General features: G+C 44.4%; 2 protein-coding genes across 3 annotated transcripts in view; one reads left to right on the plus strand and one right to left on the minus strand.

The window, feature by feature from the left end:
• Positions 1–569: 569 nt before the first annotated feature.
• Positions 570–31554, minus strand: P3H4 (prolyl 3-hydroxylase family member 4 (inactive)). Of its 2 annotated transcripts, XM_089674455.1 has the most exons (8): positions 30518–31554; positions 18644–18793; positions 16615–16786; positions 14783–14911; positions 10548–10693; positions 9075–9161; positions 5954–5993; positions 1309–1449 (listed from the first exon to the last, which is right to left on the minus strand). In XM_089674455.1, the coding sequence occupies exons 1-8, from the start codon at positions 30995–30997 to the stop codon at positions 1445–1447; spliced, it is 1209 nt and encodes a 402-aa protein (XP_089530581.1). In that variant the 5' UTR covers positions 30998–31554; the 3' UTR covers positions 1309–1444. The 2 variants fall into 2 exon arrangements, with proteins under 2 accessions (XP_089530580.1, XP_089530581.1); XM_089674454.1 differs by lacking the exon at positions 5954–5993 and having other exon boundaries at positions 570–1449; positions 30518–31533.
• A 10184-nt stretch (positions 31555–41738) lies between these two features.
• Positions 41739–66195, plus strand: part of FKBP10 (FKBP prolyl isomerase 10) — a 35293-nt gene continuing 10836 nt past the window's right edge. Inside the window, exons 1-6 of the mRNA XM_089674456.1 lie at positions 41739–42169; positions 53622–53767; positions 56187–56376; positions 59492–59637; positions 63644–63833; positions 66035–66180. Of these exons, the coding sequence (XP_089530582.1) occupies positions 41976–42169; positions 53622–53767; positions 56187–56376; positions 59492–59637; positions 63644–63833; positions 66035–66180 (1012 nt within the window). The 5' untranslated portion in view covers positions 41739–41975. The remainder of the gene's footprint in view (positions 42170–53621; positions 53768–56186; positions 56377–59491; positions 59638–63643; positions 63834–66034; positions 66181–66195) is intronic.

Here is a 66195-nt window from a genome sequence, read left to right on the forward strand (position 1 = left end):
CATGCAAAACTCCACGTAATCCCAAGGGGTTCACATACTTTTTCTTGCAACTGTAGATAGCCATTACCATTTACCACCAAATGAAAGCCCAATTTGTCCTGAAAAAAACGCGGTATAATCCACCTGGATGTACAAAGCAGTTGTGATGATATGTATGGTTTTACTAACACATGTCAACATTGTAAATTTTTATTAGGCTTTAAAATTTGTTTTACCCTTAGGCATGAAGGGGTTAAACAGTTGCGGTGGACCATGCCACACTCCTGCAGTTTGCATCTACATGATAAACTTTTGTTCCTCTTCTGCTTAGGTTTCTTGTTCCTTTCTTTAGCTTCAAAGTAGACAGGAGAACTTCCATTTATTTTTAATATTTAATTTTTAGTATTCCATTTTGTGATTTTTTTTTTTTTAATTTGCCTTACCAACCCAACTATAAGACATGCAACATATCATGAACACTTCAGAAAAGACATAATAAAAATTAACAAAGATTAAAGGAATACTGAAGCCATATGTCAGCAAAAGAGCAAGAAATTCTGGAGGATAGAAAAAAAAAAACAAGGTGTGGATGGCATTTTACAATTCCTTTTATTACTCCTTGAACAAATGGGAATGGAGGAGCCACCTTACCCTCTAGTTAAAGGGGTACAGGAGGAAGCCCAATAAGGGGATACCACTGGAGATGATGCAGGAATATCCGGCACAGATAAGGCCTAAGGGAACAACACAATGAGTGGGATTATATCTTCTGGCTAGTCCTGAAACCCTTGGTGGTAGGCTTGTTAAAGGGAAGCATCTTTCAGACAATTACAACCAACACAACAAAACCAACAAAGTGCCAACAGATTCCTCTTCTCCATAAAAAAATAACATCTTACAGTTTGTGGTTGGTGTATCCCTAAAAAAAAATTCCTTTCAATATTCTTCCCAATATCTCACTTTAGGGACGTGGCACTGCCTAAAAAGTCCATTCAATATTCTTCTTCCCAATATCCCTTTGTAAGCCAAGAAAGCTAGAAGGGTGGGCCTGCAAGAAGTGAGACTGGACCAATGGTGGTCTCTTCAGAAGAACACTGAAAAATTCTAAAAAAAACCCCTAAAAAACGATTCCTTGGAATTTTATATAGAACCAATATATTTACACTGTCTTCATGTTGGTATCATGATGAAAATTGTTTTCTACAGCTTGTGGAATGGTTTGGCTTTTTTAGCATCGGAATGTTCCTTGAATTATGTACACTGGGCACTTTGTGTTGTCTTTGGTGTGGCTCATATAAATCCACGTGTAGACCAGAAGCTTTATTTTAAGTTTGGTTTGTCAGCTAAGTCTCCTTTTGACTTCGGTTCTGTCCACCACTCAGCAAAAATCCCTTCCTCATAGTCTCCTTCCCCTTCAAATTCTGTATCAGATGGGGTTGGTCCTGTGTCCTGGACCGCTCCGACTTCAATCTGTAATATATAAATGTACACATTTTAGAACATTGGTACATGCATTGAAATTTCAGGGGAACTATCGCTGGGCAGGATGGGAGGTGAGGCATCTGCCTAAGGACTCATGTAGACAGCCTTTAACCACTTCCCGTCCGGCCCATGTATATAAATGGCTGGACGGGGGCAGTGCAGGAGCGGGTTGCCGTTCATAAACGGTGCCCGCCATTTTGGACTGTGTGCGCTCCCTGGGAACGTGCGGCACCGTGATCCGGTGTCCGCTGTGTCTGGACAACACAGCAGAACACAGAACGCTGTACGGGACCTCTGTGTGAGGTCCCGATCATGTGATCACTGATTGGCCAAATCAGTGATAACATGACTAGTAGTAAGCAAGATGTCACTTCTGAAATCATTGCTTACTACGTGTGAAATCTGTGAATGGTCACAGAGGTCACATGGTACAAGGCTAATCATAACAGCCTTGTACCATGTGACAAGCTGTGACCAATCACAGCTCTCACAGTATTTCTCAATGGCTGCAAGAATGCAGCCAGAGAGAAGGAGAAATGATTGCTTTTACAGCCTTTATGGGTGTAAAAGCAATCAGTGTAAAAAAAAAAAATCTTCATCACCCCCCACAAGTAGTACAGTGTCACCATGGTGACACTGTACTTGTAGGATGACAGTATGTAAAAAAAACCAAAACATAATAATATAAAAATAAATAAATAAAAGTAGTACAGTGTCACTGTGGTAGGGTGATAGTATGTTAAAAAAAAAGAAAAAACATTAATAATATAAAAAAATAAAATAAAAATGTAAAAATAATTTTCTGAAAAATTATAATTTTTGGTTATAAACTAATATGGGTTATTTATTTTTTTTTACTAAAAAGATAACTGAATACATTTTGGCCAAGATTTATATAGAAAGATTATTTATTTGCAAAATTGTATAAGAAAAACACTTTTTTCAACATTTTTGGACTTTTTCATTTATATAGCAAAAAAAGAAAAAAAACTCCAGTGGTGAATAAATACCACCAACATAAAGTTTTATCTCTCTCAAAAAAATGCTAAAAAATTCATATGGGTACAGTGTTGCATGACCGCGCAATTGTCATTCAAAGTGTGACAACACTGAAAATTGTCCTGGACGGGAAGGGGGTAAAAGCATCTTCACATGCTGGTAGGTTAATTTGCTCCCATCTAAATTGGTCCTAGTATGTATGAATGTGAGTTAGGAACCTTAGATTTATATGTAGATTGTACACCCCTTGAGGGTTAGGGACTGATGTGAATGTACAATATATATGTAAAGCGCTGAGAAAATTGACGGCGCTATATACAGTTGCAAGAAAAAGTATGTGAACCCCTTGGGATTACGTGGAGTTTTGCATGAATTGGGCATAAAATGTGCTCTGAACGTCATCTAAGTCACAACAATAGAAGAACACAGTCTGCTGAACATAATACTACACAAACATTAGATGTTGCCATGGTTTAATTGCACATAACATGTAAACATTCACAGTGCAGGGAGGAAAAAGTATGTGAACCTTTGGACTTAATAACTGGTTGACCCTCCTTTGGCCGCAATAACCTCAACCAAACATTTCCTGTAGTTGCAGATCAGACCTGCACAATGATCTGGAGTCATTTTGGACCACTCCTCTTCACAAAACTGTTTCAGTGTAGCAATATTCTTGGGATGTCTGGTGTGAATCGCTCTCTTAAGGTCATGCCACAGCATTTCAATCGGGTTGAGGTCAGGACTCTGACTGGGCCACTCCAGAAGGCGTATTCTGTGCTGTTGCAGCCATTGTTTTGTTGAATTACTTGTATGCTTTGGGGTATTGTCCTGTTGCATCACCCATCCTCTGCGGAGCTTCAGTTGGCGGACAGATGGTCGTACGTTTTCCTGCAAAATGTCTTGATAAACTCTGGAATTCATTTTCCCATCAATGACAACAATCCGTCCAGGCCCTGAGGCAGCAAAGCAGCCCCAAACCATGATGCTCCCTCCGCCATGTTTTACAGTGGGGATGAGGTTTTGATGTTGGTGTGCTGTGCCTTTTTTTCTCCACACATAGTGTTGTGTGTTCTTCCCAAACAACTCAATCTTGGTTTCATCTGTCCACAGTATATTTTGCCAGTAGTGCTGTGGAACACCCAGGTGCTCTTTTGCAAACTTCAAACGTGCTGCAATATTCTTTTTGGACAGCAATGGCTTCCTCCGTGGTGTCCTCCCATGTACTCCATTCTTGTTTAATGTTTTCCTTATTGTAGATGTGTCAACAAAAATGTTAGCATGTGCCAGAGATTTCTGTAGGTCTTTAGCTGACACTCTGGGATTCTTCTTTACCTCATGCAGCATTCTGCGCTGTGCTCTTGCAGTCATTTTTACAGGACGACAATGCCTAGGGAGAGTAGCAACAGTGCTAAACTTTCTCCATTTGTAGACGGTCTGTCTTACCGTGGACACATGAACATCAAGGCTTTTGGAGATACTTTTGTAACCCTTTCCAGCTTCATGCAAGTCAACAATTCTTGATCGTAGGTCTTCTGAGAGCTCTTTTCTGCGAGGCATGGTTCACATCAGACAGTGCTTCTTGAAACCAGTAAACCCAAAACAGGTGTGTGTTTTTTAAGGGCAGGACAGCTGTCAGCAACACATCCAATATCATCACACTGATTGGAGTCAAGGTTGGCTCACTCCTGGCTCCAATTAGCTCTGGGAGAAGTCATTAAGTTAGGGCCTCACATACTTTTTCCTCCCTGCACTGTGAATGTTTACATGTTATGTGCAATTAAACCATGGCAACATCTAATGTTTGTGTTTTATTATGTTCAGCAGACTGTGTTCTTCTATTGTTGTGACTTAGATGACGTTCAGAGCACATTTTATGCCCAATTCGTGCAAAACTCCACGTAATCCCAAGGGGTTCACATACTTTTTCTTGCAACTGTAAGTACCTGAAATTAATTAAATAAATAATTAATGTTCCCTGGCAAAACACCAGGTTTACAAAAGGACCACTCCTTGTACAGTTTAATAATACATATAGTCAGTGTATTGTACAATGCACAATGGGGGTGCTACTCTGGCTGGGATAGGCACAGCTTGCTGTATATGGAGATTGGCTAGAATTTCAAACAGTCATCAACACCAGCCCTTAAAAAATAAATACATTTTTCAAAAAAACCCTTAAAAACCCAACCTATACTTTCTATTCCCCCCCCCCCCTTGACTTAACACAGAACAGCAGTGGCTTCCTCTGGTCCCCAGGTCCCAAATCATCTCAAGCTATGCCCATACGATGACACTCCATACACTGGAATGGCGCCATATTGGATTACAGCCCTATTCAAGTCTATGTAAAGTCATCGTGGATATGCAGCAGGTCTCAGGCCGAGAATGTAAATACCAGAGCAGGCAGCTATGGCCACTGAGAGGTAAGTGAGGTCTTTGTTGAGAGGTATCTAGATTAGATTAGGTTAGGGGGCTAAGGAAGGTGGGAGGCACATGTATCTGACACATCTGGTGTCTAAATGGGCATAGTTAGCTATCGACTACCTGAAATCAATGGTGGGCAGGCAAGGAAATCAATGGTGGACAGGCAAGGAAATCAATGGTGGGCAGGCAAGGAAATCAATGGTGGGCAGGCAAGGAAATCAATGGTGGACAGGCAAGGAAATCAATGGTGGACAGGCAAGGAAGAGTGAGCAGTGGGACAAATGCCTGATTGCTAATCTTCTTCCTATGTTCTGCATTATTCCCCCTATACCAGGAGTCTCCAAACTATGGCCCTCCAGCTGTTGAAGTACTACAAGTCCCATCATGCCTCTGCCTCTGGGAGTCTTGCCTGTAGCTGTCAGAATCTTGAATGGCCTTATGGGACTTGCAGTTCCTCAAAACCTGGAGGGCCATAGTTTGGAGACCCCTGCCCTATACCCACCAGGGCTGTTTAACTAAAGCTGAACAGTATCCTCCCTATATTTACAATGGATGCTCAGTTATGTAGAATACTCATAATAAAGTGGTTGTAAACCTCCAACATGAAATATGAACAAAGCATATCCCTCTATAGTGTGTACTTCTCTCAGTTCAGAGCACTAAATATAATTTATGTCTTCTGCCTCATTCCTCTACTATCTGTATAAATCACTTCTGATAAGTGTTCCTGACACCAAGAGATAAAAAGAGAATGGAGCTCCAGCACACAGCCTGTGATTGGCAGCCTCAGCTCTGTTCCTATATGCTGTGTGAAGGGGTTGTGTCCCTTCCCTCCAATCAGCTCTCAGAGCTCTCTTCACTGATGTAACTTCAGCTCTCTACCCCCTGCTTTCTGAAAGCTCAAAAAATCTGTATAAATTCTGGACTTTAAATTGGCTATAGAAAAGAGATGGTTGCAGATAAACAGGTATGGCAGGGTTACGTAGGAGGATTTGTCTCATCTCTATGGCTAGTCACTTCACTTGGTATAAATAAGGATTTACAACCACTTTAAACTATTGCTTACTCAGTGAGTCCGCCAACTCCAGCATGGTCCTTGTGAAGCACTAAAATACAGTATACAGTGTAATTATGAATAACGAGGATTACTTTGCATAGTGCCAAACCTGTTTGTGGTCTTGTAAATGAAAAGGAGAATTACAGAACCACAACTGTAACAATAATGACATTGACTGAAGCCTTATTGTGGGTTGTCATTTACCCAAATGACACCGAGTTATTTAAACTTTTTACTAGTCTTACCAGCTGTCATGCAATTGCGTGTCATTTGAGTAGATGACAAGTCACCTTCAGGGTTCACACACACCGATGTAATATAAGCAACAATAAACACTAATAGAAACAATCACATTGTATAATATGCATGATAAGGACACATTCAAATGGGCGCTCAGCCTTGTACAGTGTGCAGGGCCATTTGTTTAATTGTTGTACTAGTACTGAGCTGCATGCAGGCAGCATATAAAGTGAATGGATATGTGTCAGATGTATGGACCCACCTGCACAGCCAAAACTGACAGGTTGACAGGGACGGGTGCATGGCTCCTGATGCAAAGCCTGTGCATCCAGGTCCACGCGTCCATCCCTATGTACCTGTCAAACCTGTCCCACCTAAATGATAACATTGCAGCCAGACAGTATAGTACACTTGCCGCAGCAAATTTAAATTGGCCTGAAAAGTTTGACAGGAGGCATCGCCTGAGACGCCCAACAGCAGTCCAGCTGAGGTTTGGGCAACACAGCAACAACCATGAATAGGTCCAACAAGATCTGCCAGAAGCTCCAAAGCTGTCTGAAAGACCAATGCCCACATCTGAAACTGTATTGTAAGGAACCATAAACCAAGCGGAGACAGAAAGTGCAATTAAAATCACACCTTTAATGAAATGGCAAAAATAACACAGTTTAGGAACGTAGTCAAAAATAGAAGCCAGGGTTTGGAAGCCAGAGCGGGAAAACAGGCAAGCCGGAGTCAGAAAACCAGGAGTCAGTGTAGTCAGGAGCAAAAATCAGGAACATAAATCGGAAGAGAAGTCAGCCAGCACAGGAACACAGGCAGGAACACACTGGAGATCATAGACCACGCAAGGGCAAGGAGAAAATGAGGTGAACTGGTAAAATAGCAAAAAGGGCTGGCTGTAGGTTAGACTAATGAGGCAGGTAATGGTATCCAGGAGAGTCACTGTGGAGACGAGTGGGTTGTAATTAACCAACAGCTGAGCAGCTTGTGAGTACTGAAAGAAAAGAGCTGCTCATTTAGTAGCAGGAACCCAGCCCTGACATGGATGAAGGAAAGCCCCCCTACCAGACAGGGGGACCTGCCAACACTACTGGAGGGAGGGCACAGAAAATCAACCTGATGCTCAAGACCTGGACAGAGATGGCCACCGCTAGAGGGGAATGACTACAAACAAAAAAGAACACTGAAGATGATCTACCAGAACGCCATAAAACAGTTGGAATGACCACAAATTCCCATGCAGAAAAGAAAAGACCTTTTCCGAGCAGAGCTGAAGAAGATATCCATCCTCATAGGACACCTAGCAAGAAAATTAGAGCATGCTGGCCAGCAATTTTTTTTTTTGTTTGCCAGTAGCCAATCCTCTCCTGAATGGCTGTAAAACTCAACAGTGGACAAGAAAAACAAATTGTTTTTACATACATTTTCACAAGACTACTAGGCTAACCTTTCACTTTGTCCAATCAAGGATGAAGATAAAATTATCGCCATACTCAGAAGTACCAAGAGCTTCCAAAAGCTTTAGGCCCCTTTCCATGGGGCAGACTCCTCTTGCTCAGCAATCTGGCGATCTGTCTAGTGATACTCTGCTGAGCTGGTGGATGACAGGTCCATCCCGGCTCCACCTATGCAGAACAGACACAGACACAGTCTGGCTGTTCGTTTACACCCCAGTGCCCTCCAATCCATTCCACCCAGACGGAGGGGAACTGATCCCCTTCCGTACGTTTTTGACGGATCGAATTGGAGGTAGGTGGGTATAAACAGACCATAAAGCCCATTTACACCTACTGCTCCATAGAGCAGAGTGAAGGGTCAAATCAGGTCCACGTGAAAAACAGACAGGAGGACCAGATTGGAATACTTGCGTGAAAGTCTGGCTGGCCGATCAATGAACCTATTACAGTGCCCTTCAATCTGTTCCGCCCAGACGGAGGGGAACTGATCCCCTTTTGTACGTTTTTGATGGATCAAATTGGAGGTAGGTGTGTGTAGATGGACCATAAAGCCCATTTACACCTACTGCTCCATAGAGCAGAGTGAAGGGTCCAATCAGGTCCACCTGAAAAATGGACAGGAGGACCAGATTGGAATACTCGCGTGAAAGTCTAGCTGGCCGATCAATGAACCTATTATAGTGCCCTTCAATCTGTTCCGCCCAGACGAAGGGGAACTGATCCCCTTCCATACGTTTCTGACGGATCAATTTGGAGGTAGGTGGGTGTAAACGGACCATAAAGCCCATTTACACCTACTGCTCCATAGAGCAGAGTGAAGGGTCCAATCAGGTCCACCTGAAAAACGGACAGGAGGACCAGATTGGAATACTCGCGTGAAAGTCTGGCTGGCCGATCAATGAACATATTACAGTGTCCTTCAATCCGTTCCGCCCAGATGAAGGGGAACTGATCCCCTTCCGTACGTTTTTGACGGATCGAATTGGAGGTAGGTGGGTGTAGATGGACCATAAAGCCCATTTACACTTACTGTTCCATAGAGCAGAGTGAAGGGTCCAATCAGGTCCACCTGAAAAATGGACAGGGGGACCAGATTGGAATACTCGCGTGAAAGTCTGGCTGGCCGATCAATGAACCTATTACAGTGCCCTTCAATCCGTTCTGCCCAGACGGAGGGGAACTGATCCCCTTCCGTACGTTTTTGGACGGATCAAATTGGAAGTAGGTGGGTGTAAACGGACCATAAAGCCCATTTACACCTACTGCTCCATAGAGCAGAGTGAAGGGTCCAATCAGGTCCACCTAAAAAACGGACAGGAGGACCAGATCGGAATGCTCACATGAAAGAGTCTGGCTGGCCGATCAATGAACCTATTACTTTGCATGGTTGTTATGAGAGATTCACTTTAATGCTACTTTCCAGCTTTTACCTCGTCATCATCCCGACGGAGAAAATCGTGAGCAAACTGCATCAGTTCCTTGTGGCGCACAGTCTGGTTGTGATAAATCAGGGCCTCCTGTAGGGGATAAATAGTGCCATCAAAAGTAAAAAACAAAATCTGGTCTGCAAGCTATGATCAGGTCAGTGACTGAGAAAATATCCTTTTCCCTTGTTGTTTATGTTCGCTATTTGCTAGCGTGTGCAAGTCTTTTTGCTTTGCTGTTACATAATTGACTTACTATTATATATTGTTTGGTTCCAGTTTCCTTGTGTAGCTACATATATCCGGTCATCACAGCTGCAGACCCCAGACACTCAGCATCGCCCTAATGTGTCTTATTTTTTTTTTTCCTATGATCATCAGTTCCATCTAGTGGCCATAATGTGAAATTTTCCTGAAATATCTCCCTCTGGAAAATTCTGCATTATGGCCACAAGATGGGGCTGCTGATCATCCATATATTATACATATTATGGGGGTTATTTGTGAGGCACAGCAATTGTTTGGTATAAAAAGGACCCATGTGGGTGGGCCGGCTTACTGAGAACATTGTATTTCCTTCATGAATGATATCTGGAAGGGGAATAATTGCATTGTAGCTCATTCTAATTTCTACACCTCAGATTGTACAGTCCTTGAGGGTTAGGAACTGATGTGAATATACAATATATATGTAAAGCGCTGCGTAAATTGATGGCGCTATACAAGTACCTGTAATAAATAAATAATAAATAAAATAAATATCTATAAATCTCTAGATTTAAAATCCACATAAAATACTGATTTTTAAATATTTATTAAAAATAAACTCTCCAGTAACAACTCACTCAGAACATTACTTTTTTTTTATAGAGAAGACCGATTAAAAAAAATCCCACACATTTCGACTGATATCATTGAGGGTTACCACAATGTGATGTGAATGTACAATATATATGTAAAGCGCTGCGTAAATTGATGGCGCTATATACGTACCTGAAATAAATAAATAATAAATAAAATAAATATCTATATATCTCTAGATTTAAAATGACAAACATATAAAAATGTTACATCCACATAAAATACTGATTTTTAAATATTTATTAAAAATAAATTCTCCAACAACTCTTTTTTTTTATAGAGAAGACCGATTAAAAAAATCCCGCACAGTTCGATTGATATCATTGAGGGTTACCTCAATGTGATGTGAATGTACAATATATATGTAAAGTGTGGTATAAATTGATGGCGCTATATAAGTACCTGAAATAAATAAATAATTAATAAAATAAATATCTAAAAATCTCTAGATTTAAAATGACAAACATAGAAAAATGTTGCATCCACATAAAATACTGATTTTTAAATCTTTATTAAAAATAAATTCTCCAACAACAACTCTTTTTTTTTTTTTTTTTTCAATAGAGAAGACCGATTAAAAAAATCCCACACATTTCGATTGATATCATTGAGGGTTACCTCTCTAGGATTGAAATCGGAGTCCTCCAGGTCCCACTTCTCCTTGTAGAACTTGTAATACGCCAGGTTTTGTTGCATCACCGTATCTGTAGGGTCAAACAGCATGTAGCTGGACACACACTGAACCGCATTCTTCACATCATTAACTATGAAAAAAAAAATTAGAATGAAAACAGCATTATTATTATTATTATACAGGATTTATATAGCACCAACAGTTTGCGCAGCACTTTACAAAATGAAGGTAGACTTTACAGTTACAATACAATTTGGTACAAGAGGAAACAGAGGGTCCTGCTTGTTACAGCTTACAATCTAGGAGGGTTGAGTGATGGTGGTGGATGAAATCTATATTGGAATCCTTTACATGCAATATGATAAGAACATGACAGCTCCAAGACAGGAAAGAGGAGCAGTAAATAGGGTGCGACTTGGCATGCGATTTGCAAGTCAGTGTGAGGAATAGTGCCCCATCATTGGTATCAGTGGGAGGAATAGTGCCCCATCGTTGGTGTCAGTGGGAGGAATAGTGTCCCATCATTGGTGTCAGTGGGAGGAATAGTGCCCCATCATTGGTGTCAGTGGGAGAAATAGTGCCCCATTGTTGGTATCAGTGGGAGGAATAGTGCCCCATCATTGGTGTCAGTGGGAGGAATAGTGCCCCATCATTGGTGTCAGTGGGAGGAATAGTGCCCCATCATTGGTATCAGTGGGAGGAATAGTGCCCCATCATTGGTGACAGTGGGAGGAATAGTGCCCCATCATTGGTGTCAGGGGGAGGAATAGTGCCCCATCATTGGTGTCAGTGGGAGGAATAGTGCCCCATCATTGGTATCAGTGGGTGTTATAGTGTCCAATGCTGGTGTTAGTGGGAGGAATCGTGCCCCATCATTAGTATCAGTGGGAGGAATAGTGCCCCATCATTGGTATCAGTGGGAGGTATAGTACCCCATCATTGCTGTCAGTGGGAGGAATAGTGCCCCATCACTGGTGTCAGTGGGAGGAATAGTGCCCAATGTTGGTGTTAGTGGGAGGAATAGTGCCCCATCATTGGCGTCAGTGGGAGGAATAGTGCCCCATCATTGGTATCAGTGGGAGGAATAGTGCCCCATCATTGGCGTCAGTGGGAGGAATAGTGCCCCATCATTGGCGTCAGTGGGAGGAATAGTGCCCCATCATTGGCGTCAGTGGGAGGAATAGTGCCCCATCATTGGTGTCAGTGGGAGGAATAGTGCCCCATCATTGCTGTCAGTGGGAGGAATAGTGCCCCATCATTGGTGTCAGTGGGAGGAATAGTGCCCCATCATTAGTGACAGTGGGAGGAATAGTGCCCCATCATTGGTGACAGTGGGAGGAATAGTGCCCAATGCTGGTGTTAGTGGGAGGAATAGTGCCCCATCATTGGTGTCAGTGGGAGGAATAATTATCCACTGTTGGTGTCAGTGGGGAGAATAGTGCCTTTTATCAAAAAAAGTGCCCCAGGGCCAGGTAAAGGTAAGCAAAGGACTACATCTGGCCCCCGGGCTGCAGTTTGGAGACCACTGCTCTATAATATACATTCTAGTACTTGGTAATATTCAGTAAATGACTTCATCTTCCCCATAATGGAGCCGCAGTACTGCCCAGATCCACTGTAAGAAAACGACTGATCTGCCTGCCAAAGGTTACCATGGAGGTCTTTGGTCCGGTGACGTCACAGGTCCTCTTTATCCACTTCTTCTTGGGCAGATCCTAAATTCTGCATTCATACCTAAGCTAATGGAAATATGGGCAGAAATGCACATTTGTACCCGTGCTTCTCAAGACGCACAGCGTGCTTGCATGATTTCTTAATGGCGCCCCAAACATAAGTTTATACATAAATGAATTGTGGATATAGCGAGCGCTCAGAAAAATAGCTGCTGGAACACTTCAAGGGATCACTAAACCTCATAACAGAGACATTGTACATATATATAGTGCAGCGCTGAAATGTGATAAAATTAGTGTAAATTCATAGAGTCTTTCTTGTGACAATAAAACCAAATATGTGCAGGTCTTCTCCTCATTAGGTGACTGGAAAATAGCAAGATTGCGCACTCACCGACCGCACATTTTAAATGCGCCTGTGTATGATATAATCCAAAAGACCAGCCAGGTATGCAGCTCCAGAAACCACATGGATCCTCCCTCTCCAACACTGACATCCGCCTTGGGTGTAGCAATATCTCTAGATCCAGAAGCCCTCTTGCCTCAGATAGATAGACAGGGATCCCCCTTCTGGTTCCAGACACCCCAAGAATGGAAGATGTATATCTGCACCCTCCAACAGGAGAGTCAAGAAAAAAGGGGGAACGCCAATAGTGTGGTAGTTTCAAAACTTTATTGGAGCAATAATGCCTGGGTCATATGCACATACACATCCATACACCATTAGCCAATAACGTCCATCCTCTGAAGAAGTGCTTTTTGCACGAAAGGCCTCAGGAGGAGCCAAGTAACAAGTGTGACTTCCTGACCACTGAGACCACGAGGAGGTCCAGTGGTCTTTGTTTTATACCATTGCCGGGTTAGTACAATTTCTTTTTCATACCTACCTGTCCGTTATTGGCTAATGGTGTATGGATGTGTATGTGCATATGACCCAGGCATTATTGCTCCAATAAAGTTTTGAAACTACCACACTATTGGCGTTCCCCCTTTTTTCTTGACTCTCCTGTTGGAGGGTGCAGATATACATCTTCCATTCTTGGGGTGTCTGGAACCAGAAGGGGGATCCCTGTCTATCTATCTGAGGCAAGAGGGCTTCTGGATCTAGAGATATTGCTACACCCAAGGCGGATGTCAGTGTTGGAGAGGGAGGATCCGTGTGGTTTCTGGAGCTGCATACCTGGCTGGTCTTTTGGATTGTATCATACACAGGCGCATTTAAAATGTGCGGTCGGTGAGTGCGCAATCTTGCTATTTTCCAGTCACCTAATGAGGAGAAGACCTGCACATATTTGGTTTTATTGTCACAAGAAAGACTCTATGAATTTACACTAATTTTATCACATTTCAGCGCTGCACTATATATATGTACAATAAGTTTATACATAAACAATTGTGTGTTTTGTCATGCGTTTTCTGCGCAAAAAATGCGCATTGTCAAACGCACTTGGCTATGTGTCAAAAGTCGGTACTTCATTGGCCTGCTGGTCGCTGACAGGCAATTCAAGTCAATGTCGCAAAACATCTCACGTGGATACAGCCTAACCCCAGGTTCACACCTAATAGTTTTCTGCAGCGTTTTGCAGATACGCAGTGCAGTCCATTTAACATGATTTCCTATGGGAGACGTTCACATCTCTACGTTTGCAGCCGGTGCATTTTTTGGAAAGGGTCAGGGACTTTTCTGAATGTAAAAAGCTGCGTTTTTGGTTCTATAGACTTCAATGGAAATGCGGCAGAAAAGCATTTTTACTGGGTTTTTGATGCATTTTGCATTTTAAATCTGCCCAGCAACAAGAAAAAAAAATGCAAAACTCATCAAAAATGCAACGCAGAAACACCTCAAACGCAACCTGCTTAGGTGTGAATCTAGCCTTAGGGTGTAAATGTAGAATATCTGAATGTTAGGCTGGCTGCTTCTACACCATAGAGCTTCCATGATCACCTTGGGTTGTTGTTGGGATGAAGAAAGAGGAATTATATTGCCACACTGTCCAAACATAAGTTATTTATTTATTTCATGTACTTATATAGCGCCGTCAATTTACGCAGCACTTTACATATATATTGTACATTCACATCAGTCCCTAACCCTCAAGGGGTGTACAATCTAAGGTCCCTAACTTACATTCATACATACACATAATAGGGCCAATTTAGACAGGAGCCAATTCACCTACCAGCATGTCTTTGGAGGGTGGGATGAAACTGGAGTACACCCGCACAGGCAGAACATGCAAACTCCAGGCAGGTGGTGCCATGGTTGGGATTCGAACCACTGACCCTAGTACTGCCAGGCGGTGCTAACCACTTAGCCACTGTGCTGCATTTCCATTTGTAAAATGCACACAAAGGCAACGCATTTCAGGGGCTGTGTCTCCCTCTCAGAAACATGAACAGGGGTTGGCTTTGGGAACATTTTACCGTTGGAAAACACTTGTGTTTGAACTTGAATATTATGGTGTGGAACTTCAATTCCTAAATATTCATCTTCCATCCATGGCCAGCTTTAGCCTCACAGCGCACGGTCCGTGGTCATTACTTACGTTTGTAATAGGCAAACTGCAGGTAGTGGTACATGGTGGCCACAAACTTGTGAACCAAATATCCTCCAACATTGGGGGTCAGGCTAGGCTCACACTGCACTTTACATTCCAGGACATCGGTCAGATGATCTGAATGGAAGAGGACAACGAAGAAAGACACACATTTAATAGTTCAGTAATGGTTAGAACCCCATCAAGCTTACCTACTGCACCAGTTTTAACCGCTTTGCCGCCCTATAGCAGAAATACTGCTACAGGGCAGCAGGGCTGCGCAAAATCACACACACACACACATATATATATATATATATCTATATATATATATGTGTGATTTGCATACCCAAGTAGGGGGCACGCGTGCCCCCTACCCGCGCTGCTATTGGCAGCCTCAGCTGTCGAACACCGGGTCCCAGCCGGTGGTTCCCTGCTGGCAGCTGGCGATCACCAAGTATCACTGACGGGGGAGAGGTCTGTATGTAAACAATACAGATCGCTCTCCTGTCAGCTCAAGAACACTACTTTGTATGGCTCTGCATAGCAGAGCCATACAAAGCAGCATGCTTTTACAGTAAAGCACACACTCCCAGCGCACAGTTAACCCTTTGATCGCCCCTCATGTTAACCCCTTCATACCCAGTGCCATTAGGACAGTGTCAGTGCTTTTTATTAGCAGTGATCACTGTATTGGTGTTACTAGAGATGTTAGTTGACACTAGTTGGGGGGTGATGTCAAGGGGGACAGAGGACACTGCTACGGGGGGGAGCAGAGGAGACTGCTATGGGGGCAGAGGACATTATAGTAGGAGGGGGGTAATGTGAAGGGGGGCAGGAAACTGCTATGGGGAGGTAGAGGACACTACTGTATGGGGAGCAGAGGACACTACTGTGGGGGAGGGGAGGGGAGGGGGGAAACTACTGTGGGGGGCAAAGGACATTACTGTTGGGGAGGGGAATGATGTGAAGGGAACAGAGAACACTGCTATGGAGGGGGGGAAGCAGAGGACACACTAGTTGGGGAGCGATGTGAAGGTGGACAAAGGACCCTGCTATGGGAGGCAGAGGAGACTGCTATGGGGGGCAGAGGACATTATAGTGGGGGGTGATGTGAAGGGGGTGGGAAACTGCTAAGGGGAGGCAGAGGACACTAATGTGGGGGGAGGGGGGACACTACTGTGTGGGGAGGGGGGGGTGATGTGAAGGGGAGCAGAGGACACTACTGTAGATAGAAGGGGACACAGGACACTATGCTATGTTTTTATTGGGGGCTTCATATTTAATTTTTTAAGGGCATGCCCCCTTCTTTTGGGGATCTTTGATTTCCTCCATCTGATCCAGGTGGATCTCGACCTCTGAAAGGTTGCCTACCCCTGGTCTAGAGTTGCTATTTTCTCCTTGATAATAGTGGCTTCACAGTTGTGATGTGGAGGGAGAAACAAGGCTTAACAGGTACGAGGTACGCCCAACTCAATAGTTAGCACCCCATCAAGCTTGCCCACTGCACCAGTTTTAAGTTGTAGCTTGGATCTACTAAACTTTAGAAATTGCTGTGATGTGGAAGAAGAAACAAGGCGTAACTGGTACCTACGTCCAAGGTATTTTGTTAAAGATTTTTAAGGCATACTTCTTACACCCTAGGGCCATGATCTTAGTTCTGGAAATGTCACAATAAGCAACTGCATTGGGGAAAAGGGGTAAAGCCTGTGGTGGGCAGAGAGTAGAGACAAGCAGGAGAGCCAAGGAGGATCCTCACACGTCACAATGGACTAGCCAGACTGGACAGGCACACAGTATATTAGGCAGCAGTGATGTAGAAAACAAAAATAACAAATTACCTGCAACGGCTGGGTAGAAGTCTTTAAACTCTCTCATTTCAGAAACCCCCTCACAGCCCGTCAAGCAGTTGTTGTATGCTTTGTAATACAGAGGCAAAGCCTGCTCCATCTCTTCTGTGCTGCGCCTGAAATCTCCAGCATTGTACGACTTTACAGCCTTCACAAATATGCTCTGCGTTACAAAGGGGTTCCATCAAGACCAATACAGGCTTGCTTAATGTGTACACCTACCCAACTTTATTTATAAGAAAAGATAAATATATACATATTTATATGGGCAGCACACTGGCTAAATGGTTAGTACTTCCACCTGGCAGTACTAGGGTCATTGGTTCAAATCCCGACCATGGCACCACCTGCCTGGAGGTTGCATGTTCTCCCTGTGCCTGTGTGGGTTTCCTCCGGGTACTCCGGTTTCCTCCCACACTCCAAAAGACATGCTGGTAGGTGAACTGGATCCTGTCTAAATTGTCCCTAGTATGTGTATGTATGAATGTAAGTTAGGGACCTTAGATTGTACACCCCTTGAGGGTTGGGGACTGATGTGAATGTACAATATATGTATGTAAAGCGCTGTGTGAATTGACAGCGCTATATAAGTACCTGAAATAAATAAATAGTGTTTATCTCTCTCCATACATACCTATATACACACACACACATATATATATATATCATATATACAGTATCTCACAGAAGTGAGTACACCCCTCACATTTTTGTAAATATATACATATCTATCTATCTCCATACATACCTATATATATATATAACCTGTATACATCTGCATACATACATACATACCTGTATACACCTGCATACATACATATATATATATATATATATATATATATATATAACCTGTATACATATTTATAGTGTTTTCTATCTATCTCCATACATACCTATATATATATATAACCTGTATACATCTGCATACATACATACATACCTGTATACACCTGCATACATACATATATATATATAACCTGTATACATATTTATAGTGTTTTCTATCTATCTATCTCCATACATACCTATATATATATATATATATATATATATATATATATATATATATATATATAAAACCTTTATACATCTGCATACATACCTGTATACACCTGCATACATATATATATATATATATATATATATATATATATATATAAAACCTGTATACATATTTATAGTGTTTTCTATCTATCTATCTATCTATCTATCTATCTATCGCCATACATACCCCCCCCCCTCTCTCTCTCTCTATGTGTTTAGAGATGGATAGATATAAAACACTATAAATATGTATATATTTACAAAAATGTGAGGTGTGCACTCACTTCTGTGAGATACTGTATATATATATATATGTATATATATATATATTTATTTCAGGTACTTATATAGCGCCATCAATTTACTCCCCTGGTTCCCCCTCCTCATTGACTGCTACATTTTTAAATAAAATCTTTGTGTTGTCATTACATACTTTTTTTTTAGTCCCAGGATAGTAATTACTAGGTCCCTGTGTTTCTCTATGCAATGCGGGCATATTATAATTGGTGGTAGGATCTGACAGGGTGCTGTATATAGCTTCCTGAAAACATCACAGCACCCTGCCTCTATGCAAGAGCCCTCAGCCCTGATGCAAGGCCTTGACTGGCTCTTGGCTAAGTTATGCAGAAAAATTAAAAACGCCTTGATGGGTGGGTGTCAGTGTGAAAGGTCAGGTGATCCTAAGCAGGGTTCATTAGCATGTACTCTGCCCTCGGTGATGCTTACATGTTATGCTGAGCCTCTACGACTGACAGAACTAAAAATCTAATGAATGAAAGTGGTGGACCAATGGCAGCCCTGCTGGGGAGGAAAGTGCTGGATGATGTTGGACTTCCTTCAGCCAAGAAATGATCTGGACTTTGCTTGTTTAAACAATTTTCCTAATTTGTGCAAACTGAAAAAAAAATGTAACATGTTATTTAGCTCTTCCATATGCCGTGTCTCAGGGACTCAAGGAACGCAGTTGACTCACCTCGAAGGGCTGAGCCTCTAAATCGATGAGAAATTCCTCCACTTCCAGCAAGGTCCTGTAGTAGTTCATGTAGCGCAGCGTCATCTCATGGGTGGGGTTCTTCTGCAGAAACGTATGAGCAGCCGACACCGCCTTCTCCAGCTCATTGATCTAGAAGACATGGCAGACCTTATGATGTTATTTCTGTTTTTCTATTGTTTGTAGAATGTGGAGGAAAAAAAATGAATGTAATCAATTATGGAATACGGCTGTGACATAAAATGTGCCAAAAGGTAATACTTTCTGGATGCCCTGTATACACTGCTCAAAAAAATGAAATGAGTATCGCATCAATACAATGAAACTCCTGGGATATAGATCTGGTCAGGTAAGTAGCAGAGGGGGTTGTTAATCAGTTTCAGCTGCTTTGGTGTTAATGAAATTAACAACAGGTGCACTAGATGGGCAACAATGAGACAACCCCCAAAACAGGAATGGTTTTACAGGTGAAGGCCACTGACATTTTTTTTCCTACTCATCTTTTCTGACTGTTTTTCACTAGTTTTGCATTTGGCTAGGGTCAGTGTCACTACTGGTAGCATGAGGCCATACCTGGACCCTATAGAGGTTGCACAGGCAGTCCAACTCCTCCAGGATGGCACATCAATACGTGCCATTGCCAGAAGGTTTGCTGTGTCTCCCAGCACAATATCAAGAGCATGGAGGAGATTCCAGGAGACAGGCAGTTACTCTAGGAGAGCTGGACAGGACTGTAGAAGGTCCTTAACCCATTAGCAGGACCGGTATCTGCTCCTTTGTGCAAGGAGGAACAGGATGAGCACTGCCAGAGCCCTACAAAATGACCTCCAGCAGGCCACTGGTGTGAATGTCTCTGACCAAACAACCAGAAACAGACTTCATAAGGGTGGCTTGAGGGCCCGACATCCTCTAGTGGGCCCTGTGCTCACTGCCCGGCACCATAGAACTCGATTGGCATTCACCATTGAACCCCAGAATTGGCAGGTCTGCCACTGGTGCCCTGTGCTTTTTACAGATGAGAGCAGGTTCACCCTGAGCACATGTGACAGACGTGAAAGGGTCTGGAGAAGCCGTGGAGAACGTTCTGCTGCCTGTAACATGGTTCAGCATGACCGTTTTGGTGGTGGGTCAGTGATGGTCTGGAGAGACATATCCATGGACGGACGCACAGACCACTACAGGCTAGACAATGACACCCTGACTGCCATTAGGTATCGGGATGAGATCCTTGGACCCATTGTCAGACACTACGCTGGTGCAGTGGGTCCTGGGTTCCTCCTGGTGCACGACAATGCCCGGCCTCATGTGGGGAGAGTATGCAGGCAGTTCCTGGAGGGTGAAGGAATTGATACCATTGAATGGCCCCCACGCTCACCTGACCTAAATCCAATAGAACACCTCTGGGATATCATATCTCGGTCCATCCGACGCCGCCAGGTTGCACCTCAGACTGTCCAGGAGCTCAGTGATGCCCTGGTCCACATCTGGGAGGAAATCCCCCAGGACACCATCCGTCGTCTCATTATGAGCCCCCTCCGACGTTGTCAGGTATGCATACAAGCATGTGGGGGCCATACAAACTACTGAGGACCATTCTGAATGAAATTTCACCAATATGAACTAGCCTGCTGCATATTTTTTTAACTTTGATTATCGGTCTTTGAATTCAGTCCTCTCTTGGTTGATAATTTTCATTTCCATCAAATGATGGGGCATCCTAACACATTACCCCGTCCATATCAGTATAGAGATCCAGCAGGAGATTTGTCCCCATTGAGATCTGATGTGTTTTCAAAGTGTTACTTTCATTTTTTTGAGTAGTATATATATATATATATATATATATATATATATATAAATCCCTTTATTCTCCTAAATGTTCCCCCAGCTGTAATGTGTGATGTGCCGTCCAGATGGAAGTGACGGAGGTATAGCTCAGGTCTGTGTCTGGATATTACACGGCACAAATACTTGTGGGGGATGAAGTTGCCGTGTGCAGTCATTGCATGTCTGGAGACGTGGCAGCTCCCCCCTGATCTCCCCTGTGAAATGTGAACCGTACAGCCACAATACAATGAATGATTTAGAGGCAGGAGCAGGCCCACAACTACACACTTCCCCTGAAGGGGCACTGGAAATTCTCACTGGGCAAAACTCAGAAACTTTGAAAAACAAACAACATATTCCAAAGACTTTCCTGATCTTTATTGACAGTCAAGAAAACAGACCTCCATCTCTAAAACAGATGGTTCACTGTGACTTTTCCTATTATATAACATCCTCATTTATTATTACATTTTGTTGGTGGCGGTTAGGATAAGTTTAGACTTGTGTCTAAACCACCGCGCCTCTGAAAAGCGATCTGGGCTCGGATTGTTTTCCAGAAGCATTCAACAGAAGGCGAGGAAGCAATGTGGCCCCCCCTTACTGCATGTTTTAGCCCCACAATTGCTGCGCCAACACACTGCAGCCACCTGCATTGCAAAACAGATTCCCGATGATAAAAACTGATATTTTGCCGTTACTGGTATATCACATCCTCATTTATATGTATATATTTATATTATTTGGAACTTTTAGGCTAAGATTAAGATGTGTGTCTAAATCCCTGCCCCTCTGAAAAACAAACCATGTTCAGGACACTTCTCAGAGGTGTTGGACAAGTGGTGAGGAGGTAATGTGGTGCCACCATACCACCTGTTTTAACCCCCCCTAATTCCCACACCAACGTGACACAACCCAGTGCATTGACAGGAGTGATACTTTTTTTTTTTTTTTGGGGGGGGGGGGCCTATTTTTTAACACCCTTCCAACCACAAGTCTAAATGAGCCCCTGTTATATAACATTTATTATACTCATTTATTATTATATAACATTCCCATTTGTTGTGACTGTTTATTTTATAACATCCTCATTTACTAGTAGATTTTTTTTGTCATATTATATAAAATCTTTGTTTCATATATTTTTTGCTGTGAGTTTTATTATATTATGTAAAATCTTCATTTATTATAATATCTTTTGCTGCAAGAATTATTATATTATGTAAAATCTTCATTTATTATATCTTTTGCTGCAAGAATTATTATATTATGTAAAATCTTCATTTATTATATCTTTTGTTGCAAGTATTATTATATTATGTAAAATCTTAACTTATTATAATATCTTTTGCTGCAAGAATTATTATATTATGTAAAATCTTCATTTAATATAATATCTTTTGCTGCAAGAATTATTATATTATGTAAGATCTTCATTTATTATAATATCTTTTGCTGAAAGTATTATTATATTATGTAAAATTATTATATTTTTTAATGTGAGTCTTATTACATTTATTATATTTTTTGCTGTGAGTCTTACTACATTTTGTAAAATCTTCATTTATTATATTATTTTTTTGCTGTGAGTCTTTTTATATTATGTAAAATCTTCATTTATTATATTTTTTTTGCTGTGAGTCTTTTTATATTATGTAAAATCTTCATTTAATATAATATTTTCTGTATCTGCCACCCCTCTCTGCCAATCCCTCCACTGGCTTCTCATTGCCCAACGGATAAAATTCAAAACATTAACCATAACATATAGAGCCATTTATAACTCTGCCCCAAATTACATCACCAATCTTGTCTCCAAATGTCACCCAAACTGTACTCTCTGCTCCTCGCAAGACCTCCTACTCTCTAGCTCCCTCCCTTGTCTCCTCCTCCCATGCTCGTCTCCAGGACTTCACCAGAGCTTCCCCCATCCTCTGGAACTCTCTACCCCAATTTATCAGACTATTGCCTACTCTGCTCACTTTTAGGCAATTTCTGAAAATCTATCTCTTCAGGGAGGCCTATCCTGCCCTCAGCTAATAACGGAATCTTCTACTCTTCCAACCAGTCCATCCCCCACAGTTACTGCCTTTTGTACCACTAGCCCCTCCCTCTTAGATTGTAAGCTCCAAGGAGCAGGGCCCTCCTAACCCTCTTGTATTGAACTGTATTGTTGCTGTATTGTCTCCTGTTATATTGTAAAGTGCTGAGCAAACTGTTGGCGCTATATAAATCCTGTATAATAATAATAATAATTATTATTTTTGCTGGAAGTATTATTATATTATATAAAATCTTCATTCATTTCAATATTTTTTGCTGTGAGTCTTAATATATTATATAAAATCTTCATTTAATATAATATTATTTGCTGTAAGTATTATTATATTATATATAATCTTCATTTATTATAATATATTTTGCTGTGAGACTTATTATATTATGTCAAATCTTCATTTATTATATTTTTTATGTGAGTCTTACATTTATTGTAACATTTTTTGCTGTGAGTCTTTTGTAAAATCTTCATTTATTATTATAATATTTTTGCTGTGAATCGTAATACATTTATTATAATATTTTTTGTTGTGACTTATTATATTATGTAAAATCTTCATTTAATATATTATTTTTTGCTATGAGTCTTATTATATTATGTACAATTTTTATTTATTATATTATCTTTTGCTTCAAGTTTTAATATATTATGTAAAATGTTCATTTATTATATTTTTTTATGTGAGTCTTATTACATTTATTATAATATTGTTTGCTGTGAGCCTTATGTAAAATCTTCATTTATTATAAGATTTTTTGCTGTGAGTCTTATTACATTTAGTATAATATTTTTTGCTGTGAGTCTTATATTATGTAAAATCTTCAATTATGATATTTGTTGCTGTGAGTCTTATTATATTATATAAAATCTTAATTTATTATAATATTGTTTGCTGTAAGTCTTATTATATTATATAAAATCTTCATTTATTGTAATATTGTTTGCTGTGAGTCTTATTATATTATATAAAATCTTAATTTATTATAATATTGTTTGCTGTGAGTCTTATTATATTATATAAAATCTTCATTTATTGTAATATTGTTTGCTGTGAGTCTTATTATATTATATAAAATCTTCATTTATTAGATTATTTTTTACTGCGATTCTTATTACATTTATTATAATATTTTTTGCTGTGAGTTTTATTATATTATATAACATTTTCATTTATTAGATTATTTTTTAATGCGAGTCTTATTACATTTATTATAATATTTATTTGCTGGGTGTCTTATTATATTATATAAAATCTTCATTTATTATGTTTTTTTGCTGCTATTATTATTTCTCTCAGTATTTATTTAGTGTTTCTAAAATAAATAACACAGGAAGAATTTGTAATGAGTTTACAAACACAGCTAAACTCAAACACAAATAGGTCAAACACGAGCTCAGGGGGTCTTTTTTTACCCTGGCAGCCAGGAGACAGTAATAAACAGGCGGCTGAGCTGTGTTTTTTCTGCCCCCGGCCACCCATCCAAATTCTAACATTACAACCTGACGGGGCTGCACATGTGCCATGGGCATGGCATGCAAAACAGGCATCAGGAGGTGGCATTAGCCCCTCATGATGGCCTATCAATACCTCTAGCAGGCAGAGGTGAACTAAAAGCCGAGGTTGTCTTTCTGGACAGAAGTACCAGGATTGGGCAGATTACTTTAGCTGGAGCACAGGGTCCAGGCTGTACTGAAAACACTTCCTTGGATGAATCATGCATTATAGCGCGATCAAAGCCCTTCAGTCTTTACGGGGGCTGGACTGTGGTCAGCGGGAGTAGAAAATGCCACGGGCTTGGCTTACCAAATGTAAGTAAAAAGAAAATACATAATTGGTGTCAGTGGAAGGATTAATACCCAATAATTGGTGTCAGTGGCAGGAACAGTGCCCTGTAATTGGTGTCATTGGGAGGAATAGTGTCCCCATCATTGGTTTCATTGGGAGAAATAGTACCCCATCATTGGTGTCATTGGGAGAAATAGTGCCCCATCATTGCTGTCAGTGGGAGGAATAGTGCCCCATCATTGGTGTCATTGGGAGAAATAGTGCCCCATCATTGCTGTCAGTGGGAGGAATAGTGCCCCATCATTGGTTTCATTGGGAGAAATAGTACCCCATCATTGGTGTCATTGGGAGGAATAGTGCTCCATCATTGGTATCAGTGGGAGGAATAGTGTCCCCATCATTGGTTTCATTGGGAGAAATAGTACCCCATCATTGGTGTCATTGGGAGAAATAGTGCCCCATCATTGCTGTCAGTGGGAGGAATAGTGTCCCCATCATTGGTTTCATTGGGAGAAATAGTACCCCATCATTGGTGTCATTGGGAGGAATAGTGCCCCATCATTGGTGTCAGTGGGAGGAATAGTGCCCCATCATTGGTGTCAGTGGGAGGAATAGTGCCCCATTGTTGGTGTCAGTAGGAGGAATAGTGCTCCACTGTTGGTGTCAGTGGAAGGAATAGTACCCCATGACTGGAGTCAATGGAAGGAATAGTGCACCAATCATTGGTGTCATTGGGAGGAATAGTGCCTCATTGTTGATGTCTGTGGGAGGAATAGTGTCCCATCATTGGTGCCAGTGGGAGGAACAGTGCCCCATTGTTGGTGTCAGTGGAAGGAATAATACCCCATAATTAGTGTCAGTGTGAGGAATAGTGCCCCATCATTGGTGTCAGTGGGAGGAATAGTGCCCCATCATTGGTGTCAGTGGGAGGAATAGTGCCCCATCATTGGTGTCAGTGGGAGGAATAGTGCCCCATCATTGGTGTCAATGGGAGGAACAGTGCCCCATAATTGGTGTCAATGGGAGGAATAGTACCCCATGTTGTTGGTGTCAGTGGGAGGAATAGTGTCACATCATTGGTGTCATTGGGAGGAATAGTGCCCCATCATTGGTACCAGTCGGAGGAATAGTGCCTCAACGTTGGTGTCAGTGGAAGGAATAGTGCCCCATTGCTGGTGTCAGTGGAGAGAATAGTGCCCCATCATTGGTGGCAGTGGGAGGAATAGTGCCCCATCATTGGTGTCAGTGGGAGGAATAGTGCCCCATCATTGGTATTAGTGGGAGGAATAGTGCCCCATCGTTGGTGTCAGTGGAAGGAATAGTGCCCCATCGTTGGTGTCAGTGGAAGGAATAGTGCCCCATCGTTGGTGTCAGTGGGAGGAATAGTGCCCCATCATTGGTGTCAGTGGGAGGAATAGTGCCCCGTCTTTGGTGTCAGTGGAAGGGATGGTACCTCGTATCAGTACCCTGAGGGCCAGATAAAGGCAAGCAAAGGGCCACATCTGTCCCGCGGGCCGCAGTTTGGGTCTGTGATGTCACTTCACCTTTTCTTCATGGGGGGGTCTGGATCTGGTGGGTGGAGACCTGACCTAGCAACATACACAGCTCTACAGCAACAGATCCCATGTAACAGGGATATTGATGGGTGCAGTCAGTCAGCAATAGATCCCCACCACTCCCATGTAGCACACAGTATGAGGACTTATTTCAAGGACTTACTGCTGGGTGGAGGGTACCGGATATCAGTCCCATAGGAGCTGCTGTCCCTCAGCATGCAGACCACTGATCTCCAAACCCAATCTGAGGTCTGAAGCAGGGCCACGGGCCACAGGGCCCATGACCTTCTTGTCATGCACCAGTGCTCTAGATCAGAATTTCACATCTAGGGTTCCTCCGGAGGTTTCTAAGGGTTCTTTGAGTAATAATCAATTTCTGCCTCCCCGATAACTTCCCACTGACATCATTGATCTCTTTAGCTATCAGTAATTCTTCCCACCGACCATCACACTAATGCAGGGGTCTCCAAACTCTCAAAATAAAGGGCCGTCAAACTTTCGGGGGGCCAGAATGTGGCCAGTGGGAGTAGAAAATGCCCTGATTGGCCAATCAGTGATCACATGATCGGGACCTCGCACAGAGGTCCCGTCCAATGATCGGTATTCCACTGTGTCCGGAGGACACAGCGAGCACCGGATTGCGGCGCTGCGCTCTCCCAGGGAGCGCGCACAAGCAGGGGGCAGGGAGGCCGTTTATAAACAGCAACCCGACCCTGCACTGCCACCGTCCGTCCGAAGTGGTTAAGAGATCTCCTCTCACTTTCTGTTGAGTCTTCAGACAGGAAGTGGAGGAAAGTCTACCCAAAGAGACACAAGAAATTCAAACAAAGTTGAAGAAAGGTTTTGTTTTTCTGTATACTTTAAGGCTACGTTCACACCTATGCAGTTTGCGTTTGATCCATTTCTTCAGTGCTTTTTTCGATGCATTTTGAATTTTTTCTGCACGTGCGTTTTGCGCGTTTTTTTCCAACTTGTTGCTGGGCAGATTAAAACGCAAAATGCATCAAAAACACACTACATGCATTTCTGCAGCGTCTCCATTGAAGTCTAATGATCCAAAAACACGTTTTGCGTTTAAAAAAAAGTCTCTGACCCTTTTACAGGTTGAAAACGCGGCGATGTGAACGTGTCCCATAGGAAATCATGTTAAACGGACTGTAGAGCGTTTCTGCAAAATACAAAATGCACCGCAAAACGCTAAAGAATACCTGTCACCTTGCAATACATAGATATACAAAGCACAGATGTGTCCATACATATAGGACGAGTCTCCCAATTTGCCCATTTTGTTGATTGATTGCTTGATCTTCTTTGCGGCTCCGTTCACACCAATGCGTTTTTTAGTGCTTTTTGCAGAAACGCACTGCGGTCCATTTAACATGGTTTCCTATGGAACATGTTCACATTGATGCTTTTTCCAGCTGCTGTGTTTTTGGAAAGGGTCAGGGACTTTTTTAATCACTTGGAGGATTTACCCCCCTTTCTAAGCAGGCCATTTTTGCGATACGGTGCTGCGTTACTGACAATTGTGCGGTCATGCAACACTGCACCCAAATCAAATTTATGTCCTTTTTCCCCACAAATAGAGCTTTCTTTCAGTTGTATTTGATCGCCTGTGCGGGTTTTTTTAATTTTTTGCGCTATAAACAAAAAAAGACCGACAATTTTGAGAAAAAAACACTATATTTTTTACTTTTTGCTATTAAACATGTCCAGTAAAAAAATGTTAAAAATAAAATTTCATCATAAATTTAAAAATGTATTTTGTGATGTCCTTGCTAAAAAAAATCCCAATAGGTGTAAGTTATTGGTTTATGTGAAAATTATAGCATTTACAAATGGCGGGAAATATACTGGAATTTATTTTTTTTACAAAAGCGGGCCTGCGGCGGGCATTCTGATACTGGGGGGAACTGACTTGATGTCACTGGCATCCCCAGTGACACCAATACGATGATCAATGCTAATAAAAAGCACTGACACTGTACTAATGGCACTGGGCACGAAGGGGTTAACATGAGAGGCGATCAACGGGTTAACTGTGTGCTGGGAGTGTTTTACTGTGCAAGCACGCTGCTCTGTATAGCTCTGCTATGCAGAGCCATATAAAGCAGCATGCTGGTACTGACAGGGGAGAGATCTGTATTGTTTGCATACAGACCTCTCCCCTGCCAGTGTTCCTCGGCGATCGCCGGGTGCCAGCGAAGAATCTCTGGCCGGGACCTAGTGATCGACAGCTCTAGCCCCCTATCCGGAAATACAAAATCACGTACAGTTATGCAGGGAAGCAGTTAAAAGCAAAAAATTGCATTTTTGCTACAATAGAGTTCACTGCAGAAGCTGCTGAAATGCACAGTAAAGCTTTTTTGCCACGTTTTGCAATGATGGGGCACTATACCTCCCAATGACTCCAACGATGGGGCACTATACCTCCCAATGACACCAACAATGGGGCACTATATCTCCCAATGACACCAACAATGGGGCACTATATCTCCCAATGACACCAACAATGGGGCACTATACCTCCCAATGACCAATGATGGGGCACTATACCTCCCAATGACACCAAAAATGGGGCACTATATCTCCCAATGACACCAACAATGGGGCACTATATCTCCCAATGACACCAACAATGGGGCACTATACCTCCCAATGACCAATGATGGGGCACTATACCTCCCAATGACACCAAAAATGGGGCACTATACCTCCCAATGACCAATGATGGGGCACTATACCTCCCAATGACACCAACAATGGGGCACTATATCTCCCAATGACACCAACAATGGGGCACTATACCTCCCAATGACCAATGATGGGGCACTATACCTCCCAATGACACCAAAGATGGGGCACTATACCTCCCAATGACACCAACAAACGGGATGATGACATCGTTGGATGTTTGTAATGTGTGTGTATGGTGGGTTGATCATTTGATTTGCCTTCATCCTGCAGCGATTTGATCGCTCAAAATTGCGCCCACCTATAAAATCATCCATTCGATCTATGGCTGCCATAAGGCCCCATTCCTACTAATGTAGCGTCGCACCAGGCATCATGCATTTCTGTGTATTACAATGAATGGGCTGTCCTACGGGTGGCAAAGGCGCTCACGTGCGCTTTGTGCATGGTGCAAAAAACGCACTTCCTGCTTGGCGCAACATGCTAGGTCCACCCTAGTGTAGTCCGGGAACGCACACATAATCAAATGCGTTCCCGAACCCCATAGAAACGCACCGCTCTTCAGCAGATGCGCAGAGTCGCCTAAAGTTGGTTCATAAATATGCGTGCGGGGCAGTCCATGCATTTCAATGGGATGCCCTTTTCGCGAGAAACGCAGAGAAAGAAGCCCCCCGACCTTTTCTTGTTTTAAAAGACACGGCGCACCGAACCGCATGGCACTGCTAGTGTGACACGTTTTGCGGTCGTTTCCTAAAGGTGGCAAGAAGGTTTGATTTTGCGCACGTTCACGCACTACACTACAAACGACTGTACGATCAGATTGTATTGTCAGATTTATCGGTTAGTGTATTGCATTGGCTCCCCAATCAGTACTCTATGGCTCCCCAATTGGTTCTCCATGTCTCCCCAATCGGTACTCCACGGCTCCCCAATCGGTACTCCACGGCTCCCCAATTGGTTTTCCATGGCTCCCCAATCAGTACTCCATGGCTCCCCAATCGGCACTCCATGGCTCCCTAATTGGTACTCCATGGCTCCCCAATCGGTACTCCATGGCTCCCCAATCGGTTCTCCATGTCTCCCCAATTGGTACAACATGGTCCCCAATCGGTACTCTATGGCTCCCCAATCGGTACTCCATGGTCACCAATCGGTACTCCATGGCTCCCCAATTGGTTTTCCATGGCTCCCCAATCAGTACTCCATGGCTCCCCAATCGGCACTCCATGGCTCCCTAATTGGTACTCCATGGCTCCCCAATCGGTACTCCATGGCTCCCCAATCGGTTCTCCATGTCTCCCCAATTGGTACTCCATGGTCCCCAATCGGTACTCCATGGTCACCAATCGGTACTCCATGGTCACCAATCGGTACTCCATGGTCACCAATCGGTACTCTATGGCTCACCAATCGGTACTCTATGGCTCCCCAATCGGTACTCCATGGCTCCCCTAATCAGTACTCCATGGTCCCCAATCGGTTCTCCATGGCTCCCCAATTGGTACTCCATGGCTCCCCAACTGGTACTCCATGGCTCCCAAATCGATTCTCCATGGCTCCCCAATCAGTACTCCATGGTCCCCATTCGGTACTCTATGGCTCCCCAATTGGTACTCCATGGCTCCCCAATCGGTACTCCATGGCTCCCCAATCGGTACTCCATGGCTCCCCAATCAGTATTCCATGGTCCCCAATCGGTTCTCCATGGCTCCCCAATTGGTACTCCATGGCTCCCCAACTGGTACTCCATGGCTCCCAAATCGATTCTCCATGGCTCCCCAATCGATTCTCCATGGCTCCCCAACTGGTTCTCCATGGCTCCCCAATCGGTACTCCATGGCTCCCAAATCGTTACTCCATGGCTTCCCAATTGGTACTCCATGGCTCCCAAATCGGTACTCCATGGTTCCCCAACCCCCAGCTATGGAAGTCCTCACCTTGAAGTAGGTGTAGTGCAGGTACTGGTAGGGGTCTCTCCTCTGGAAGGCTTTGAGGGTCTCCTGGTCTGGGTATGGTTGCTGGAAGACTGGAAGGGTAGCCTTGCACTTCCTGAGGCACACAGCCTTGGACAGGACCCTCCCGAAGAGCCTGAGCTCCATCCTCCAGTCCTGCTTGGCCTCCAGCCCCCCGTCCTCCTCGTCCTCCAGCCCAGGGATGGAGGTCTCCTTGGAGCAGCTGTGTCCGCAGAACTCCTCGCTGTCCTGGAGAAGTCGGTTCAGCCTCAGGCTGGCCTCCAGGGACTTGGTTGCCTCCTTCCAGGACTGAGCCTCGTAGAGCTGCATGGCTTGGCCATAGGTGGTCTGCAGCGGTCGGAGCTCGGAGCGGGGGAAGCCTCGGAAGCTGTACTGTTCATACTGAGCCCGGGACAGGACCAGGGAGCCCCATAGGAGGAGCAGGAGGAGCGCGGAGGAAGCCATCAGAGAACTTCTCCTACTGCTAGGAAGATCGCTGGAGGACTCGGACTAATGAGAGGAGCAGGAGAGAAGGGAGGGCTGGGGGCTCTACTCACTGCCAGCCTGGCTGGGACAACAAGGACTTCTTCCAGGGACACCTCTGGGCTGAGGACACATCAGGAACTCCTCCAGGGTCACATCAACCTGGGCAAGTGACCATCAGATCCAGCTTCGTCCACCTGCATGGTCTTCAGGAGCTCATCTTCTACCCAAAAAGAAGGGTGACCCCCTACCTGGGTGCTGTCTGAGCTGTATGTGGACTTGTGCCCACCCTCTACAGAAATCTCTGCTGGATCTCGCTGGGTCCTAAAATCTGCATACTTCACAATCACAGTATAGACGTTCAGTCTGTGTCATGGCTTCTCAGCTCTGTAGTCTTTATCTTCTGCCCAGAAATGGGTGACCACTACCTGGGTGCTGTCTGAGCTGTATGTGGACTTGTACCCACCCTTCTCCAGAAAACCCTGCTGGACCTCACTGGGTCCTAAAATCTCCAAACTTCACAATCACAGTATAGAAGTTTAGACTGTGTCATGGGTTCTCAGCTTTTTAGTCTCTATCTTCTGCCCAGAAATGGGGTGACCCCTACCTGGGTGCTGTCTGAGCTGTGTGTGGACGTGTGCCCACCCTTCTCCAGAAAACCCTGCTAAACCTCACTGGGTCCTAAAATCCCCAAACGTCACAATCACAGCATAGACTAGGTTTAGTCTGTCATGAGCGCTCCACTTTTTAGATATTACCTTCTGCCCAGAAATGGGGTGACCCCTACCTGGATGCTGTCTGAGCAGTATGTGGACTTGTGGCCACCCTGTCAGCAAAACACCCCGCTAGATCTCACTGGTTCCAAAATCCCCAAATTTCACAATCACGGCATAGAGGTTTACTTGATGGTGTCCTGTAGCTGGGTGTATATGGACACGTGCCCACCCTATCCAGAAAACCCTGCTAGATCCCATTGGGTCCTAAAATCCCAAAATCTCACAATCACGGCACAGCGGTTTGGTCTTCGTCAGTGGTTGTCAAGTTTCAAGACTTCACCATCTGCCCAGATCACAGCACAGAGGTTTTCTCAATCTCATGGGTGCTCAACTTTTTAGACTTTACCTTCTGCTTATAAATGGGGTGACCAGTACCAGGGTGCTCTTTGAGCTGTATGTGGACTTGTGCCTACCCTCTCCAGAAATCCCTTCTACATTTCAATGGGTTCTAAAATCCCAAAAAAGTCACAATTTCTGGTGATCAACTTTCATGACTTCATCTTCTGCTCAGAAATGGGGTGACCAGTACCTGGGTGCTGTCGGAGCTGTGTGTGGACTTGTGCCCACCCTCTCCAGAAATCCCTTCTAGATTTCAATGGGTCCTAAAATCCCCAACAATGTCAGTTTCTGGTGATCAACTTTCATGACTTCATCTTCTGCCCAAAAATGGGGTGACCAGTACCTGGGTGCTGTTGGAGCTGTGTGTGGACTTGTGCTCACCCTCTCCCGCAATCCCTTCTAGATTTCAGTGGGTCCTAAAATCCCCAAAAACATCAGTTTCTGGTGATCAACTTTCATGACTTCATCTTCTGCTCAGAAATGGGGTGACCAGTACCTGGGTGCTGTCGGAGCTGTATATGGACTTGTGCCCACCCTCTCCAAAAACCCATTCTAGATTTCAATGGGTCCTAAAATCCCCAACAATGTCAGTTTCTGGTGATCAACTTTCATGACTTTATCTTCTGCCCAAAAATGGGGTGACCAGTACCTGGGTGCTGTCGTAGCTGTATGTGCCTACCCTTCTTCAGAAAACACTGCTGGACCTCACCGGGTCCTAAAATCTCACATTTCACAATCACAGTTTGGAGATTTATTCTATGTTACTGTCTCTCAACTTTTTGGACTGCATCTTCTGCCCAGAATGGGATGACCAGAACCAGGGTGCTGGGTGAGTTGTATGAGGACTTGTGCCCACCCTCTCCAGAAATCCCTGCTTGAACTCACTGGGTCCTAAAATCCCAAACTTCACAATTACAGCATAAAGGTTTATTTTATGTCATGGGTGCTCAACTTTTTAGACTTCATCTTCTGCCCAGAAATGGAGTGAGCAGTGCCTGGGTGGTGCCTGAGCTGTATGTGGGCTTGTGCCCATGCTCTCCTGAATACCCTGCTAGACTTCACTGGGTCCTAAAATCCTGAAACGTCACAATTTCCGGTGCTCAACTTTCATGACTTCATCTTCTGCTCAGAAATAGGATGACCAGTAGGGGTTTAGACTACGTCAGTGGTGCTCAAGTTTTTAGACTTTATCTTCCGCCCAGAAGTGGGGTGACCTCTACCTGGGTGTTATATGAGCTGTATGTGGACTTGCACCCACCCTCTCCAGAAATTCTTGCTAAATCTCATTGGGTTCTAAAATTCACAAACTTCACAATCACAGCCCAGAATTTTACTCAATTGCATTGGTGTTCAACTTTTTAGACTTTATCTTCTGCCTATAAATGGGGTGACCAGTACCTCAGTGCTATACAAGACTTGCAGCCACCCTTCTGCAGAAACCCTACTAGATCTCACCGGGTCCTAAAATCCCCAAACTTCACAATCACAGTATAGACTGAGGTTTGGTCTGTTACTGGTGGTCATTTTGTTCTTAATACGTGTACGGTGGTCAACTTTCGGGACTTCTTCTGCCCAGAAATGGGGAGACCAGTAGCTGCATGCGCATTATAGGGACTTGTGCTCACCCTTCTCCAGAAATCCCTAGTAGATCTCACTGGGTCCTAAAATCCCAAACCTTCACAATCATAACATAGAGGTTTATTCTATGTCATGGGTGATCAACTTTTTAGACTTTATCTTCTGCCTATAAATGGGGTGACCAGTACCTCAGTGCTATACAAGACTTGCAGCCACCCTTCTGCAGAAACCCTACTAGATCTCACCGGGTCCTAAAATCCCCAAACTTCACAATCACAGTATAGACTGAGGTTTGGTCTGTTACTGGTGGTCATTTTGTTCTTATTATGTGTACGGTGGTCAACTTTCGGGACTTCTTCTGCCCAGAAATGGGGAGATCTGTAGATGAGTGCACAGTATAGGGACTTGTGTCCACCCTTCTCCAGAAATCCCTATTAGATCTCACTGGGTCCTAAAATCCCAAACCTTCACAATCATAACATAGAGGTTTATTCTATGTCATGGGTGATCAACTTTTTAGACTTTATCTTCTGTCTGTAAATGGAGTGACCAGTACCTGGGTTCTGTCTGAGCTGTAGGTAGACTTGTGCCCACCCTCTCTAGAAATCCCTGCTAAATTTCACTGGGTCCTAAAATTCCAAAATCTCACAATCAGAGCACAGATTTTTATTCTATATTAATAGTTCTAATTTGTAGGACTTCGTCGTCAGCCCAGCAGTGGGGGTGAGCGGTACCTGGGTGCTGGGTGATCTGCATGTTGACTTGAGCCCACCTTCTCCAGAAATCCCTGCTAGACTTCACAGGGCCCCAAATTTCAAGACATCATCTTCTGCCCATAAATTAGGTGACCAGTACCTGGGTGCTGTCAGAGCAGTATGTGGACTTATGACCACCCTTCTCCAGGAGACCCTGCTATATCTCATGGAGTCCTAAAATCTCTAAACTTCATAATCACAGTATAGAGAGTTAGTCTGTGTCAGTGGTGGTCACGACTTCTTCTTCTACCCAAAATGTGGTGTCCCGTAGCTGGGAGTGTATTGACATGTGCCCACCCTTTCCAGAAAACTCTTCTAGATCCCATTGGGTCCTACAATCCCCAAATCTCACAATCACAGCACAGCAGTTTGCTCTTGGTCAGTGGTGGTCAAGTTTCAAGACTTCACCTTCTATCCAGAAATGAGGTGACCCCTGTGTTGCCTGCTCTATGAGCAGAATGTGGACTTCTGCCAACCCTTTCCAGAAAACCCTAGTTCCTAAAATCTCAGCATAGAAGTTTAGTCTGTGTTGGTGGTGGTCAACTTTTAGGACCTCATCTTCTGCCCAGAAATGGGGAAACCCATACCTGGGTGCTAGATGAGCAGTATGTAGACTTGTATCCACCATGCCAACAAAAAACCTGCTAATTCTCAATGGGTTCTAAAATCCCCAAACTTTACAATCACAGCATAGAGGTTTATACTTTGTCAGTGGTGGTCAACTTTCAGGACCTCATCTTCTGCCCAGAAATAGGGCGTCCCCTACCTGGGAGCTGCTGAGCAGTCTGTGGACTTGTGCCCACCCTGTCAGCAAAACACCCTGCTAGATCTCACTGGGTTCTAAAATCCCCAAACTTCACAATCATGGCATAGAGGTTTACTATATGGTCAACTTTTAAGACCTCATGTTCTGCCCAACAGTGGGGTGACCTGTAGCTGGGTGAGTAGAATGTAGACTTCTGCCCATGCTTTCCAGAAAACCCTAGTTCCTAAAATCGCAGAACTTCACAATCACAGCATAGAGGTTTAGTCTATGTTGGTGGTGGTCAACTTTTAGGACCTCGTCTTCTGCCCAGAAATGGGGAAGCCCGTTCGTGGCTGCTGGATGAGCAGTATGTGGACTTGTATCCACCATACCAACAAAAAACCTGCTAAATCTCACTGGGTTCTAAAATCCCAAAACGTCACAGTCACAGCATAGAGGTTTGTACTTTTCCAGTGGTGGTCAACTTTCAGCTCATCTTCTGCCCACAAATGGGGTGACCACTACCTGGGTGCTGTCTGAGCAGTCTGGGGACCTGTCAGCAAAGCACACCGCTAGATCTCACTGCGTTCTGAAATCCCAAAACTTCACAGTCACAGCATAGAGGTTTGTGCTTTTCCAGTGGTGGTCAACTTTCAGGAGCTCATCTTCTGCCCACAAATGGGGTGACCCCTACCTGGGTGCTGTCTGAGCAGTCCGGGGACCTGTCAGCAAAGCACACCGCTAGATCTCACTGCGTTCTGAAATCCCCAAACTTCACAATCACAGCATAGAGGTTTACTAGGTGGTCAGTTTTCAGGACTTCATGTTCTGCCCAACAGTGAGGTGACCTGTAGCTGGGTGAGCAGAATGTGGACTTCTGCCCAATCTTTCCAGAAGTCTCTGATAGGTCTCACCAGGTCCTAAAACCCCAAACTTCAAATCACAGCATAGAGGAGAAAAAAAGGAGCATTCATCGGGGCTGTGAAGGAAAGAAATAAAGCATTATTCTATACAGAATGTATCGTGAGGGCATGGCTGGTGAATACTTGGTAGGAGAACTCATGATTGGGCCCCCTAGGGTCCCAGAACCATCTGCCCTCTCTTCACTCCGTCGTGTCTCGGTAGACTAGTGGAAGAAGTCATGTCTGCTCTGGCTTCCTCCCATGTAGATGTTACTTCAGGCTCCTAGCAGTGGGCAGAAGATCTGTGTCAATAGACTCAATCCTGAATGTTTACTGTCATGATTGGCCCAGACCACCCGTAAGATGGACTTATCCAGATGGCGTGGCCGAGGATCAACCCGTGTCCTGGGGCCAATTCACATCCTGGTGACTATATATACAGGGATTGTAACGTACTAGAAGATATAGAGTCATCCATACCAGGGGCGGACTGACCATTCGAGCACTCGGGCACTGCCCGAGGGCCCGTGCTCAGTAGGGGGGCCCCATGAGATACCCCTGGTACCTTTTATTGGCTTTTTCATAGGCTTTTTTGGGTATGGGCAAGGACACAGGGGCCCCATGATCCCCTATTGCCCGGGGGCCCCATGAGTAGTCAGTCTGCCCCTGATCCATACACAATACAATCTGACCATACAATCAACTTGAGATCCACCAAAACCATGTAATATGAGCAGGGGCGGACTGACCATTTGGAAACTCGGGCACTGCCCGAGGGCCTGGGGTCAGTAGGGGGCCCCATGAGATGCCCCTCGTACCTTTTTCATAGGCTTTTTTGAGTTTGGGCAAGGACACAGGGGCCCCATGATCCCCTATTGCCCGAGGGCCCCATGAGTTGTCATTGAATATGAGGACCTACCTTCAGGAGATTGAGTAACAAACGGTAATGAGGAGACCACCCAACATGCAACGGGTATAGTTCTGGAGAATTACGAGCAATTGCTTGCCTACCTAAGGCTAGGCTTAGACATGGGTGGACTGACAACTCATGGGGCCCCTGGGCAATAGCGGATCATGGGGCCCCTGTGTCCTTGCACAAACTAAAAAAAGCCTATGAAAAAGGTACCAGGAACATCTCATGGGGCCCCCTACTGACCCCGGGCCCTTGGGCAGTGCCTGAGTTTCCAAATGGTCAGTCCACCCCTGGACATGCTGTTAAGTTGTTGAGCCTCTGAAAAGCGATCTGCATTTGGATTGCTTTTCAGAGGTGTTTGACAGGCGATGAGGAGGTGATATGACGCCTCCTCACCGCCTGTTTTAACCCTGTAAATGCTGCACCTGCATTGCACACTGTTGTGGAGGATTGGCTACATGTCCCCATTCACCTGTATGAGCCATGTTGGGTAGCAGTCCTGCCCACCAAACGCAAAGCATAGTGACAGCGGCATGTGAACACCCCCATCTGCTACCTTTGCAGCTTAAGGGGGTGGTAAAAATGTGACTCAACCATGTGTTTTGATTGCCCCCCCACCTGCAAGTCTTAGGCCTGGTTCACACCTACGCAGTTGGCTTTTGATCCGTTTCTGCTGTGCTTTTTGTATCTCTGCATGCGTGTTTTTCACGCGTTTTTATGCTTTTTTTTGTTGTTGGGCAGGTTAAAAACGCAAACGCATCAAAAACGTCAAGAACGCATCAAGAACGCACTACATATGTTTTCTGCAGTGTCTCCATTGAGGTCCGTTGAGTTAAAAACGCACCGTTCTGCGTTTAAAATAGTCCCTGACCTTAGGAGACGCGCGGGGGCCATTCATTCTGAATAGCAGCACCCCCGCATGTCTCAGCCCTCAGGATGTTTGCTGACGCTGGATCCGCAGGCTAATCGCATGGTCAAAAGGGCGGTGCGATTTCCCTGGCAGCAGTGTTTTATAAAGGTGCATGTGCCTTGTTTCTCCGGGAAGCACAGACACAGCAGCCCATTCAAATGAACTCGCTGCCACGCCTGAACAAACGCAGTCGGCATGTCCTGCACGAGCCTAAGCCTTGGTCACACCTATGCGTTTTTTGGGGGGGTTTTTTGCATCTTGCAGAAACGCACTACAGTCCATTTAACATGGTTTCCTATGGATCTAGTTCACATCTGTGCATTTTTTGGAAAGGGTCAGGGACTTTTTTCCCACAGCAGATTGCATTTTGCATGTATTAGACTTTAATGGACCTAAAAACGCAAGTGTTGATATTTGATGTGTTTTTAATGTGTTTTGTGGGGTTTTTTGGCTAATAGGAAAGTATGACAGTTCTGTTTGTGTCGTGCGACTTTGATGCGACTTGAAACTCTCTGGCAATCAAGTAGCATTCAAGTCACATCAAAGTAGTGCAGGAACCTTTGGAAGTCCAAAGTCGCATTTTTTGGCTAATAGGAAAGTATGACAGTTCTGTTTGTGCAGTGCGACTTTGATGTGAACCGCAGGCTAATCGCATGGTAAAAGGGCCACTCTCTGAATTCAAGTAGCTTCAAAGTCGCATCAAAGTAGTGCAGGAACCTTTATGTGTCCAAATTCTAATAGGAAAGTATAACAGTTCTGTTCATGTAGTGCGACTCTGATGCGACTTGAAACTCTCTGGCACTCAAGAAGCATCAATGTCGCATCAAGGTAGTGCAGGAACCTTTAAGTGTCCAAAGTCACATTTTTTTTGGCTAATAGGAAAGTATGACTGTTCATGTTGTGGGTCTTTGATGCGACTTTACACTCTCTGGCACCCACGTAGCATCAAAGTCGCATCAAGGTAGTGCAGGAACCTTTATGTGTCCAAAGTCGCATTTTTTTTGGCTAATAGGAAAGTATGACAGTTCTTTTCATGCAGTGGAACTTTGATGCGACTTGACACTCTCTGGCACTCAGGTAGCATTCAAGTCACATCAAAGTAGTGTAGGAACCTTTATGTGTCCAAAGTCGCAATTTGTTTGGCTCTTAGGAAAGTATGACAGTTCTGTTCATGTAGTGCGACTTTGATGCAATTTTACATTCTCTGGCATTCAAGTAGCATCAAAGTCGCATCAAAGTAGTGCAGGAACCTTTATGAGTCCAAAGTCGCATCAAAGTAGTGCAGGAACCTTTATGAGTCCAAAGTCGCATCAAGGTAGTGCAGGAACCTTTATGAGTCCAAAGTCGCATCAAAGTAGTGCAGGAACCTTTATGAGTCCAAAGTCGCATCAAAGTAGTGCAGGAACCTTTATGAGTCCAAAGTCGCATCAAGGTAGTGCAGGAACCTTTATGAGTCCAAAGTCGCATTATTTTGGCTAATAGGAAAGTATGACAGTTCTGTTCATGTTGTGGCACTTTGATGCGATTTTACATTCTGGCACTCAAGTATCATCAAAGTCGCATAAAAGTATGCAGGAACCTTTATGTATCCAAAGTCTCAATTTTTTTGACTTATAGAAGACAGATCTGTTTGTGCAGTGCGACTTTGATGTGAACCGCAGGCTAATCACTTGGTCAAAAGGGCCACTCTCTGCACTCAAGTAGCTTCAAAGTCGCATCAAAGTAGTACAGGAACCTTTATGTGTCCAAAACTGCATTTTTTTTGACTAATAGGAAAGCATGACAGTTCTGTTCAGGTAGACTTTGATGCAACTTTACATTCTGGCACTCAAGAAGAATCAAAGTCGCACTACATGAACAGAACTGTCATACTTTCCTATCAGCCAAAAAAAAAAAAGACTTTTGACACATAAAGGTTCCTTTGATGCGATTTTGATGCTACTTGAGTGCCAGAGAGTATTATATATACGATATGTACATGATTACATATATATATATCAGGGGCGAACTGACAACTCATGGGGCCCCCGGGCAATAGGAGATCATGGGGCCCCTGTGTCCTTGCCCAAACTCAAAAAAGCCTATGAAAAAGGTACCAGGGACATCTAATGGGGCCCTCTACTGACCCCGGGCCCTCGGGCAGTGCCCGAGTTTCCAAATGGTCAGTCCACCCCTGATATATATATATATAAAAATATAAAATCCCTGGTGATCCTGCCATGAAGGTCCCTGTTCAGGCACTTCCTGATATAAAGTGACAACGCTCTGTCCCTGTCTCCGAAGTTGCTTGTATGTTGTCACCCTGGACTTCAGATGGAGACAAGTAGCCATTTCAACACGCATTACACAGGCATAATCCGCAGTTGTCACCATCAGCAAACCCACCCTGAGAGACGCTATACGTTGCTGGGGGCATGTAGATAGGAAGTGGCTGCAAAGAGGCTGCAGGAGATCAGCAGCACTGGGATGTAACAAAGGTTAAAAAAGAGGGCTAAAACTGTTGTTTATTTATTAAAAATGGCAGTTGCCTATAGCAGACAGCATTCTATGATAATTTAATTGGGTTTTCTATGTACTTTAGTATTTACAATGTATGTGTTTAATATATATATATATATTTTTTTTTTTTCTCTTTTTTTGTTGTTAATTTTTTTTTTTAATAAATAATAAAATTCATGACAATGATAATGTCATTGGGTTCTATATGTACTTTAGTATTTACAATGTATGTGTTTATATATATATATATATATATATATATATATATATATATATATATATATATATTTATTTATTTATTTCTCCTTTTTTTATTTTTTGTTGTTTATTTTTTTTTTTTTTTAAATAAATAATAATAAAATTCATGACAATGATAATGTCATTGGGTGTTATATGTACTTTAGTATTTACAATGTATGTGATATATATATATACACACACATACATACACACACACATATATATATATATATATATATATATATATATATATATATATAGATAAATAGATATATATATATATATAGATATATGTATTTTTTTTTTTTTTTTTTTTTTTTTGTTTATTTTTTTTTTTAAATAAATAATAAAATTCATGACAATGATAATGTCATTGGGTTCTATATATACTTTAGTATTTACAATGTATGTGTTTATATATATATATATATATATATATATATATATATATATATAATTATTTATTTATTTTTTTCTCCTTTTTTTATTTTTTGTTGTTTATTTTATTTTTTTTAAATAAATAATAATAAAATTCATGACAATGATAATGTCATTGGGTGTTATATGTACTTTAGTATTTACAATGTATGTGATATATATATACACACACATACGTACACACACACATATATATATATATATATATATATATAGATAAATAGATATATATATATATAGATATATGTATATTTTTTTTTATTTATTTTTTGTTGTTTATTTTTTTTTTTAAATAAATAATAAAATTCATGACAATGATAATGTCATTGGGTTCTATATGTACTTTAGTATTTACAATGTATGTGTTATATATATATATATATATATATATATATATTTTTTTTTTTTTAAATAAATAATAATAACATTTGTGAGAATTGTATTGGTTCCTGTATTTGAATTCCCCTTTCTCTGCATGTGTCCACATTTTATTAATTTGCAGTCAAGCTACACTAGGACCCTGAGCGCGTCTCGTCCCATACTCCAACAAGTCCCACCTTCTCCTCCCCTCATACTTTCTTCATTCCTCTAAATCTAATCTTTCTTTTTCCTGCGCACATTATCACCAGAAAACACAAAACGCTTCATCCAAGGTCTGGTGGCTGAGGCTGTAGATGTTAACAGTGCTTTTCTGTGTCTCCCACTTTTAGGAAAACTCCCAGGCCCCTCCCCCGCCCGCCTGAAGCCCCGCTTTCCACGTTAACAAAAATTCCTTTCTAACCAGAGGCTTGGCAGTCAATGAAGGAAGAGGGGAAGGGAAGTAGAACATCTCACTGAGGACTGCAGCCTTCCCTCTTCTTCAGCCATGATCTCCAGCAGCCTTGTAGTCTGGATCCAGGTCCTGATTTTGTGCGTCTCTTGCGATTCCGGACCTCTGGAAGATGTTGTCATCGACCGCTATGATGTCCCCAAGATCTGTCCCAGAGAAGTGCAGATGGGTGACTTTGTCCGCTACCATTACAATGGCACCCTGAAAGACGGACTGAAGTTTGATGCCAGGTAAGGTGCTCTTTGTATTACATGGATGACCACCTTTGGGACATGTTCTCATCATTCATGTTGGGTTGCCCAGCGTAGTCCCAATGCAAACGCTCACATTTTCATTGTTATCAGTTTGTACCACTACGTTGCTGTGGTGTGCGCTGAAACCAGTACTGCGTGATGCTCTTTGTTTCAGCACATCAGATCATGGCGCAAACCACCGCATCCCAGCACCGGTCTGGTGAATAGAACCCCTGAGACATTTCTAGAAAGTTCTAACTAGAAAAAAAGTGCGATACAACGGGATCTGTGGTCCTCCAAGCGCACAGGCGATCTGCTCATTTAAAATTCGTTCAACTTCTCATTTTGGTCATCTAGAACCTTTCCTAGTGTGGTTTGCAGTATGAAGCCACCATCATACATGACGGTACGGTGTCCATATTGCCGAGTACGTTCGGTTGTAGGTGCTCCAGGAGACCAGAAGTTGGCTTAGCTTAGAAGTTCCCAACCTGAGGATACAAAATGGCAGAGAAGGCAGTGGTGTGGCCCCCTGTTTGCAAACCTAGTTGGGGATCAGTTGTCAGGTAACTAGGACATGGCTTTCTAGGAGATGACAGGGAATGGGTGGTTCTACGTGATTTTTGTCCAATGGGCGCTTGAGAGCGGGACACGTGTGCACAAGTGCCATTACCCAAGGCTCACCTGGGAGTCCTTGCCCCAACGCCACTACACCAGACAGCCTGACCTACTTCTGCTCAGGGTCTCGCTGGCTGCCAGTCTACTACTTGCTCTACCTGCATACTCCATGACCCAGACGCCTATTGTGGAGGGATGCTTAGTCCCCAACCCTAAATCCAGAGTCGCAGGCCTTGAGATTGGACACACCACTAAGGTTGCCATCTCATCCCTTTAAAACCTAAACACATGTTGATTACACAGGTTCCGTGGCTGATTAAGGTGGTAATTAAACTCACTTGGTTCCTTATCTACATGAAATGTCCCTCAGAACCTGTGTAATTAATATGTTCAGTTTTAAAGGGATGAGGTGGCAACCCTACACACCACTGAAACATGGTACACCCCAAAAAGCACTTTCATCTGCCTGGTAGTCCTGTCTGCAACACCAACACTCCATACTTAGCCTGACTCTCCAAGTCTCACTGGCTGCCAGTCTACTACTTTCTCAACCTGCATCCTCCATAACCCAAACACCCATCATTGATGCATGCCTAGCCCACAGCAACCCTGAAACCCTTGAGCAGCCCCAGATCCAGGGTCAAAGGCTGCGCACTACTACTTGCTGCATCTACATCTCCCATGGCCCATGAAAGGATGCCTAGCTCTCCAGTCCACAGCATCCTCAAATCCCAGAGGAACTCCAGATCCAGGGTCACAGGTCATGCTCTAAACATTGGACATACCACTGCAACATGGTACACCCCAAAAAGTACTTTCAAATGCCTGAGATTCCTGGCCCTAACACCACCACACCAGACTTGGTCCAACACACCTCTTCTGAAGGTTTGACTTGCTGCCAGTCTACTACTTGCTGCATCTACATCCTCTATGGCCCAAATGCCCATCAATGAAGGATGCCTTGCCCTCCAACCCACAACATTCTTAATACCCTAGAGGAGCCTCAGGGTCACAGGTCATGCTCCAAGATAATATTAGACACACCACTGGAACATGGTACAACCCAAAAAGCACATTCAGCTACCTGGGAGTCCTGGGCCCAAAGCCACCACGCCAGACGTAGCCCAACCCACCTCTGCTGAAGGTCTTATTGGCTATCGGTTTACTACTTCATCTACATCCTCTATGGCCCAGACACCCATTATGGAAGGATCCCTAATTCTCCAACCCACAGCATCCTCAAAACCTGAGAGGAATCCCAGATCTACGGTCACAGGACACGCTCCAAACAGGCCCTGAGATAATATTGTTACACCACAGCAATGTGGTACGCCCGAAAGAGCACTTTCAGCTAACTGGGAGTCCTGGCCCCAATGCTGCCACACCAGACTTGGCCTGACCCACCTCTACTGAAGGTCTCACTGGCCACCAGTCTACTACTTGCTGCATCTAAATCCTCCATGGCCCAGACACACATCATGGAAGGATGCCTAGCTCTCCAACCCATAGCATTCCCAAAACCCTAAGGTGACCATACATTATACAATCTGATTGTACAATCTTCTTTAGATCTGCCATCAATTATGTAGAGCCTGCCTGACTAGATAAAAAAAATACACAAAAGGTTGATTAAGTCGGCTCGTGTATTATATAGATTTGGTAAAGCTTACTGAGATTGTCCAATGTATTGCCAATTTTTGATCTACCAAAACAATATAATAGGAAGACCTAGTCAATCTATCCAATCAATTGATATTGTTGGTATAGCTAAAGAAGATTGTACAATCAGATTGTAACCTGTGTGGTGAACTTTAAACAGAAAACTAGGCTTCTCCCTTTTAGGAGGAATACATCACAAGTCCGTGCCTAGCATATCCTCTTGGGACAGAGTTGTAATGAGAGGCCTGTGTTGGGTTTGTATAAACAATGACTTCTGCACCCGGTGATACAAGGGGCCGATGTGGAAAATGTGTGTCATACTTTTGCAGTCTAGGACCTTCCAGCTGTTGTACTACAATTCTCAGCATGCCATATAACCCTTCAGCTACCAATGGCCTACAAGTCTCAGACCTGCCAGCAGTTTGAGTGCTCCGAGAAAGTTATTTGGTCCTCCGCTGCATTTTGCCAAAACCTTATAGGCAGCATTCGTTAAAAAAGGCCATCCAATGGCCTGGATTGGCAGTGTAGCATTGGCCAAAAGTTCTAGGTCTGTGGGCTGATGGCCTAGGGCCTCTCTAAGGGTCAGGAGATGAGTAGATTGGCCAAAGTTATAGGAGGTCTGTGGGCTGATGGCCTATGGCCTCCCTAAGGGTCAGGAGTTAGGTAGATTGGCCAGAAGTTCTAGGAGGTCTGTGGGCTGGTGGTCTGTTCTATGGCCTCCGTAGAGGTCAGAAGGTAGGTCGATTGGCTGGAAGTTCTAGGAGGTCTGTGGGTTGGTGGTCTATGTACTATGGTCTCTATAAAGACCAGATTTAGGCCGATTGGCCAGAAGTTCTAGGAGGTCTGTGGGCTGGTGGCCTATGTCCTAAGGTCTCCATAGTGATCAGAAGTTGGGTAGATTGGTAAGAGGTTCTAGGTGGTATAAGGACTGTTGGTCTATGGTCTCCATAGAGATTTGAAGTTGGGTAGATTGGCTAGACGTTCTAGGAGGTCTGTGGGTTGGTAGTCTATGTCCTATGGTCTCTATAAAGACTAGCAGTTGGGTAGATTGGCCAGAAGTTCTAGGAGGTCTGGGGGCTGGTGGCCTATGTCCTATGGTCTCCATACAGGTCAGAGGTTGGGTAGATTGGACAGAGGTTCTAGGTGGTATAAGGGCTGTTGGTCTATGGTCTCCATAGAGATCAGAAGTTGGGTAGATTGGCTAGACGTTCTAGGAGGTCTAGCCAATCTACCCAACTTCTGACCTGTATGGAGACCATAGGACATAGGCCACCAGACCTCCTAGAACCTGACCAACAGCCCTTATACCACCTAGAACCTCTGTCCAATCTACCCAACCTCTGACCTGTATGGAGACCATAGGACATAGACCACCAGACCTCCTAGAACCTGGCCAATCTACCCAACTTCTGACCTTTATGAAGACCATAGGACATAGGCCACCAGCCCATACATCTCCTAGAACCTGGCCAATCTACCCAACTTCTGACCTTTATGGAGACCATAGGCCACCAGCCCATACATCTCCTAGAACCTGGCCAATCTATCCATCTTCTGACCTTTATGGAGACCATAGGCCACCAGCACATAGACCTCCTAGAACTTCTAGCCAATGTGCTGGTGGCCTATGTCCTATGGTCTCCATAAAGGTCAGAAGATGGATAGATTGGCCAGGTTCTAGGAGATGTATGGGCTGGTGGCCTATGGTCTCCATAAAGGTCAGAAGATGGATAGATTGGCCAGGTTCTAGGAGATGTATGGGCTGGTGGCCTATGGTCTCCATAAAGGTCAGAAGTTGGGTAGATTGGCCAGGTTTTAGGAGATGTATGGGCTGGTGGCCTATGGTCTCCATAAAGGTCAGAAGTTGGGTAGATTGGCCAGGTTTTAGGAGATGTATGGGCTGGTGGCCTATGGTCTTCATAAAGGTCAGAAGTTGGGTAGATTAGCTAGAAGTTCAAGGAGGTCTATGGGCTGGTGGTCCAGGTCTTATGGCCTCTATAGAATAATTTCCAAAGCTGGCCATACATGACTTTAATTTGATAGCCCCCACCTGACTCCACAAAAATCAATTTTTTTCCAAGGAGCTAGATGAAAAACTATTGGTCAAACAGTCATTTCATCCACTCAGATGCAGCCACTGTTCGGGTATTCAGGCAACTATAAGACCCTGTTAGCTTTTTCTCCTTCAGCCTGCAGGCCAAACAAGAGAAATCTTTGTGTGTATGGCAAACTCTTCAAATATTTCATATTCTAAAGCTGGCTACACGTGTTATCTCCTAATTGTACATACTCCTTTAAGCTGCCCACACACTATACAATCTGATGGTACAAATTCCTTTAGATCTACCACGAGTGTGTAGTGTGATGAGGGTCTTCCTGATTGGGGATAAATTGTACGAGTTGTCTAAGTAGGTTCTCACGTGATCAGGAGCCCACCCCCCACCCCCACTGGCTCCCGAGTGAGCATGCTTCGAGCCCAGAACAGCTGCATACGTGTATGGTCGCTGTTTGTGAAGGAGACCATACACGTGATGATCTGATTGAACGATTTTACACCGAATCAGACAATACGATTGAATCTATGAATCATCGTAAAGACACATGCTTTGTCATCATTCAATTTTGAGCAAAACCGATCAATTTCATTGAAAGTATTCTGATTGGTGTCAATGGAAAATTTGATTGTAGGAAAGTAGATGTTTCAGTATGATCACCATTGAGGAATCTCTTTGATCGGATCTTTCCGAATAGTAAATCAATCAGCATTACGGTCGTATATAAAGTTATTCCATGTATGGCCACCATAAATCACAGACTGTACAATCAAATTGTAATGTGTGTGACCAGGTGTAAGTTGGCAACACACTAAATGATCTGATTGTACAATGTCCTTTAGGCTCACCATACACTATACAGTCTCTGTAAATCAGCTTTATAATAGGAGGACCTACCTATTCTATCCAATCAAATTGTATGCAGTCAGGGAAGTCCTTGCACTATGTACATGAATGGAGATTGTACAATCAGATTGTAACCTGTGGTGAGCTTTTGATCCACCAACAAGTATATAGTAGAAGGGCCTGATACAAATGAAATTGTCCTTCTGTTACCTAGGTTTAGTAAACCTCGAGAACATTGTCCAATCCGATTGTATAATGTATGGTCAGCTTTAGATTTGCCAACAATGTGAGGGCCTAATGAAAAAAACGATTCATCTTGTATCCAATCAGTTGCACTCTTCCATTACTTGGTTGCTGGTAGATTTGGATAGGAGATTGTGCAATCAGATTGTAACATGCATTTTACAGGAGGCTGTGCAATCAGATTGTACCATGCATCGTTATTTTATAGGAGATCGTGCAATCAGATTGTAACGTGCAATTTATAGGAGATTGTACAATCAGATTGTAACATTCATCGTTATTTTATAGGCGATCGTACAATCAGATTGTAACATGCATTGTTATTTTATAGGAGATCGTACAATTAGATTGTAATGTGCAATTTATAGACGATCGTACAATTAGATTGTAACATGCATTTTATAGGTGATTGTACAAATCACCTATAAAATAGAGATATACGGTACAATCACCTATAAATTGCACGTTACAATCTGAGTGTACGATCTCCTATAAAATAACAATGCATGGTACAATCTGATTGTATAATCTCCGATAAAATGCACGTTACAATCTAATTGTACGATCGCCTATAAAATAGAGATACATGGTACAACCTGATTGTACGATCACCTATAAAATGCACGGTACAATCTGATTGTACGATCGCCTATAAAATAGAGATACGTGGTACAACCTGATTGTGCGATCACCTATAAAATGCACGGTACAATCTGATTGTACGATCGCCTATAAAATAGAGATACGTGGTACAACCTGATTTTACAATCAGGTTGTACCGTGTGTATATATTTATTTTCTAGGTGATTGTACAATCAGGTTGTACCGTGTATCTCTATTTTATAGGTGATTGTACAATCAGGTTGTACCATGTATCTCTATTTTATAGGTGATTGTACAATCAGGTTGTACCGTGCTTCTCTATTTTATAGGTGATTGTACAATCAGATTGTACTGTGTATAGCCATTTTTGTTGCATTGCGGTACGCAGTGGCCTGGTTATCGGTAGAATATATCCCGCACAGTATAAAATCTATAAGACCCATGGAGTCGGTTTTTGGGATGCTGCCCCTCCCCCTCTGTATCTTGTAATAGGAGGCCATGGGTAGTAGCACTGGCAGTGTACACAGCTGGAAGGGGGCGGAGTGTGTGGGGTGGGAGGCGGCCTCTGTCTATTTGTAGACGTGGCTGAGCCAAGCTGTGCCTGCAGCATAGAGAGGAGCACAGCTGTCTGTACATCCTCCATGTGGCCGATCATACAATCACACTGCTCTGCGTACAATCGATAGTCGAAAATGATCAATTGCATCTCTGTTTCCACTATGCACCCTCATCATCTGATCGATCCAAATACATGCTGCCGATCAATACAAACGATTGATCATCCCCCCTTCCCCCTTTCCCGATCGACTCAAATCCTGCTGAAATCAATCAGAAGGAAAGTGATGGCCATTAGATTTCTTAGATTTCCCCCGACTGGTGATCCTGCCAGAAGCAGACTTCCTGTCCTAGGGTGACAACGCTCGCTCACTGTGCTGTATAGGTGGAGCAAGGTTGTCACCCTGGTACAGGACTACAGATCACCTCCTATCCTATCAGATTCAGTCGCTGTTTGACAGCGCCATCGTATTGTACCAGGTGACAGCCATTCCGACAGATTTAGCCCAATCGAATCTTCCAATACCTCTGTACCCCCCAGTAATTTGAGGTCCACAGGCTTCCTGGCCAGCACCACCATCTTCTTCCAGGTTGGGGGTCTTTGGCCATCTTGACATTCAAGCCAGGATGATGCAACTCCTGCACACGGCAGCTCATGCATCGAGATGTGCTGAGAATGTACACCAAGCACCACATTCTCTCATCAGGTTCAACATTTTCATTCAGCGAATTAGAAAAATACCACATGATGGCCACTAGATGGAGCTAACACTCATAAGAAATAAATCCTTATTTCCTGTGATCATCAGCTCCATCTAGTGGCCATCATGCTGTATTTTCCGGATTCACTCTATGAAGAACATTCGACCCGGGGAGATAATAGCCCAAATACGTTCACCTTTGCTTCGTTTACAAACAACGAATGTGCATGCGGTTTCACTGGGCGAATAACTCAGCGGGCAAAAAAATTAATAGTTGTGTTTTTTGTTTTTTTTATTATTTATAAATATTATTATTATTATACAGGATTTATATAGCGCCAAACGTTTGCTCAGCGCTTTACAATATAACGGGAGACAATACAGTTCAATACAAGAGGGATAGGAGGGCCTGATCCTGGGAGCTTACAATCTAGGAGATACACCCCTTTGATCAATTTTATCCCATTTTTTTTTTTTTTTGTAGAAAAAAAAAGAAAATGGATCGATTTTTTTTTTTCCATATATTAAAGAGTGGAAGCTGAACTCCAGGAAAGCAGGTGAAAAACAAATGCCACAAAAAAAAAGCCCGGAGAGGCATGTCAGTCTTGTTCGGCATATTGTAACCGGGCTGTTTTTGTGGCATAGATGCAGTAAAGGCTTCTTAAGAACAACTCGACCATGCAGCTCATTTTTGTTCAAGTGTCATCATATTGTGTTCTTTGAAACTACCACACTGTCTTTTTTTTCCAGAGCAGCCTGTATATCTCCTAAGGTGACCTGTGGGGTTTTCTTTGTATCCGGAACAATTCTTCTGGCAGTTGTGGCTGCAATCTTTCTTGGTCTACCTGACCTTGGCTTGGTATCAAGATCCCTGAATTTTCCACTTCTTAATAAGTGATTTAACAGTACTGATTGGCATATTCAAAGCTTAGGACATCTTTTTATGTCCTTTTTCCATCTTTATAAAGTTCCATTACCTTGTTACGCAGGACTTTTGACAGTTCTTTTCTGCTCCCCATGGCTCAGTATCTAGCCAGCTCAGTGCTTCCATGTGAGAACTAACCAGCTCATTTATACACAGACACTAATTGCAATTTAAAAAGACAGAGATGTGGAAAATGAACCTTTAACCACTTGTTCACCGCGTTATAGCTACAACACGGTCTTCATATGAGGTCCTCCCGCAGTGGTGTGCACCCGGTGCTGTCTGTGGCTGCTATGTCCTTTGAGCTCAGCTGATCACATGACACGGTGAAGGGCCAGTCACAGCGGCCTTTTACCACATGATCAGCTGTGTCCAATCACGATGTAAGCACACTTGTCACAGAATGAGGAAGGTACTGCCAATAACCAGCAACTGTTAAAGGAGACGTTTACACTGATAATCAAGGCACTGATTAACAGCGCCTTGATTATCAGTGCAGCCCCAAAAGTGCCCAGCAGTGCTGCAAATCTGTGGCCAGCAGTGCTGCCAATCCGTTCCTGTTAGTGCCGCCAGTCAATGCCACCTATCAATGCCGCCTGTTAGTGCCTCCAGTTAGTGCTGCCTATCAGTGCCCTTCAGTGCTGCATATCAGTGCAGCCTCATCTGTGCCTCTTCATCGATGCCCTCCAGTGCCGCCTGTCAGTGCACTTCAGTGCTGCATATAAGTGCAGCCTAATCTGTGCCTCTTCTTCAATGCCCACCAGTGCTGCCTATCAGTGCCCTTCAGTGTTGCATATCAGTACAGCCTCATCTATGCCTCTTCATCAATGCCTTCCAGTGCTGCCTGTCAGTGCACTTCAGTGCTGCATATAAGTGCAGCCTTATTTGTACCTCTTCATCAACGTCCACCAGTGTTGCCTCATCAGTGCCGCCTATAAGTGCCCTTCAGTGCTGCCTCATCAGTGCCGCCAATCAGTGCCCTTCAGTACTGCATATAAGTGCAGCCTAATCTGTGCCTCTTCTTCGATGCCCACCAGTGCTGCCTATCAGTGCCCTTCAGTGTTGCATATCAGTACAGCCTCATCTGTGCCTCTCCATCAATGCCCACCAGTGTTGCCTCATCAGTGCCCATCAGTGCTGCATTTCAGTGCCGCCTATCAGTGCCCATCAGTGCTGCATTTCAGTGCTGCCTCATCAGTGCCCATCAGTGCTGCATTTCAGTGCTCCTATCAGTGCCCTTCAGTGTTGCATATCAGTGCAGCCTCATCTGTGCCTCTTCTTCAATGCCCACCAGTGCCGCCTATCAGTGCCCTTCAGTGTTGCATATCAGTGCAGCCTCATCTGTGCCTCTTCATCAGTGCCCTTCAGTATTACATATCAGTGCCCTTCAGTGTTGCATATCAGTGCCCATCTGTGCAGCCTCATCAATGCACATCAGTGAAGGAGAAAAATTACCTGTTTGAAAAATTTTATAATAGAAACTAAGAAAAATTTTCTTTTTTTTTTTTTTCTCAACATTTTTGGTCTTTTTTTATTTATTTAGCAAAAGATGTAAAAACCCAGAGGTGAATATATACCACCAAAAGGAAGCTCTATTTGTGTCAACAAAATGATACAAATTTCATATGGGTACAGTGTTGCATGACCGCGCAATTGTCATTCAAAGTGCGACAGCACGGAAAGCTGAAAATTGTCCTGGGCAGGAAGGGGTGAAAGTGCCCGGAAGGCAAGAGGTAATTTGCCATTTAACCCGTGTGTGTCACCTCGTATGCCTGTACCAAGGCCAAACATTCCCGGGGGAGGGAAATTTTTGATCCGAGCCATTTGGGTGATTTCTGTTCTTCTAGAAAGGAGCCAAACAACAAAAGTGATAATAAATGGCTTCATATGATCACTACCCTTAAATAAAACACAGTTTTTTGGCATGATCAGCCATATTTTTCAGTGTCCAATACCAAAATGTCTCGATTTCTGCCAGGGGGATGCAAACTTTTGAGCACAACTGTATCTGGAATCTGCTTCCCATTGCCGGGACTAGTGATGGAGTAGAGTGGTCTGCTAGAATACCAGAGTTAGGAGTGGTAAGCATGTATTAACCTGAATGAGTACGACATCTTCGTATCTCCAGGACGTGTTCAGAACTGTACTAGTCACCATGACTAATCACTGAACATGGAGCTTCCAGCCAGAGGGCCTCCTACAATGATAACATCTCCAGTGACCTCAGAGTTCCTGTGGATGGACAGACATCTCAATCAGTAAATTCGTCAAGAACTGACCTTTGAGATCCCACCCAGGATGATTGAGAGCAGTACACAATTTTGCATTATATCCTATCCAAGGTACTCCTGAACGATTAAACCCACTAGGTGGTGAAACGTGTCTGAGGGACCTCTCATGTGGGTGGAGAGCAGAGCTGACGCCATCTTGCATTACCTGGTTTAGCTTTGGTTACAGTGAGTTGGTGTCCTGTTGCCATCTTTCTGTAGCACATCCAAGGTACTTGTTATGCTACAACCAGGGCCACTTGAAGGGGGGCGGGGGGTACAGCCAGCCTGTACTCTACTGGGCATGGACCCACTGGGTCAGCTGGGGGACCCAGGTTCAGCTGGGGATCAGGATGAATCTAATTGGTAAGGGGTGTCATCCATCAGACTTGTGCTGGATCCACCCCTTTCATTTCGTCAGGTAGGCTGAACGGGGCCCCATGACTTCTAATGGTGGCCCTAAATACAACGGCACCTCCAAGTGTTACAGAAAAATACAACCAAGTGCACTTAGGATGCCAACTCACTGTGACCAAAGCTGAACCAGGTCATGTGAGATGGCTTCAACTCAAGCCCTCCACCTGCAGGAGAGGTCCCTCCAGACGCGTTTCGTCCCGTAGTGGGCTTAAGAGTTGAGGCCACAAAGTGGATGGAATATTTTTCTCGAGCAACCAGATTTCTTAATGGTCCATTCATTCCAAAACTGAATGTAAAAAAGTCCTGTGAATAACATTTGTCCTGTCATCGAACGTTCCTATGATTGTTTGAAGGAATATTCGTAGGAACATTAGTTTGATAATCTAGTAGTGTGTGGCCAGCTTTAGGATATGAGAGGTCGGCACAAAGCCCTTCCACGTTGTGTCAGTATGTGATCACCACAGGTGGCATGTTTATGGTCTCATCTGATGGTTCCAACCGAAATACACTCAGAAAATACGTATCTAAGGATCTCGCTAATTCTCTTGTCTCTGAACTTCACAGCTACGACAGAGGGATTGCAGTCGCTGGATATGTTGGCATTGGGCGTCTCATCACTGGTTTGGACAGAGGGATCCTGGGTATGTGCGTCAATGAGAGGAGAAAGCTAATTGTACCACCACATCTGGGATATGGCAGCATAGGAGTGCGTAAGTACAAAACTTCACAGTCTCCATACAGTCTTGTCACCATTCAAATCACAAAGCTAGAGCACAAGGATAGGAATTGTAATATCAGCCATGTGACTGTAATCAAATCGCATCGAACTCCGGTTAATATAATTATGACTTTTAATGAAAATTTATATCTGTTTTCTGTTAGCTTTGTGAATTGAACCTATGTACTTTTATATTTTACTGTTTTTATGTTCTATGTTATGTGATTGAGAGAAGGATATATATATATATATACATACACACACTATGTTGCCAAAAGTGGTGTTTCTTGAGCAGGGGCGGACTGACAACTCATGGGGCCCCCGGGCATTATGGGATCATGGGGCCCCTGTGTCCTTGCCCAAACTCAAAAAAGGCTATGAAAAAGGTACCAGGGGCCCCTCACTGACCCCGGGCCCTAAGGCAGTGCCCGAGTTTCCTAATGGTCAGTCCGCCCCTGTTCTTGAGTAGCTGTGTGGAACACAAAACACATTTGTTAGGATTACATCCTACATTCAACAAGAAGGGCTATTACTATAGCAGAGAAAGCAACTGCTATGGGGCCCAGCACTGTATGGCTACATAGTGCCTTATTTAAATGACAGGGACAACAGCATTTGGATAAAAAAAACTAAAACAAAAAAAAATAATATAAATTTTTTTATAAAAACAAAAACAAAACATATATATATATATATATATATATATATATATATATATATATCCAAAAGTATTGGTCGGCCTGCCTTTCCACACGCATGAACTTTTATGGCATCCCAGTCTTAGTCCGTAGGGTTCAATATTGAGTTGGCCCCGCCCTTTGCAGCTATAACGGCTTCAACTCTTCTGGGAAGGCCGTCCACAAGGTTTAGGAGGGTGTCTATGGGAAGGTTTGACCATTCTTCCAGAAGCTCATTTGTGAGGTCAGGCACTGATGTCGGGGGAGGAGGCCTGGCTCACAGTCTCCGCTCTAATTCATCCCAAAGGTGTTCTATGGGGTTGAGGTCAGGACTCTGTGCAGGCCAGTCAAGTTCCTCCACCCCAAACTGGCTCCTCCATGTCTTTATGGACCTTGCTTTGTGCACTGGTGTGCAGTCATGTTGGAACAGGAAGGGGCCATCCCCAAACTGTTCCCACAAAGTTGGGAGCATGAAATTGTCCAAAATGTCTTGGTATACTGATGTCTTAAGAGTTCCCTTCACTGGAACTAGGGGGCCAAGCCCAACCCCTGAAAACCAACCCCACACCATAATCCCCCCTCCACCAAACTTTACACTTGGCACAATGCAGTCAGGCAAGTACTGTTCTCCTGGCAACCGCCAAACCCTGACACGTCCATTGGATTGCCAGACAGGGAAGCGTGATTGGCCACACCAGAGAACACATCTCCACTGCTCTAGAGTCCAGTTGCGACGTGCTTTACACCACTACATCCGCCTCTTTGCATTGCACTTGGTGATGTAAGCCTTGGATGCAGCTGCTCGGCAAATGGAAACCCATTCCATGAAAGTCTCTACGCACTGTTGTGCTAATCTGAAGGCCACACCAAGTATGGAGGACTGTAGCTATTGACTCTGCAGACAGTTGGTGACTTCTGCGCACTGTGTGCTTCAGCATGTGCTGACCCCGCCCTGTCATGTGACGTGGCCTACCACTTGGTGGCTGAGTTGCTGTTGTTCCCAGTTGCTTCCACTTTGTTATAATACCACTAACAGCTGAGCGTGGAATATTTAGTAGCCAGGAAATGTCACGGATGGACTTATTGTACAGGTGACAACCTATCACAGGACCACGCTTGGTGTCACTGAGCTCCTGAGAGCGACCCATTCTTTCACCAATGTTTGTAGAAGCAGTCTGCATGCCTAGGTGATGATTTTATACACCTGTGTCCATGGAGGGGATTGGAACGATGCGTTTCGCAAAGCAACGTCTTCAGAAGATATTGTAATTATGCTGGTCAAGTATCTACAGAGAGAGCAATATTATTTTTCACGATGAGACCAATAATGATTTTCATGATCTGGTCTCTTTGTAGATACTTGACCAGCATAATTACAATATCTTCTGAAGACGTTGCTTTGCGAAACGCATCGAGATCCCTGGCATTGCCTGTTCACCCCTGCTTTGCTTATGTTACAATATAGTACTTCTGTGTATGACACTGCTGACCTAAGTACTATTATATTTTAATGATTTTACATATTATTATGGATGCTTTTTAATCTGTTTCTGAATAAAGATTAGAAGATTTCCTACTAGCTGTTCTTTATGGTGGTGGTGGGAATAATGGGTGAATGAAAGCAAGCGGAGGGCCGCATTTGGCCCCGGGGCCTCAGTTTGGAGACCGCTATTTTAGAATTATGGAAAGGTCTTTACAGAGCTCAGAGAAATCTACTTTCCTTTCTGCTTTCAGCTGGGATGATCCCTGCAGATGCCACCCTCTACTTTGACATCATCCTGGTGGATGTCTGGAATAAGAAAGACGACATTCAAATCACAAGTTTGGAAAAGCCCAGCAATTGTAACAGGACTGTGCTGGACTCCGATTTTGTCAGATATCATTATAATGGAACCCTGCTGGATGGAACCTACTTTGATTCAAGGTAACGAGTTTTGGGTTCAGATAACGAATAAAAGCGAAAACATGACAACTTTAGCGTGTTACTGAACCCACAACTGTAACATCAGTCTGTATATGTAGTAAAGCATGCTTGTTATACTCACTGTGGAACCTAAGGGGTTAATCCTCTGACCACCTAATAGAGACTGAATCCGTAGTCTCACTGCACATGCTCAGTTTAGTGTGTATTGCTAGAGAGGGTTTTTTTTTTTTTTTCTTGGGAGGGTGCATCTGATCAGCACAGGGTCAATCAGTACTGTCCAGACAGAGGTCAGGGGTCCTGCATCATCCTAGAGCAGAAATAAAACCCCTCCTAAAAAGCTTTAACCAGTGCTCTGCTGAAGTCACAAGACTGCTCTAACGGCTGATGAGAAAAAGTATTTAGCAGTTTATATTTACTAATATAATTGCATTTCCATGTTGTGTGTAGGGTCCGGGGAGACCAGATAAAGTGAATGCAGGGTCCGGGGGAGAGCGGATATAGTGAATGCAGGGTCCGGGGGAGAGCGGATATAGTGAATGCAGGGTCCGGGGAGACCGGATAAAGTGAATGCAGGGTCCGGGGGAGAGCGGATATAGTGAATGCAGGGTCCGGGGAGAGCGGATATAGTGAATGCAGGGTCCCGGGGAGACCGGATATAGTGAATGCAGGGTCCCGGGGAGACTGGATATAGTGAATGCAGGTTCCCGGGGAGACCGGATATAGTGAATGCAGGGTCCCGGGGAGACCGGATATAGTGAATGCAGGGTCCCGGGGAGACCGGATATAGTGAATGCAGGGTCCCGGGGAGACCGGATATAGTGAATGCAGGGTCCCGGGGAGACCGGATATAGTGAATGCAGGGTCCCGGGGAGACCGGATATAGGGAATGCAAGGTCCGGGGAGACCGGATATAGTGAATGCAAGGATACCGGATATAGGGAATGCAGGGTCCTGGGGAGACCGGATATAGTGAATGCCGGCTCCGGGGGGAGACCGGATGTAGTGAATGTCGGCTCCGGGGGGAGACCGGATGTAGTGAATGCCGGCTCCGGGGGGAGACCGGATGTAGTGAATGTCGGCTCCGGGGGGAGACCGGATGTAGTGAATGCCGGCTCCGGGGGGAGACCGGATGTAGTGAATGCCGGCTCCGGGGGGAGACCGGATGTAGTGAATGCCGGCTCCGGGGGGAGACCGGATGTAGTGAATGCCGGCTCCGGGGGGAGACCGGATGTAGTGAATGCCGGCTCCGGGGGGAGACCGGATGTAGTGAATGCCGGCTCCGGGGGGAGACCGGATGTAGTGAATGCCGGCTCCGGGGGGAGACCGGATGTAGTGAATGCCGGCTCCGGGGGGAGACCGGATGTAGTGAATGCCGGCTCCGGGGGGAGACCGGATGTAGTGAATGCCGGCTCCGGGGGGAGACCGGATGTAGTGAATGCCGGCTCCGGGGGGAGACCGGATGTAGTGAATGCCGGCTCCGGGGGGAGACCGGATGTAGTGAATGCCGGCTCCGGGGGGAGACCGGATGTAGTGAATGCCGGCTCCGGGGGGAGACCGGATGTAGTGAATGCCGGCTCCGGGAGAGACCAGATATAGTGAATGCAGGGTCCGGGGTTTGGTATCGTTTTAAGCTGGGCAGCTGCTGATTCCTGCTTAATCAGCTAAAAACGTAAGCTGTGGGTGGCCCTATTGGCACCACCTGGCTCAAAAAATATCTATTTTAAAATTGAAGGAGTTGGGTGGAAAGTTGTCAGCAGAACACTGACTGCATCCTAACAGATGCAGTCACTGTTTGGGTATTCAGACAGCTGCAGGTGCTGCGGCTGTTTGTATACAATAGCCGGCAGTGCAGGTTCCCTCACCCATGCTGTTTAACATTGAAGATTCTATTTATTTGTGTTGCCGAATGAGAGAAATCCAAGTGTATATAGCTAGCCTTAATCCCCTAAACCCCGTAATGGATGTGTATTTGTTACATCCAATTATCTAAATCTGTCTGGAAGTCATCGCAAAGTGGGTGCCAGCCCCTGAACGAGATCAACGATAAAGGGTGACTTAAAGTGGTTGTAAACCCTTACATATACTGGCCTCAGGTGATACACAGAGATGAAATACATCCTCCTACGTAAGTTGTACCTGTTTACCTGCAGTCTTCTCTTCCTCCATTCAGTTTGGGTTTACATATGTGTGGGGCCGGTTTACAGTGCGATTTCAAGCCTTGTCTGGTGAGAGCTCGTTCAGGTGCAAATTGTCAAAGTGTATGACGTTGGAAATCGGAAACTGGGCTGAAAATCGTACCTGCTGTGAGCTGGCACCATAGAAAAGGCTTTTGATTCACATGTCATGAGGGTCAGATGCAATTCAAAAGCATCCAGTTTGCATATATGTGAACCGAGGCTCAAAGTGCTGAAATTTAAAGATTCCTGAAAAAAGGGGGGCGGAAACTGAAATGACACACTGCAGAGCTCAGTGAGGAGATCTCTAAGAGCTGATTGGAGAGAAGGGACACACCCTCCTCCACACAGCTCACAGGAACAGAGCTGAGGCTGTCAATCTATTGGAGGTCCCTCCCCTGTCACCATTTTTCTCTTTGTGTCTGGAAAACTTGCCAGAAGGGATTCAGAGGAATGAGGCAGCAGACAGAAATAACACTTAGTGCTCTAGATTGAGACAAGTACACACTATAGAGGGATATGCTTTGTTCATATTTCATGTCTGAGGTTTACAACCACTTTTTAAAGTTCCTGTCCTCAGGATGCTACCGTGGCCTGGCATATGACCAAATAGCCTCTGTAGAGGAGGGTCCATGAACAGAAATCCTCAAAAATCATGTCATATGATTTGCTGCCTCGGCATTCTAGAACAGCAGACTCTACAGCAAAGGTAATAGTTCCAACTGCTCTGTTTTATGAGCAACGATGGGCATGTTCGCTCGAGGTGAACAATCTGACTATAGAATGGTACTTCGTGGGTGGCACTAAAAATCCAGGGAGTGATTTTACATGTTGTCTGGATTAACTATTTATTAAAAAATATATATTTTGTAAAAAAACAAACACCTGTAAATGTAATAATAAAAACACTTGAATAATGTCCTGTTTTTCTCTCCCTATAGCTACAGCCGTTCAAGCACATATGACACGTATATTGGGTCTGGATGGCTAATTAAAGGCATGGATAAAGGTCTAGTGGGCATGTGTGCTGGAGAGCTGAGAAAACTCATCATCCCTCCATTTCTAGCCTACGGAGAAAAAGGATATGGTAATTGCAAAGTTACAAAAATAGAAATACTTAATTCGATTTTGTTTTAAAGGATAAGTTCACTTTAAAAAAAAAATAATAATAAAATAAATGCACATTTAAAAAAAAAATCTGCATTTATTATTTTTTCTTAGAAGCCTGCAGAACATTGCATCCATGATCAACAGATCACAGGTGCAATGTCAGGCTCCTGCAGACACACAGTACCACTGTCTGCCCATACCTCCCCTATGAGCAGACAGTTACTGAAGTGCAGGAAGATGAACTATGAGGATCAGAGCTGCTTTTAGAAACCACAGGGCCCCATACAGCCAACCTGACAAGGCCCTTCCAAAAAGAAACCGTTTACCATGCTTCAGTTTATGAATGAACACAGGGAGCGATTGGTACAGGGATACTCATTGTGTTCATTCAGCAAAGGAAGGGCCTGGTAGATGTGACACATTTATCGGACCCTTCCCCTGCTCTGCATCGTGAAGGATCCTATTGTGTGCTTGCAGATGCCGGTGGGAAGGAGAGGAGAGAAGCCGGCAGCACTGAGGGGGGTCCTGGGCAGCAGGGGGAAATGTATGGTGCACAGGGAGGATGATGAGTGCAGCCAGGGGGGCAATTACTGGAACTGATCCCCTGTATGTCTCTCTCTGCAGCAGCTGAAAGCCAGCGGGAGGGAGAGAAGCTTTCAGCTGCTGTGGAGAGAGCCATTCATCAGTTCCAGTAATTGCCTCTCCCCTCCATGCCCATAACTCTCCCTGCCCACATCTGATTCACCCAGATGCATGGGCCCCCCTGCTGGTCTGGGCCCCGTACAGGACGACTGGTGGTACCCCCTTATCCACAGTCCTGATGAGGATGCTCATCAGTACCTTTTGCAGTTCATTGCGAAGTACAAGCCATCTGCTGTGGTGGCAGATGGGACTTGTAGCTCCTTCATTCACAGATCTGTATGAATGAATGGTGCGGAGTGAGGATCCCCTGCTTGCTGTCATGGGGGGGAGGGGCACAGTTACATGCTGCAGTCTAAATACAGGTGGAACATGTAACCAAAGGTGAATGCATTATGTACATTACATGGCTTTTTAAACGGGGCCATTTTAATATCATCATGGGCCCCTGGGCAAAGTAATGCACTGGGGCCCTTACCAGCCTGCCCCAATTTATGCACCTACTGTCAAGAATTAAAGTATAAATGGTTGATAGAACCAAACCTATATTTATTCGTACATTGAATTTATATAATAAGAAAACCTGCCATAAATCAAAGACCAATCAACACAAAGGGCACAGTACAGGGGGAGGGGGATGCAATGTAGGCAGAAGGGCACAGTACAGAGGGAGGGGGATGCAAGGTAGGCAGAAGGGCACAGTACAGGGAGAGGAGGATGCAAGGTAGGCAGAAGGGCACAGTACAGGGGGAGGGGGATGCAAGGTAGGCAGAAGGGCACAGTACAGGGGGATGCAAGGTAGGCAGAAGGGCACAGTACAGGGGGAGGGGGATGCAAGGTAGGCAGAAGGGCACAGTACAGGGAGAGGAGGATGCAAGGTAGGCAGAAGGGCACAGTACAGGGGAAGGGGGATGCAAGGTAGGCAGAAGGGCACAGTACAGGGGGAGGGGGATGCAAGGTAGGCAGAAAGGCACAGTACAGGGGGAGGGGGATGCAAGGTAGGCAGAAGGGCACAGTACAGGGGAAGGGGGATGCAAGGAAGGCGGAAGGGCACAGTACAGGGGGAGGGGGATGCAAGGTAGGCAGAAGGGCACAGTACAGGGGGAGGGGGATGCAAGGTAGGCAGAAGGGCACAGTACAGGTGGAGGGGGATGCAAGGTAGGCAGAAGGGCACAGTACAGGGGGAGGGGGATGCAAGGAAGGCAGAAGGGCACAGTACAGGGGGAGGGGGATGCAAGGTAGGCAGAAGGGCACAGTACAGGTGGAGGGGGATGCAAGGTAGGCAGAAGGGCACAGTACAGGGGGAGGGGGATGCAAGGTAGGCAGAAGGGCACAGTACAGGGGGAGGGGGATGCAATGTAGGCAGAAGGGCACAGTACAGGGGGAGGGGGATGCAAGGTAGGCAGAAGTGGGCAGAAGGGCACAGTACAAGGGGAGGGGGACGCAATATAGGCAGAAGGGCACAGTACAGGGGGAGGGGGATGCAAGGTAGGCAGAAGGGTACAGGGGGAGGGGGCTGCAAGGTAGGCAGAAGGGCACAGTACAGGGGGAGGGGGCTGCAAGGTAGGCAGAAGGGCACAGTACAGGGGGAGGGGGCTGCAAGGTAGGCAGAAGGGCACAGTACAGGGGCAGTCAGGCGGCACAATACCTGGATCAGGAGGGCACAGAACAGATTCGGAGACACTGTCCAGGCCATCCCAGGACAGCTTGGTAAAAAGCATGACTGTCCCAGCAAATCCAGGACAGTTGGCAAGTATGGTGTAATGCAAGATTATTATGGGGCCCCAATGCACAGGGGTGCCCGTGCATTAACTGCTGCCTGACTGCCCTATAGCAGAACTACTGCTACAGGGCAGCAGGGTTGTACAAAATCACCTACATGTACGTGATTTTGTAGTTCTGGGTAGGGGGCACGCGCGCACCCTACCCGTGCTGCCATTGGCGGCTACAGCTGCCGATTACCGGGTTCCGCCCAGTGATTCCCTGCCAGCACCCGCCGATCGCCGAGTATCACTGACGGGGGAGAGGACTGTGTGTATAAACAATACAGATCTCACCCGTCAGATTGTGCACACTGCTTTGTATGGCTCTGCAGAGCCATACAAAGCAGCGCGCTTACACAGTAAAGCACACAGTTAACCCTTTGATCTCCCAAGATGTTAACCCCTTCCTGCCATGTGGCATTAGTACAATGTCAGTGCTTTTTATTAGCACTGAACACTGTATTGTTGTCACTGGGGGTGTCAGTGACACCAAGTCAGTTCCCCCCAGTGTCAGAATGCCCGTCATAGTCCCGCTATAAGTCGCTGATTGCCGCCATTACTAGTATGAAACAAAAATACAAATTCCAGTATATATACCACCATTTGTAAACCCTAAAACTTTCACAAACCAAAGCCATTAGTACAGTGTCAGTGCTCTTCTTCTTTTTTTTTTTTTTTTTTTTTTTTTTTTTTTTTTTAATTTTAAAGCACTGATCACTGTATTAGTGTCACTGGGGATGTCAGTGACACCAAGCATTCCCCCTCCAGTGTCAGAATGTCCACCGCAGTCCCGCTATAAGTTGCTGATCGCCGCCATTACTAGTAAAAATGAATGAAAAAGAAATCCCAGTATAAATACCGCCATTTGTAAACGCTATAACTTTCACATAAACCAATTAATTTACAATATTGGGATTTTTTTTTCTAGCAAAGACATGTCGCAGAATACATTTTGCCCTAAATTTATGAAGAAATTAGCTTTTTTAAAAAACCTTTTTACTGGACAGGTTTTATAGCAAAAAGTAAAAAAATATTTTATTTATTTTTAAATTGTTGGTCTTTTATTGTTTTATAGCGCAAAAAAAATAAAGAGGTGATCAAATACCACCAAAAGAAAGCTCTATTTGTGGGGGAAAAAAGGACATAGATTTCATTTGGGTGCAGCGTTACGTGATCACGCAATCGTCAGTTAAAGTAGCGCAGTGCCGTATCGGAAAAAATGGGCTGGAAGGGGGGTAAATCCTCTGGAGGGCAAGTGGTAAAGACCGCCCTGTTGTTAAACACAATAGTGGGGGCAAAGGGATGATCTCATTAGTGTGCTGATACATCTTCATTGTCCAGTCAGCAGGATGGCGATGGGGGGTGAATTGTAGAGCAGACTGTGCTGTTGCTAGAATGGAGGGCCAGGACCTGGCTGTGCTGTCTGGTAGGGGCACCTGGATCAGAAGATTTGTCTGAATGGAATTATTAAAAATTTATTTTGATTGTATACTTATCTCTGTGCCTAGAGGTCAAACGATCGTTCTAAAATGAGTTTGAAAACCTGAAAAGTCAGTTAATTTTCTGTGTTTCTGTTTCCAGGGACAGTCATACCTCCGCATGCCTCTCTGGTCTTTCACGTCCTTCTTATCGACTTTCACAATCCAAAAGACGGGATCACCATACAGAACCAAATCATCCCCCAGCCGTGTAAACGCAAGGCAGTTACAGGAGACTTTGTCCGCTACCATTATAATGGCACCCTGATGGATGGAACATTGTTTGATTCCAGGTAAATCTGTTGTGTATGGAAGCACAATCAAATTATTTTGCACTGCAACCAATGTGTGAATGATTTTATTGGGGTTCTAGGTTTCTGTATACAGCACAGGAACACAGCAAGGGGGCTTGAAGACTATAGGTCAGCCAAGTCTGAAATCATTCTTATTTATGATTTTACCTAAATTAAACCATAACCATGTAGTGATTCAGCCTACCTAAAAAAAAAAAAAAAAAAAAAAAAATCAGTTTAATGATATCCAATCAGGTAGGCCCTTACTGTACACCGGTGTTCTACCTTTATTGATCTGTCAGATAAAATCTATAATCTGACCCTTTGTGGCTAGCTTATAACTGAACCCCGTGCACACAAATTTTCAGGTGAATTTCTCAATAGCTGCAAATGATAAAAATCCTCCTTGTGTGCACCAAAACTCTATGCAAGCCCAGATATTAACTTGTAATAATCAGGCATTCTCCCTGTACTGCACATAGTCTTAGCAGAGCTGTGGGAGAGACCCAGAAGGCTCCACACATTAGTCTGATTACAGAAATCTACAAGGGGGAAGGGGGTGGAGACCAGACCAGTCACCCTGCTCAAGGAGAGAGAGCAGCAGTGACTGGTCTTCATTACAGGAAGTTCCTGCACAGAGGTAGATTTTCATGCTAGATTAGTATAGCTTGTGTGATTGTGTAAGGCTTACAAAAACCAAGTAAGATGGTAACATGAGACGAAGCCTGGCTATGCTGTGCAGTGTTTGATGGGTCCCATAGCAAAACCATTAAGGGCCCCCTTGTCTCTTTAACCACCATCTTAAAGGCCATCTCTCTAGACCTGTAGGCTCCTGTATGTTTTCGTGGTAAAAGTTTCAGGGAGAAAAAAAAAATTATATATATATATTTATACTATAGTGGCAAAAGTATTGGGCCTGCCCTCCAAATCATGTGATTCAGGTGTTCCAATCCCCTCCATGGCCCCAGGTGTATACAATCAAGCCCCTAGGCATGCAGACTGCTTCTACAAACATTGGTGAAAGAATGGGTCGCTCTCAGGAGCTCAGTGACTCCCAGCGTGGTCCTGTGATAGGTTGTCACCTGTGCAATAAGTCCATCCGTGACATTTCCTGGCTACTAAATATTCCACGCTCAACTGTTAGTGGGATTATAACAAAGTGGAGGCAACTGGGAACAACAGCCACCAAGTGGTAGGCCACGTAACATGACAGAGCGGGGTCAGCGCATGATGATGTGCACAGAAGTCACCAACTGTCTGCAGAGCCAATAGCTAAAGACCTCCATACTTGGTGTGGCCTTCAGATTAGCACAACAACAGTGCGTAGAGAGCTTCATGGAATGGGTTTCCATGGCCGAGCAGCTGCATCTAAGACTTACATCACCAAGTGCAATGCAAAGCGGCGGATGCAGTGGCGTAAAGTATGCCGCCACTGGACTCTAGAGCAGTGGAGACGTGTTCTCTGGTGTGACCAATCATGCTTCTCTGTCTGGCAATCCAATGGACGTGTCTGGGTTTGGCGGTTGCCAGACGAACGGTACTTGCCTGACTACATTGTGCCAAATGTAAAGTTTGGTGGAGGGGGATTATGGTGTGGGGCTATTTTTCAGGGGTTGGTTTGGCCCCCTAGTTCCAGTGAAGGGAACTCTTAAGGCGTCAGCATACCAAGACATTTTGGACAATTTCATGCTCCCAACTTTGTGGGAACAGTTTGGGGACGGCCCCTTCCTGTTCCAACATGACTGCACACCAGTGCACAACGCAAGGTCCATAAAGACATGGATGAGCGAGTTTGGGGTGGAGGAACTTGACTGGCCTGCACAGAGTCCGGACCTCAACCCCATAGAACACCTTTGGGATGAATTAGAGCGGAGACTGTGATCCAGGCCTCCCCCCGACATCAGTGCCTGACCTCACAAATGTGCTTCTGGAAGAATGGTCCAACCTTCCCATAGACACCCTCCTAAACCTTGTGGATGGCCTTCCCAGAAGAGTTGAAGCTGTTATAGCTGCAAAGGGCGGGGCCAACTCAATATTGAACCCTACGGCCTAAGACTGGGATGCCATTAGAGTTCATGTGTGTGGAAAGGCCGGCCGACTGGGCCCCATAGCAGTTGCCTGCTGTGCTGTAGTTCTAGTAATATCCCTTCTTGTTGAATGTAGGATGTAACCCTAACAAATGTGTGTTGTGTTCCACACAGCTACTCCAGAAACACCACCTACAACACGTACATCGGAATGGGCTACATTATTTCTGGCATGGATGCTGGCCTGCAGGGTGTTTGTGTGGGAGAGTGGAGGAGAATAGTCATCCCACCACATCTGGGGTATGGAGAGAATGGAGCAGGTAAGTGTCTTTTTA

The sequence above is a fragment of the Staurois parvus genome, unplaced genomic scaffold, assembly GCF_062004578.1.
Source record: "Staurois parvus isolate SC_StPar_1 unplaced genomic scaffold, SC_StPar_1.0 ptg000151l, whole genome shotgun sequence".
Classification (NCBI taxonomy): domain Eukaryota; kingdom Metazoa; phylum Chordata; class Amphibia; order Anura; family Ranidae; genus Staurois; species Staurois parvus.

Excerpts from the sequence above, each read along its gene's own strand:
- P3H4 (XM_089674454.1), bottom strand. The coding sequence starts at position 30,997 with ATGGCTTCCTCCGCGCTCCTCCTGCTCCTCCTATGGGGCTCCCTGGTC. Across the intron at positions 18,794-30,517 it reads TGCACTACACCTACTTCAAG|ATCAATGAGCTGGAGAAGGC; the intron begins GTGAGGACTTCC and ends CATGTCTTCTAG. Across the intron at positions 16,787-18,643 it reads TAGAGGCTCAGCCCTTCGAG|AGCATATTTGTGAAGGCTGT; the intron begins GTGAGTCAACTG and ends TTTGTAACGCAG.